We start from the raw sequence: 70,330 nt of genomic DNA, 5'->3' as shown, positions 1-70,330 counted from the left end.
AGATGATAAGTCATAGCGTTAATTGGATGCATTTTAACCCATCCATCCATCCATTTTCTGCACATCCTTGTCCCTAGTGGGGTTGGGAGGTGCTGGTGCCGATCTTCAGCTGATGTTCCGGGCGAGAGGCGGGGTACACCCTGGACAGGACGCCAGTTTGTTGCAAGGCAACACAGAGACACACAGGACAAACAACCATTCACACACACACTCACACCAAGGGAGAATTTTAGAGAGACCAATTAACCTAAGAATCATGTTTTTGGACTGTGGGAGGAAGCTGGAATACCCGGCGAGAACCCACGCATGCACAGGGAGAACATGCAAACTCCATGCAGAAAGACCCCAGGTTGGGAATTGAACCCAAGACCTTCTTGCTGCAAGGCAACAGTGCTACCAAATGCACCACCGTGCAGCCCGCATTTTAACCCAACACCTGAAACTTTTTTTGTGAGTAAGTCAATAGAAATTATGGATTATATATATCTAGAAGAGAATTGTGAACTCTCGCGAGTCTGGTTTATCCTTTGATATCCACACAAGGTGCGTTGTGTGGATGAGTGTTTCCGCTGCAGCTTTGCGAAAAACATTAATTTTGATAAGGGTGAAAAGCCATTTAATCCCAACGCTGAAACTTTTTATTGAAAAATGTGAGCTCGCTATAATTGGTGCTTCTCCATTAAGCAAATTTGTTTTTGTAATACCAGTTTGCACAATCTAAATCTCTGTGGAAACACGGATCGTGAAATCCGGACCTGTATCGATTTGGTTGGAAGGGCCGCTCAGAAAGGAAGAAGAAAATACAGTAAAATTGACAAAAAAAAAAGTTTTATTTTTGGTTTTTATCTTTTTAGCGACATGTTCTGTTAATAAACTAAAATCAGTGTTTGGTCATAATGCTCATTCAGATGAAGGCTAAGAACAACATACCAGCAGTAAAGCAGGGACTGTGGAAACGGTGGAAGAAAACATTCAATTGTCATTGAGTTTGAAGACATTGACACCAAACATGAAGGAAGTGTGTGTAAATTTCAGAACTTAATAAAAATACGAACAAAGGAAAATCCTAAACCTGTTTTATCTCATTAGTTTTTGCATTTAGTAAATAGAAGTATTTGTACATCTAGTATCTATGGCTTGAAATCATGGGATTTATGGAGAGCAGATGTTAAAGTCTTGGTTAAAATAAAAGTCGCCTCTATTTGCTGACTCCCTTGGCCGGAGCTCGTGGATTTTGATAAAGTCTGTGTCTCTGATTTTCTGACTTTCCACAGAAGGACGTCGGTATCTCATTGGGAAGCCTGAAAGTCTTTTTGTTAAAAATGCTGCAGCTTGGCATTTAACATCAGGAAGGTTTTTTTTTTTGTTTTTTTTTTACAGCAAAGGGTGACTACTGCTCTGATTACTAATGGTCATGACTGCTGCCATTCCCACTGCAGCTGCTAAAAATATGATGTATGTTCAGAATTCAGCTGATGTTTTCTCTCATCCGGCCGGCTGCCCTTGGGATGCTGAATTATCAGCGGTGAACATTTACACCTGTTCATGATTGATCCCCTGGGCCATTCACTCAATAAAACGTAAATGTACAACTTCAGTGGTATTTCACATGAGCTCTCACGTGTTTGACCGAATAGACCAAATATTCACTCAAGAGGAATTGGGCTAAGTTGGTAAATTCTTTTAACACTTTTCAAATATGTCTAAAACAAAGCAGCATTAAAACGCCCTCTTAAATTGAAAGCTACAGGTGGAGCCCTATGCTAGAACTGAATATAGGTCTGACATGCTACATGTCCAAAAAACCGTCCTTGCATTTCTGTTTCCTCGTTCAGACGTTTTTCTGCCGCCCTCTGTTTCCTCTCGACGCGCCTGAGCTCTTTGACAAACCGTCGCTCGCCGCTGTAATGCGCATGCATGCAAATGAGTTCTCTGAAAGCCACAGGAGTTTCCCAACTCTGTTACTGCAATGAATTATACACCGCAGAGGTGGATATAGTTTATTATCACATGAATATGCAGATTTGGGTTTCCAGGGAGGGTTGTTTTTGGGACAGATGCAAGGCAGATGCAGCGATCTTATGTTTCTATTTTTTTTATTTTTTTAACTGGAAGTTGAGTTGTGATAAATACGAGTTACATAAACAAACGGTAAAGTTTGGAAAACTTTACGTAGGAAGTATACAAATGAGGAAAAAGTGATTTTTGAGTTTGTGTCTAATCAATTCAGCGGTGTGTGGTTTTAATTTGAGAACACCGATTCATTTCAGTGAAAACTCTTTTTTTTTGTTCTCTCTCTCTTTTGGACAAAAAGTTTGGCGTTCTGCTTCTGTTTCCAGCTTGTTTGGGAAAGGACGTTTCCTCACGTCCTGGCCTGCATCAACATTGTCGCAACAGGAAGCAAGGCCAGAGCTATTACACCAGAGGTCAGTGGAAGTCGTGTTTTTTGTGCGTTTGAAAGGTGATTTCTTCTTTTTTTTGTGAACCTAGTGTCAGCCAGTTTAGGTCTGCAGAATTAGGGATTATTTTTTTTTTTACTCCCTCCATTTCTTTCCTCTAGTGTGTGGGAGGAGCAGGTCGGGGACTACAACCTGGACAACGAAATGAACATGATAGGGCCAACGGCAGCACAGTGCTCTGACGGAAGAATGGAAACAGAAAAGCAGAGAGGAAATGGCGAATTAATGCTTGAAAAGCAACTCAAGTCGGCAGATGAACAGAATTGTGGCTTTTATTTGTTGACATGAACATTGGCTCCGTCCCTCCGGCGTGTTGCGACGTTTCTTTTTATTGTTTGCCGACTAAAATGACTGATTTTGCGGCACCTTTTTCGAAGTGTTCCAGCCAAATATCTTTCAAGCTGTACTTTTGCCATGACGATGTCTTACAAAAACGTTGCAATCCCTGCACATAACCATCCCAGCAAAAAAACCCCAAACAAAAACAAAGCAGGATTTTAACATAGTTAATATTTAAAATGGAAATAATATTCTCAAGTACTTTCTTAATTCAAATCAAGTCATATCATGAGGAGTTGTTAAAGTGCAAAAAATAAATAAATAAAAAATAAATTACGTGAGACAGGAAGTTGAATTAGAAGGATAAAGCACAAAGATATTTTATTTGCAAAACTGGATACATTTTAATATTCAACAATGGTTACAATATTCAGAGTTCAGTTTTTTAACTCAAAACTAGCAGATTTCCCTTACTTGATCCACTAAAATTGTTTTTTGTCATCGGCAGTTCAGTTGTAATATGATTTGTATGTGTTAAAAGGGATAACCAGTGCTGCAAAGTCATGCAGAGAAAATGCTTTGTCATATTTCAAATTGGTGAATGGCCCAGAATTAGAATGCAAGTTTAAGGGAACAAACAAACAAACAAAAAAAATCTAATGAAATCAATCACAGAAATAAAAAAAACCCCCAAAACAGTCAGCTGGCTTTAAAAAGCAGGTAAAACCACATCCATAAAAGACACAGTATAAAAAATGGATGTGACAAAAAGAACTGTAACTGTAAATATCCATCCATCTGTCCCGTAAACCAGATTTATCCGTGGAGGGTCGTAACCGGAGGCTCAGCCGTCAATGAGCGAGCCAACAGCCTACAGTAAATAGAGGGTGATTACAGAATGAGTGATATAAACCATGTTCATCTGATGGATCGCTGCTTTGACAACAGCAGAAAACCGAGGCAATCAAGAAAGAGGCAAAGGTGGAAAGTCAGAAGCCAGAAATTGAATCAAAGCCCCAAACACAATGTTTCTACATCTTTTTTTAAAAAAATCATTTCTAAATTCCAGTTTTCAGACTCCCTCATTAAAATTTGCTTCTGCTGACTTCAGTTTTGAGTCAATGAATGAAGGTTTTTCAGCAAATCTTTTTACTGACGGAGCCATTTCTACAATTCCCCAGTAGAGACGTTTGAAGTCAAACACCAAACAGGACATTATATGTAAATAGGTTATCTTCTTATTTCAGTGTAAAAATGATTAAACGGCTTTTTAAAAAGTTTGTTTGAAGCATTACAGCATAAAACAATTCTGTTTTCACTTCTTACACCGGCTGTCAGTGGCTTGGTTGCCACTGACAATTTTTGGATTTGTTGCTCTCAGGTATCCAAAGAAATTGCCTTTCTCCTATCTCTTCTCTTCGGCTCTTTTTCTCTAAGTAGATATGGGAATATGACAAACAACGGACATCACCAAGCTCTGGCTGGAACTTTGATAAGACATAAACAGAATTTGCTATGATGCAGATAAACTAAATAAATAGAGATGTACATCGTCTTACGAAAGTATTCACAGCTACTAGTGTTTTTTTTCACATTTGTACAGTTAAATGTTGCAACTGCAACTGTTTGTTTATGTTTTTGAGTATTAGTATTATGACTAATATAATAGTAATTCACATTATGTAAAGAGGAAGCATTAGCGGTTTCTGATACAATGTGGGCGGCCGCCCAGGGCGGCATGAGCTGCATCACAGATAAAGAGTTGCGCAGTTAAACTTGTAGGTTGTTTCTTGATTTTTAGTGAAGGGTAAGACTTATTAAGGATTATTAAAACAAATCTTTCAGACGTTTCTTGATACTTGCGAAGTGAAATTTGAATCTTGGTCAAAATGCAACTGTAGCCCACAGTTTTATGAATGTTTGGCAAAAGATGCAGTTTATTTTGATTGTGTTTATTTGTATATTTATTTATTTATTTGCTGTGTTTGTATTGTGCGCTTTTAACTGCATGGTAAAAACGTATGTTCTATGCGTTTATAGTGTGCGTGTTTACAGCATTATTCGAGGTTCTACCACATTTTGCAAAGAAAAATATTTCAAGAAATTTTTATTGCGCCTGCGATGGCACATGATAATGTAGGTGATTATCATGTACAGGCCTATTCTTTTTTTTGTTTGTTAATAAAAATGTGATATACATTTGTATTAATTACTCTGATACGTTTTAAAAATTCAGGAACCAGAGGTCTTTGCAGTTTGCCACAGGAAGAGCAGAATTCACAACAAACTCGTGGAAGTAGTGTCCAGAGATCAACATCGAGCTTTTTTGACTCGCATGCAAAATTCAAGACACCTTCACACATGCAGCTGGAGCTACAAGGGAATACTTAGGTCAGTGTTTCCCAGGCACGCCGGCCTGCACGTTTTAGATGCTCCCCGTGCTTTAACACACCCGATTCACATTTTTGCACTTCAGCAAAAGCCCGATTACGAGCCGTCGATTGAAATCAGACGGCTCACTTTGGACTTGACTCAGGGGGGTACAGAACACAAATCATTCCACACTGCCCAGATTAATTTTTGTATTTTTTTTTTTGTAAACAGGAAATGTAGAGGCCGCTTTGTGTTTATTTGTCACATTACCCGCGAGTGAAATCCACAAAACTTTGTGGGTGAAAACGTCGAAGGTGTCACCAGGACTTCTACAGGACGCTGTACCAGCTCCAGATGTACAAGAAGAAGTCGAACAATGCGCTTCGTCCGACTTGTTCGAACCAAACCCGTGTGGGTGGACAAGTGTTCTCGGCGGAGGGCCGAGGACTGAAGGAGATAAAGCACTTTGCTGCACACTCCTGACAACTCGCAGAGCTGGCGGAGAACTGCTATGCCAACAAGTTTGTCAAGTGATTGAAAAAAATAATGTTGGCTGGAAGTCAAAGTATTTAGAAATTCAGTATAAGCACCGTACAGAATTAGCAGAGGACGCCACGAGGCCCTTTCTTTCCTAACACCGATAGTAGCAATGAGCGCCGAAAACCTGCTGAATAAATGATTTGCATTCACATCTTTTAGGTCGATTGTGGCAGGGATCTAAAAGGTTTATACTTTTTAATCGCCTCTAAACTCTGAAGTGTTGGTTTTCTTGTTTCCGTTTACAGAAGGTTGGACAAGCGCTGCTTTCAAGCCGCTCCGCTCCGAGCGTATTCTTAAATCATGCTAATTTTATTTATTTTTTCCCCTTTTCCTGCAGCGAGCCGTTTTTAGACGGCGCTCCGCTTTCGCGCTGATCAAAATGGAAGGAGCGTTTGATGAAACATTCGTTTGCCCCTGAAAGGATGGGTCCCGATCATTTTCGGTGATCCCTCTCTCTGACTCTTCAGCGCCAGCCCTGAGAGATGCGGCTCCGGGTTTCAATCGGATTGTCGAGCGCTTTCATTTGTCGGTGTCACAGGCCATAGCGGATGAAGGATCACACAGGCGGGAAACGACGAGGCGCTATGAATGAAATAAATAAATTAATTAAAAAAAACAGAAAAGTGCAACAGTAGCAGGTTAATATGCATTTTGTCCCTCTTATAGATTTCTTGTTCTTGCTGTTTTTAAATAAAGACAAACTCTAAAGTTTCAGATCGTCAAATAAGGACAGTGTGAGTAAATACAAATTAATGATTTTTTTTTATACAAAATTGCTTCACCCAATGGTCATGTGGGAAGCAATTGCCCTCTAAACCTAACGATTGCTTGGCAGACCATCAAGTATTTGCGAAAGCTATCCAAAAGTTCCTTTAAGTCAAAGTGGAGGAACTTGTTTCCTCAGAATTTACTGTATTTTACCAGATTAGAGGTTTAAGTTTTTAAATTGAAAGGTAATGTCACATCTTCTCCTTTGTTTTAGTCAGTCCAGACTTTGACTGTGGCTGCGTTTCGCTTCATTTGAGTCGCTCAGAGGCCTAACTTGCTGCCAGGCTTTTTAAAAAACTGACGTTCTCTAAAGTTGCTGTTGGTTGTAGTTCGCTGGCTTGTAGCACAAAGATGAGATTATTCGAGACGTAAGTTTAAGGCTAAGCAGATTCAGTCTACTGCACTGATCAACCTCATCAACTAATTTGCTGAATCAGCTGGTTGTGGGCGACAGCTTTTCTTTTTAAAAGATAGCTGCGAGATGTGGCAGCACCACGTCTACCAGCGGGAACGATGTTTTCCAGGAGGGGTACAGAGTTATATTTCACACATAGCATTTTTTTTATTTACACCAATGAGTTCAATTTGAATCTCATCTATTAAGGTCAAATAGAACCTCATATGACTTTCCTCCAACAATGACTTTCCTCTTGCCTAATATCCCAATAAAATACATTAAAGGGGCAGTGTTATGTAAGATAGATTTTTTGTGATGTTATTCCTTCATGGAAAACATACCTGGAGTGTTGCCTTGATTCTTTTGATGTATGTTTGAGAAATCCTTTAATCTCCCGTGGCAACCGTTCAGCTGTGCAAACAGCCTGGGTGGACCTAGCCCCGCCTTCCAGATGAAGCTCCTCCTCAGTGCTGCAGTTTTCAAGCGTCCAGGCTTCTGCTCCCCCCAACTTCTCCACTCGGCTCCTTCAGACTAGCCATTAGCAACTAGCAAACACCTGATGGAACCGGGCATCAGCTGAGCTCATCATACGAGCTGCTTCTCAGTAAAAACGTTGCTAAACGGCTAATAGGGGAGCGATGTTGTGATGACTTCTTGAAGGCGGAGTTTCAGAATGAGCAGGAGTGTTTAAAGCAACAGAGGTCCAATTTCAAGGCCTTAAATTACAAAGTAAAATTTCTTTTAAGTCATATTTGTTATATATAGCAATTTTCTAGCAACTTTTTTTTAACAACAGAGTTGCTTGATTGTGCTATAGAATGGCACTGTGTGCCTGGAAAACACGCAACACTTCCCACTTTCAATTGGTTGATTTGTTACAGAAACGTAAAAAAGGATTCAGGTGACTGTAAATCTAGAATCAGAACCATTTGAGATTATTAACATATGTCTCTAATGGCCTGTGCAGCGTGTTAAAATAAGATGAAGACAGGGGAAAAAAAAGGGTCATTCTTAAATGTTTTAAAGCTCCATCTCCCCGCCCCTCCCCTGTCTCTCTATATCGGCACATCCCTTTTAATTAAGATAGAAATGAGTAAGGGTACGGCTTTCTCCATGCAAATGGGGTTCTATTTGCATTGCAGCAACCCAAATTTGCATTTATAGTGTTTCAGTGAGCTTGTTTGGTTGCGTGTGTTTAATCATCAGGGGTTTTTCTTGGAAAGAAGAGGCTCATTAAAGTCTTGTAAAGCCTTATATTGCTGTCAGCGTTAGTCAGTGCAAACTAGAAGAGAAAAGCATCTCGAGACCGAAAGTTTTTGACGAGGGGGGAATGCGTGCGCACGCGCGAGCGCTCGGGCCTCCCAGCCCCCCTTGTTCCGAGTGAAGAGGCTCCAGAATGAGTGAGATTTATGACAATAATTTGGCTGATACAACAGTGGACACAGAGAATGTAAATAACAGCTGGAATGATTAATTTACCCCCAAAAAGTGACACGCTGCGCGGGACGCGGGCGGCATGTCAAGTGGGGGCGGCGAGTCTGCGCAGTCAGATTTCATTATCGGTGGAATTACTCTCCCCTCTGTTATTATGATAGTGATAAAGACCAGCAATAAGGTTGCTGAACTTCTACCGCTCCTCTGCACTGCTATGCTTTTCGATTTAATGTCCAAACTGAATCAAATCCGGAGGGGGGAAAAAGTCAAAATCAAGATTTTGGGGGTATTTTTTTAGCTGAATCTCAAAATGGTCATCTTCAGTCCTCTAATGAATTCCGTCTTCTGTTTTTATTGATATGTTTTCCAGCTAATTAGGTGCTTCGCATGAAATAGCCGGTGTTAATTAATGGGATTTCGCTACCACTGCGGCGCTTTGTGGCTGTCGCGCGAGAGCTAAGTGACTAAACGTGTTTACATGGCGTCGTTTCTCAAAGTAGCGCGTTGTTTATTGTAAGCTGTCGACTGTGTTCAGCGTGAATTATTGCAGCTGCTCTGTCCCCACAGTGGACGTTCTCTCTAAATTCATAATTCTGCCCCGGCAGCTGAAGACACTTATTGGCCCAGCGTTCAGTCCGCTGCTCGTCTTTATTGTCCCCATCGAGCTGCAGCGGAGCCTCCCTCGTGTCTCGGCTATTTCAAATACACTTCAAGCTGTTGTTTGAATCAGCTGTGCTGTTTAGGCCTTGTTATTTGTTTTCTGTGTTATCAGCCCCGGCCTCTGACCGTTTCCCATACACGGTTTTCAAACTTTGTCACAAAAACGAAGAGCTGCACACGGCAGGATTGGTTTTCAGCCTGACTCACCGAGTCGATATTTCCCCCCAAAAAACCACCGAAATTTCATTTAAACTGCGGCTGCGAGTCTTTTGGTATGCAGGTACATCTCAAAAAGTTTGAATCTCACTTTTAAAAGTTCTGTCTTTTTTTTGTTACTTACTTAAGAATATGAAAGTCATATACTTCTGTAGATACATTACACATAAAGTAAAATATTTTAATCCTTTATTACTTGTAATATTGATGATTATGGATTGCAGACAATGAAAACGACTTAGAAAATTAGAATATTAAACAAGATCAATGAAAAAAAACAACTATATTTAGCCAGAAATGTCAATATTCTGTATATGTATATAGGATATTTCAATATCATTCTGATACCAAGTGAATACAGGAGAAGTATCGCCAATACCGATACTTATTAGTTAAGTATGATATGTCTTAAATTTTTTTTAAAACTTTTTGTCATTTTTAGGTTTTTCCCCCTTAGAATTATTCTGTTAAAATATGGGGCAGAATTTAGATAAAGTATACAGATGTCTATTTGAACTTGACAAACAGAAACAATAGAAAAACAAAACAAAGTGCAAAAATGATCATTTGACAGCAAATCAAAGCCAAAACTTTTTTTTCTTTTCTTTTTTACAGTAGAGTTGGAAAAACTGCAATAAAAAAAAAAAAAAAAAATTTCAAGTGGTAATCAGAAACTAAAGTATCATGCTAGTATCGACCCAATGCTAATAACGGCTTGGTAGCAATATTATGGTTATTTTGGATCGATCCGCTCACCTCTACTGTTCATTTCTGCACTTATTTGATTGACTATCGACTATCACAGGCAGTTGAGACGTTGCAGCAGGCATTTTTGAAGAAATCGACACTCATGTATCATTTTCTTATTGCTGAGAATGTATAGCAATTGGTCTAAAAACGTCTAAAAGCATGATGAAATTAGTTTTTTCTTCCAGAATTGCCCAATGTTGAGTGTTTAGCACCACCTATGTTTTATTCTTTTTACTTTTAGTCTATTAGCACTAGCTAAGTAATGATCTAGAGGCATTTTTCCACATACAGATTCACAAAATTTGCTAATTGGGCGAGGCCAGCAGGAAATTGATAGGCCTAATTTCACTCTGGGTCATTGGACTAAAACGACCTGAATGCCTCATGCCATTCTTCAATTTCTTTCTAGTTTCTGAGAAAAGTTAAAGTTTTTCTACTTTCTTCCACTTTACAACTACGCTCTGGGTTCAAGACACATTTTCTATCTCCACTGATATCTGCTAGTTTTGCAGTTCTGTTTCTTACTTCTTGACTTATTTCGAAAGACAAGAAAAATGTGTAAAAAATATTTTACAAATTTTCTTTTATTTTTAGAGCGTTTTTGCCATTTCTCCTTATTTGTGCTTTTGCAAAACTTTGACTCTTTGTTGACCAGTTTTCTCTTGCCCTGTTTCAGGCGTTTTCCTTTAGTTCCACCCGTGTCTCTCAATTTCTACGAGTCTCATCATTCCTTTTGACGTTTCTACAAAATTGCATTTTTAGATTTTGTTTTAAAATGTAAGAACTAGCCATTATAGTTACTAGGAAATTAATGACTGAAATATATCACCCCGTCTCTAATATATGCGCATATGAGGTCCTTCTCTTTACATTTTTGAGATGCACCTATGCCTGTCTAAAATGTAACAGAATAAAGTTAAGTAAAATGAAGCGATGGGTCATAAAGGAGACCCCCCAAAAAATACTGCAGTACACTTAGAAATTGTCCATGCCATGGGAGCAACGCCAATCTGTCACTGGAGGAGCATTGTAGCTTTTAATAGCAGCTGGGAGCTGATGAAGACGGGATGCAGTGCGTAACAATTCCATCTGAGAAAAAGGAGACTCTGGAGAACTTGAAAATGACAGCAAAGGTCAGGAAGTAAAGTTTCTAATGAGCAAAAAATAATTAAAATGAGCATAATAGGAATAATTACAGAGCAAAACCGCTGATTTCAGTTGATCTCTAAGGAAACATGTTGCAATTCCAGCAAACACTGGTAGTAATCGGAATCCCAATTGCTCTCGTTTCTAAAGACTTTCTTGAAGGGAGTCCAACAACTTGAGCTGAGTCCACAGCAGCTCCACTGGGTTTTTGCTTCATTTGCATGAGCAATTTGGCCGTCAATCATACCGCAAAGTTTCCTAGTCCTCAAGGACAATCTTGTCTATCAAAATGAAGACGTGCTGACTTTAACCCTCCCGAGGAGTCAATGTCTAATTTACGTGCTCGGGTAGGATATCCGGATGTGCCGTTAGGGAGGAGAGAATGAAGTTGAAGCTGAGATCCTGCAGGAAAGTACGATGCTGCAGGATGTTATGATCGCTGACTTCATGAAGTATACTGACTGTGGAGCTTACTGAGAAACATATTTTCTGATTTACAGACCTGAGTATCACTAATATCTTACATTAATGCAGTGGTTCCCAAAGATTTTCTTTCCCCTATGGATTACAATAAAAACCCCCACCAAAAGAGAAAAAAAAAAATCAACTGGGCACACACATCGTTCAACCAGACACAAACCTAAACACATATTTTGTTTTCAAACTCCACTGAAGTTTATTTCACACTTCAGGTTGCAACAAGACAAACTACAAACCATCTTTACAGTGAAACACTCTTGTGTTTGTTTTTTTTTCGTTCATCTGTACCGTTTCCCGCGCCCCCCCTACAATACTATTGTAGGGGGGGCGCGCCCCACACTTTGGGAACCACTGCATTAGATACATGGTCTTGCAAAAGCGCTCATACCGGTTAAACTTTTTCACATTTTGAAACGTTTCAGTTCCAAACTTTGGTGTATTTTGCAAGCGGTTCATATGATTAATTAATTGAGCAACAACGTTTTGCACAATGGAAAAATCGAACTCAGTTTGAGCTGTTTTGCAAAGAGCAATGTACAATGTCGGCTCTAGATGTGCAAAAGTCCTGCAGCTACAAGTAGGAGCGAAAGGTGGTATTTACCCCAAGTAGAAGACGCACAACTTCATGACATATTTGCATATTTTTTAGATTTTGAATGATAAAAAATATGAAAACCATGTGTCATTTACCTTACACTTCACAACTGTCCACTACTTTGTGTTGGTCTATCACATTATACCCAATAAAACTCTTTTTGTTGTTGCAAAGTGAGTCTAGGAAGATAAAAGGCAACTGTGACATGGGTAAAAAAATAAAATAAAATAACCATGACACTCAGAATTGTTGCGCAAGTTCCAAGAAGAAACCAAACAGAGAAAAAAAAAATCAAGAAGCACATAGAAGAAAAGGGGGAAAGGAAGAATAGAGAGGACACAGGTCAACACCTTAGAAATCTGTTTCTAAACCTGCAAAAGAGAGAAAAAACAAATCAAAACTGGTATAAACCCCAACAACAAACAACACGTGGATATATAACACCAATTATAACATTACTGAAACAGAGTCTTGTCAACTTACAACTAATAACTATTTGTGCAACCTCAGTCGACGAGAAAAAAAAAAAAGAGATGACCTTCTTTTCTGCTTAACAGTCCTGCAGCCCCATTTGGATCTCAGTCTGCAGATGAAGCTTCATCTCTTTGACAAGCCAAGCTCCAGTAAGTGACAGTGACATTGACTGAAGTCTCATCCCTCCACAAAGCCGAAAGAAATGAGCACAACAAAAGCCCGAGCCGCAGCTGAGACAGCAAAGTGAGAAGGAAATCCATTGCGGATGTCTCTGTATGAAGAATATTGATGCGCTTTAGTTAATCTCTGGCAGCACAACCAGCTCTGGAGCTGACGCGTAGAAATCAAATGTTTGTAACGGCGGCCGCTCTTTTTTTTTTATTTTTTAAATGAAATTAAATTGTTCGAAAAAGACCCCAAAAACAAACAACAGCAACAAAAATAAAATAAATTTTTAAAAAAAACAAGGGAGTGTGGAATCCCCAGCTACATCTCATTAATCGCCGTCTTCCTCCACCTTAATGACTCAGCAAACCTCTCAGCTCTCCTGGTTCAACAGTTTTAATCCCGCTTTGTCTCATTAAAAGATTTACTCATGTTTTATTCCGTTTTTTTTTTTTACCCCTCCAGGGGGTCTTTTTGTGGGCTCTAGTGTACCTTATGTGATAGTAGACTGACAGGAAACGGGGAAGACATGCGGCAAATGTCGTCGGGTCCGGGAGTCGAACCCGCGACGGCCGCGTCGAGGACTGAAGGCCTCCAAATACGACCTACGCCACCACGGCACGTCCTTTGTTCCGTATTTTTAGAGGGACGAGCTGCACATTATGACTCGGTAGTCATCGAGTCCGATAAAACTTGTTAGTTTTGCTGCCGTTTCTCTAATAAGACATGTTTTATATCCGGGTACGGAGAGCAAAACATGTGGGGAAATAAATCTCTGCAGCGGCGAGACGGCGCGAAAACGGCTCGCGCGCGGTGATTTGTGCGCTTGCTTGTTTTTTTTTTGTTAATTAATTTCCCTTCTTTTGGCTCCACGACGCGTCCCGTCAGCCGCTTTATATCTCTGCTGTGCCACTAACCCGACACGAAGGCCATTCATCACCCGGAGCAGCCTGGCCTCTCAACAGGTGAGGTCGCATCAGCTAATAAAGCGTCGAAGTGACGGGGAAAGGCGTTCGCGCGCACCGGGGGTTGGGGGGAAGCCGCGCCACGTGAGAGCAGATGAGTTATTGCTTCACTTTATCACTTCGGACGGTTAGATTATGATATCTGTAAATCTGTATTCCAGCGAGAAACATCAGAGGAGAGACAGAGGAGATCTGGAAAGTGATGCAACCGGGGTGAAATATCTCAAGTTGCCCACAGACGTTTGAGTCACGAGGGAATAGGGTTATTTTCGGAGAAAGAAAGAGAAACTGATTGCCGACATTGATAAGTGAATGGCTCTTTTCCAACCTCTCTCGCTTTCACCCAAAAGTGTTTGTACTTCTTTAAGTTTTTTAAGAACTTGTCATGTTTAAACCTGATTAGTTTTTGCCAGACATCTCAAAAGAAATGGCTCACAATCAGATTTTATAGAGCGTGTCTGTGACAGATTTTCAACAGTCATCGTGCCACTGGTTCCCAGGTTGATTTAGGTCTGGACTTTGACTGGATCTTTCATGACACTTCACTGTGGAGATGGTGTGTTGACAGTGAGGTACAGTAACTTTTTGCTGCCAAGGACATTTTGAAAGTGGACCAAAAAGTTTACCATTGGTCTCATCTGACCAAAGTGCTTGCTTCTAAATGTTTGTTAATGCTAGCATTGAACATTTTTTCCAGATTTGAAGGATGATTGTTTCTCCAGCTGAAACACCAGTTTGGGTGGAGATGTGTCTTAGCAGCTTTGTAGTTGTGCCACAATCCGTTTACTTTCCGATGATTGGCAGAGCTAAGCTCCTTCTCCTCCCGGCTCTGATTGGTTGTTTCTAGCTTGACTAGAAGGCAGAGGAACTCGATGTTTTCACAGATTACCTGTCTCATATCATACTGTGTCATGACATAATGACAGTTTCAACAAATATGTAAAAATCTTTTCTTACAAAAGTTACATTCTGCGGCTTTAGGGGGAGGTGGGGGTCGTACAAGTAGAGTTATGTAAAAATGTAAAGAACAGTAAGTTTATTTGGAAAAACATAAGGTGATAGCATCCAGTTTCTGGTGGATAAAAGGAGAATCCACCAAAAACCTTTGTTTTAAAGCAGTATAAACCATGATTCAACTACACTATAATAAAGACATATATCAACACTACAGCTCGCCTGAGATAGACAGAAAAACCGTTATTACACTTTAGCTTTATGCAGCTTAAAACAAGTATGGGGTCAGACCAACCACAGAGGTGACTTCTATCTGAGTGAAGGTACAACTAATGAGCTTTGAGGCAAATATGTCAGTGAAATCAGCAAGATCCTTTCCTGGATCATCTGCCAGGAAAAGGAAATGATTTCGGAATCGTTGTTTCAGCAGCGCGGTGCTTAGCAGCCCAGACCTGTCAGCCGTTGTCAGTGTACAACGCATCATGTGGAGGAGAAACAGGAAAAGAATGACAATGGGCTCGTACATGCGACAATTTGCATACATTTTTCTAATAAATCTTCAGCTTCTGAGAATGTGGAATGAAAAGAAAAGAGTGATGCAAAATGATAGAGAGTAGAGTGAGAGCATGTCAAACACGCTGCCTTCAACCTAAATTAGAAGTGGTATCAAAAATGTTCTTTCTACTTCTTTCTCTCAGAACGTTGACGTTTGTTTGCTCTTTGTTTTACTGCACACATATTACCTGCTGGGTCTCGACTCACCAGAACCTCTTGTTTCATGGGAGGAGGCTTCACCTTCCTGTCGGGTTAAAACAGACACGTTCCTCAGCTGACAAGGCCGGGGTGCTGATCTTCAGTTCCTCTGTTGGTGCAAAGTGCTCCAAAGGACCGATAACTTATTTATATCCTACGTAATGAGCAGCAGTATTCACTTGGACAGCCGATTAAAGACAATCGTGACTTTGGGAAGGTAGTTAGACGTCAACGTTGGCGGTAAAAGAGGATGGAGTTTGTTTGCCTACTTGGATCTCTTCAAGGTCAAAGTTCAAGGTTTCTTGAACAAAAATGTACCTACTGAAATACTTCTCTGTGTGTGTGCGTATGAAGCATATAAATTAGGACACTTTCTCTGATACACTCTAGTGGAAAATAAGATACAGGTGAGTCTGTGGAAATTCATAACAACGCTAGTGATGAACATAGCATTGCGAGTACAGCAAATAGTAAAACATGTTGGCATCTCTGGATGGGATTCGACCATCAATCCTTCAGCTAAAGCCCAGTTTTCAATTCAATAAATATGAAAAGGAAGCAAAAAACCCCAAAATAAAACAAAACAAACATACAAAAAAACCCCCCCGCAGACGTGACAAATTAAAGTGGAAAGAAAGAAACCACAGAAAAAACTTTAAAATGACTTTAAACGGTTCTGGACATTGTCTTTATACATGCAGTACCTTACTAAAGTATTCCTACACCTTGGAAAACCACCAAAACTTCAAATTATCTTATTGGGATTTAAGCAACAGACTAACATAACCTATATGCAATAGGTTATGCATATAACCTATATATATATGTCTGTCTTTACTCTGATACTCCTAAATAAAAATCCGGCACAAGACTACTGACTTCAGAAGTCATCTGTTTCAATCCCAGTTTAAGAAAAGTTGTTTTGTTCTTTTAGAGGCAATTTAGAGACTATAAGGGATCAAAAACAGGATCATGCATTGTTGGAAAAAAACAACAACAAAACATTAAAAGTTGAATTTGCAATTTGCCTCAAGGCATGTAGAAGAGACAGCAAATATGCGGACAAAGGCGCTCTGGTTAGATGAGGCCAAAACTGGACATATGGCATGTTGGTGGAGGAGTCATGCTGTGGGGATGCTTTTCCTCTGAATGGTGTAGGGTCATCTTTTCGTGCGAGAACATTCAACACACAGCAAGCGGTACAATGAAACAATTTAGGTCAATGCATATTTGAGTGTGAGAATGGCCCAGTCAAAGTCCAGATTTCAATCTGTTTGATCATCCGTGTACTGTAACATGGACTCAAAGGGACTAGAAAAAAATGTCCGCCACGATTTGGATAAAACGTAAAAAAAACCAAAAACGGAATCATTTGTCTTCCGTGTCGGTAGCTTTAAATCAGAAGTAGTTTTGTGCTTGAGTGACAAAGTTTAAGCAGTATAAACACTTATGCTAAGGTTACTGTACAGCTTTATTCTATTTAATTTTTTTGAGAACCTTTTCGAAATCGGTGTTACAGCAGTAACCCAGCTTCCTTCCTTTGTGGAGGAGCCGTTTTGGTTAGTTTCAGAGGCAGGTCCAACACCCATGGCTTTCCTAACAAAACCTCAATCATGAGGCGTCACGGTACACTACGCCGAGACACCAGAAACAGTCCAAATGTGTGCATAGCTCCTCTGCGCTTCATGTGGAAATAAGCAGCGCCTGTATGTCGCAACATGAAATGAAAACGGAACCTCGGCGCTGATAGGAGGCTGCAATTACTTTTGTTTTGGTTGACCTTTGTTTTTTTTTTTTTCTCCCTTGCTCCCTCCCTTGTAGTCGGGAGAAGCAAACGATGAAAGGTGGGGAACGCGTTCCACCTTGTTGCTTCGCTTCTTCTGCTGTGTTGCGGCGAAAACGGAGCCGGAACACAATGCCTTCAAATAGATGCCGCTCCTTTCATTCATCCTTTAAATGTTTTCAAAGGAGTCTGTTTCATAGCAGAAGACAGAAAAGTGGGGAAAAAAAAGTAAAAAGTTTTTTTTTTTTTTTTTTTTTTTTTATGTATACATTTACCTGCGACAGACTGGCGACCTGTCCGGGGTGTACCCCGCCTCTCGCCCGGAACGTAGCTGGAGATGGGCACCAGCAACCCTCCCGACCCCATTAGGGACAAGGGTGAACAGACAATGGATGGATGGATGGATGGATGTATACATTTATATTAAGTGAGCATTTTAAATGACACTTGGCATCCAGAGACAAATGTGGATTGAAGATTAACGACTTTCAGCACAATCTGTTGTGGCTGCAGAACAAGCACCATCTGAAGGGAAGTACTGAACTGTCCAGCTGGACCTCGTGATGGCACTTGTGACGTGAATAATTTTTGAGCGATGCCCTTTGGCGAGCAATCTTTGGCTCCCGAAGGACTCCGCACATTAAACCACGAGGCGGGGCTTTCAACAAATCCTTTCAGAGAGCAAATTAAGAAGGCGTGATTAAAGTCCGTGTCACAGCTAAGGTCACATACATGTACGCGCACGCCTTTTCACAATTTCATCAGCAAAAGTGGAATAAATGCCTGACTTAAAAACCTTAAACTAGAATGAGAAATGAGCAAGAGGCAGGGTATTGGAAACTCTCTTAATATATCTAAAATGATCATTAAACACATTTTAAATGACTCCATTTTCACATTTTAACTGCTGGCAATGGAGTTCTGCTCAAATGAAAAGTATATATAATTAACTAATAATGTTAACACTTGGAACTTCAATGTATCTTATTAAGATTTTATGTGACCAACACAAAGTAGTGCATGTCTGTAAGGTGGAAAGAAAATGATGGAGATTTATTTGTTTTGGCAAGGATGAAAAAAATCTAAGAAGTGTGGCATACATTTGTAATCAGCGCCACCTGAGTGAAAGATTTGTACAACAGTCGACTGAAACTGTAGCGATTAAAATCCTTGTGTGCTATACTTCATGTTTTGCACTCAAAGTTCACTAACACAATCTACTTTCCACTTCCAAAAGCCATTTATTTCCTTTACAACTTAAATCTAAGTTGACATTTCCATCTAGAGAAAAGAAAACCCGCTTAGAACTCAAGACTAAACGGAGTAGAAAACCGTCTGCCTCTTCTCACTAGCAACATCTGAACAGAATCACACTTCACCTTGATTAACCCCGTACCTGCCGCTGCCGTAATTAATACACAAAATGAAATACAGCCCCATGGCGGCGAAAAACGGTACAAAACAAGATGGCTTGCAATTTCAGCTGCAAGTCTTTTGGGGATTTGTCTTACTAGCATTTCACATATAGAGAACAGATCCATACATGAGAATGTTTGGGTGTGGCTAATGAAATATGATACATAATAATGTATGGAGCTGTTCCTTTTTGAAATGTTCAAAACTTGGGATGTTTCATAACGCAAGAATTCGCAAGGATCCACATTTGTCTCAGCGGTCCACATGCCGCTTTTCCAAATGTTTTAGGGAATATCAAGATATTTTGTTTGGCTAATGTGTGACGGTCCTTTGCATTCTTGGTTTTGGCCTTGAGAGTATCCATGGATACCATTTTTTGCTCATGGTTTTGATTGAAGCTTTAACACTGACCTTAGCTGAGGTCGGCAGTGGTTTAGATGTAGCTCTGCATTATTTTCGGTCCTCCTGCATGAGTTGACTGTTCACTCTTTGATTAATTTTGGTAGGTTAGCCGCTCCTTGGAAGGTTTCCCACTTTCCCTTAGTTTTCTCCATTTGTGGATAATGGTTTTCCTGGAATCTTAAACATCAGAAATGGCTCTGCAACCTTTTCCAGTTTGATAGATATCAATGGCGTTGTTTTTAATTTACTCTTAAATTTCTTTACATCAGGTCATACGTTAGTCTTTGGAAACTTTCTGCCTGATTCAAGTTGTCAGACAACTTCTACTTGAATGTTTTACTGATTGTGCAGTAATCAGGTCTTGTGTGGTTAATGAAAGATGACTAAAAACATATGGGGTTTACCACAGTTAAATTATTATTTTAATTAAACTCACTTTAAGTTCATTGAATCAAGCCAGCTCAGTGAACAGTGTTACATGTAGAACTGCTGTTTTAGCACAAAGGTTTTCTAGCCATAAGCTCATTTGCAAACCCGGTCCTCAATTTTTATGAAAAACATCAAAATTTAAAACAGAGGCAGTTTTACTGTTACATGGCGGGTTTGGATAGATTGTTTTCTTTTTAATAAATAATAAAAAAAAAAAAAATCATCATTTAAGAACTGTAGAATATCTTAAAACCGCTTTCAAAGATTTTGCGAAAAGAAATTGTATCTATGCCAACAAACATAACCCAGCCAGCACTGTGTGGGAAACCCTTCCAGGCGTCGATTTCGTCCACGTCTCGGTTCCGTAAATGTTGCTAAGTGGCAGCTTTACCTGCTTCTCGGTTTAACCTCTCGTCCCACTTTTGGTGACAGTTAATATTCCGGTTTCACATCGAGGCATGTCACACCGTGTAATGTGAAGCCGCACAACTTGCACTCGGACTGACACGATAATTATCTACCGCGGCGACCGACAATGTTGTGAGGTCATCACTCCCACGGTGTGGTAATTTTCCAGCCCCATTGGAGGAAATGAAACTCGCCGAATCGCTGTGAAGAGGGAAAGAGTGAAGGCAACTGACGGGATAAAAATTTGCATTTGATTCCAGCCGCCCCATGCCAACAAAACTCCCACTTTTGCCGAAACGGCTGTGGATGTTTCTCATAAAATGCATATTGCATTGCAGAGTCTGAGTGGAGATAATGGCTGTGATTTCCCGATACAATTAGAGGCTATCAAAGAAAATGTTCAGGCAGATGTTTCCTTCCTTTGTCTTTTTTGACTTCAGCTGAAAACTGGTCTGATGCTGATTTATTTAAAGAAATTGGCACGTGTCAAGCGGTACTTTGCAAAAGTATTCACAAGTTTTCCTGTTCACATTTTGCCTCATGGAATATCTGAACTAGCTTTCAAACTTAAATTGACGTTTCTGTCTTTTCGTTTTTGCAAAATAGCTCAAGGTCAATAAGATTGGAAGAGAGCGTCATTCAATGAAGTCTTGTCACAGATTTTTAATGGAGTTAACGTCTGGAATTTGAAAATACCTCCAACACCCTAGTATATACTTTGGTCTATGAAAAGAAGAATCTCTCCAAATCAGTAAACATCTTTTTACCCTATTGAATATTACACCGAAACTCTTCCTAGATGACTACTCTATAGCCATGCTGAAAATGATTGATATTTTTGAGAACTGCCTAAACCTAGGAATGCATGGATTGGGATTTTCTGGCCGATCATTAAAAAGATCTTGATACTTGATAGAAAAGCAGCAAGAAGAAAGCATCTGTTAAAAAAAAGCCATATCAAGTTATGTCAGAAGTTCGTAAGAAAAAAAAGAGTTAAACAGAAGACAAATGGAGCTAACGCATAGCAATGGTAGAGAACATTGACGTAAATACGTTTGTATTTTATGGGTGAGCAGTCAAATTTGGGCAGATGGCAAAAGAAGAAGAAAGAAAGAATCTTGTGCGCCGTTCACAGGCAAATCCACAAAGTCGGCTGGAGACACTTAGTTTCCTGGGCCTAATCCAGCATGGCATTAATTTGAAATTAATTATGAGCCCAATTAGATTATTGACAGGTACCACATAATCAATACTGCAGGTGGGCAAAACGACTTTTCACAGCAATGGTCATTAATTTAGCTGAAACAAAGCGGCTCCACATCGGGGGCCAATTCAATGGAACGACAGTAAAACGTCAATTTATCCCCTCAGCTATGATGAACTCTGTTGTTCTACATAATGAGGTGAGTTTTTTTTTTTATTTCAGGAGTCCTTTATGTAAGCCAGAGACTAACAGAGAAGGAATTGTGGAAAGACACACTATTCTGGGATTTATAGAAAAAGAAGCACTTGATTTAAAAAAAAAAAGAAATGTTATGTCGACAGAAGCTGCACAAATAGAGCTATATATAAATGAGGCCATTTTAAATAATCTAAATGCGTAATTTCTTGGCAAATATATAATGTGACAACTGAAATCACTGTAGATAAGAACATTACTGAGGCTAAAGAAAATTGGTTACGTTCAGTTATGTGAAGCAGACATTATGGTGGAGATGGAGCAGCTTCAAAATTAAAATGTTAATCTCATAATGAAAATAAACAAACAACAAAGCAGCAGATCAACACAAACAGAGCAATCTTTTAACCAATAAAAACAGTGAAAAGTGTAACGTGAATTAATATTTTACATTCAGTCTGACACAGTAAGTGCTTTATTGAACTACCTTTCAGTTGAAATCGAGCAAAAGTAGCTGAAGTATGTAGTGTCCCTTTAACACTGATAAAGTATTTTAAAATTTTGAATACAATTTTAATTTGAAATATGCTTCAATTTAAACCAGTCCATTCACGTTTTCCACAGACCAACATCATCAAAAACATTCCCACAGCATGATACTCCCACTATTGTGTTGGACCAGTAGTGTGTTTAGAGTTATTTGTTTTTCTCAGTTTGAGAACCCAATATGGCTTTCATCTGACCAGAGCACCTTCTAACACATGCCCCATTTGTGGCTTGTGACAAACTGAAAACAGAAATTATGTTGGCTTTTTTGTCTTAACACTCCTCCACAGAGGAGAGATGTGTGTCCATATATACTAATATGTGTGATGTGAAAAAATTCTTCCAAATTTAAACTTGTGACAGAATTTCTCAGAAGAACAGCTTTGTTTTAACGGTTTTATCACCGTTAAAGTTCACTTTTCCTACCTGCTGTCATTTAAATTCTCAGGTCTGTTCCCAAAATTACAAAATGACAGCTAGTCTTATTACTAAAATTATACAAAGTAGCAGCTATTTACAATACACAAACCTAATAAGTACCAGTACTTTAGCTTACTCTGACAAATATAGCAAACAGATTTCAAATAAACTCTAAAAATGGAGCTAAAATCGATCAATTTACATTATGTATGTCATGAAACATAAAAATACTGCCACTGTTGCAAGTAAAAGGAGAAAAAACGTTCAGTCGGGTAACAACTTTAACAAGTTTTGCTCTATGTAGATATTAAACACATTCCAGTTTAGGAATTAACCTCAGGAATATTTCTGCTAGCAAGCACTGAATTTGTCTTGGACGTTTATGCTACGATGAGTGTCATCTCAACTGTTGTAGCTACAAGTTGGAAAGCTAAGTTTAGCTAATCGTTGTGTTGCTAACTACCATTAACAACAAAAGGGGATATTTCTCTTCATTTTATGTCTTCAAACACTTAACATGTTCACAATGGAGACTAGATGTTAGGGTTTAGAGTAAGGATGGTACTTGTGTAAAAGTAGTGCAGGCTAACAGCTAGCCAAATGGCGGCAACTGTTTTAGCTAATTTGAGCTTTTCAGGACGCTCAGTCGTAGCATTTCTGGGATACAAAGCTGTATTAACAGATGTTAACTTGACTTTTTAGATTTGAATGGTGCTGCTTACCCTGGTTTAGCAATTAGTAATTGCTAAACCAATTATTAAAAACTATAACTTAAATATATAGTGTTGTATACTTAAGTTAGAGTCCACATTAAATAACTCCCAGTAGGAGTAACTTAGAGATATATTGGTTTAATCAAGAAATATCATGATTAAACTGGCCCAAAAGGGAATTTTCAGATAATAATGCAACTGAATTAATCTCAGCAGTGTTTTGACATTCACTTCCATTATTCATGAAAATAATAATTAATCACAATGAATAGCTTAAGTATTAAGGGAGCTTTATAATTTGGCAGGTGTGAAACAGAAGCAGGAAGGGATGAAATGGGACAACAGGGATATGAATTTGTAAGGGGGAAACGACCCAGAGCTGCTACTGGGGTCAGATAAACATGAGTGTTGTCAAACACACAGACTTGGATCAGCTGCTTTCAGCAGGCAGACATCCAAACCGCCACACGCTGTGCTCACAGAGGAGGAGTGGGAAAATCAATGCTAATGGGGTTCTCCGCAGGGCCATTTTGATTCAATTAGGTCGCACTGATGGGATTTTTTTTTTTCTTTTTTTAAAGTATAAGAGTTGGAAAACAATGGTGATGCATGGGCTTTTACCGAGTGGCACTTGTAGCATTGATCTCTAGACGGCGAACTGATAAATGACCAAAAAAAAAGAAAAAAGCCAAAAGGAAAGAGAAGAAATGCTTGTCAGACTGACATCATCTGATTGAAAAATTTAAATAAAGGAGATTATTAAAATCACAGGTTTTTCTGTTTCAACTGCAGTGTAATTTGTGGTACACATTTTTACCTTCTATCTTTAACAACTGACAAAATGTCTAAGAGAACATGTACTGTATGTGCACAGATAAAAACAGAATGTGTTTATTCGCATTGAGACACATTCAACATTCCCCATCAAGCACTAGGAAGTAAACATCCTGCCCAAAGACATGTTGCCGAAGACAGAAAGTCAGCAGTGAGATGGAAGAAATGGCAGTTTTTCCTTAAATCCTTCCATCATGTTATCACCACCGCAGACTGATGGAAATGCCAAACGATAAGTCTGGAGCCCTCAGAGAGAGCCTCGTGCTGAGTGCACGAAAATCCCTCCTCCGCTCCCTGAAAAATGCTGTCATCACCGCGGCCATCATTTCCATTCATCTTTACCCTTATTACGATAAAAAGAAGGGGCTGAGACATCTTCATAAATTACTCCGAGCCCCGCCATCGCCTGAGTTATGGGCACAACTCCCGTCCATTGTTTACCATAAACGGCGTCTGCAGGAAGGGCGAAGCGGCGCATTGTTAAATCACAGCAAAAGAAAAAAAAAAAAAAGGTTAGCGATTTAAATCCAGGAGTTTTGGGTGTGGAGCTAGCACGGCGCCGCTGTGCATTTTCTCTGGATGCTTTGGATTCTAGAAGCATCCATGTTTTAGTGGCGGTCTGAATTGCTTTCAGGTTGATTTTGGTTTGCGACCCGTCCAGGCCTGAAAGATGAGGACCAAGGATTAAGAAGCGACAGAGGTATACTTGCTAGAGTGATCTGTTTTCGGAAAGCTAATTACGTCGCGGCGCTGATTACCAACATCAGCACTATTAATGTCAGAACAAGTTTGACCTTTTGATGACACATCGACTTCTTTCTTCAACTCCGCTGACCCCTGAAAACAAGAATTCAGTTCACAGCTTTTGAACTTATTGCAAATTGTTCCCAAACTATATACAATTAAAAGTGTGCACATGGACTACAGTACAGAGATGACCTCTAATAATCACCTAAATGTTCCTGAGGAAAAGAAAAACAAACATAAAAACCCAACAATTTTTGTTGTTAGAAAAATATCGATTCTTCTAAAAGTTACATATTGCAGCTTTAAGGTTTGAACTAAATGTCAGTGGAGGTGTACATCTATTTCTGCAGTTATATATATTAAGGTATCAGGAAAAAAAAAATCCAACTTACACCGGATCGCATTTTATGCAAACAAAATAGGGCATTTTGGTCAGGGGTTGGTTGCATGCAGCTGCATATTTATTTTTCTCTTGGGAAAGTTGTCAGGTTGTGCTTTTGAGTCATTGATGTTCCAGAAGAAAAAAAAAAGTAATTTGTGCCATGCAAATTTATCATGGAGGAGACTCTGAAAGAGGTTGTGCTCAGTATTCATAGCTGAGCCCAATCCTCTGTGTATTATGAATACTGTATGTCCAGGCTGGCTCTGTATGCAATCTAGCAAGAGCACAGGCAACAGGTTTCATGATTGGAATAAACTAAAATAAAACCACATTTCCATGAAAGTCGGCATGCTGCGTAGAAGGTAAACACGAACAGAAAGAGGACATTTGCATACAGGTTTGACAAAAGAAAAAAAATTTCCTCATTTTTTTATGGGATACAGGGAAGATTCTTCAAAAATGATGGAACAGGGACAAGAAAACAAACATCCGGAAGCTGTGGAAACTAGATTTCTAAGCCAAATGTTTTCTAAGACACTACAACAGTTTGATGATTGTTTTGCTTTTAGTTTGTAAAAAAACAGGTACAATTTCCGGGTTGTACACATTTGTAAAATGCGTGAAAATGTAAAAAAAGAAAAAAGTACCACTATTTTTATGTGATACAAAAGAGCTTGTGTATCATCTTTTTTTTTTTTTTTTTTTACAAATGTTTCCATTTTCGCTTAATTTTTGTTGAATATTTAATAACCTGGCATTGATCGTTTTCTTGCGGTTGAGTTTTATTTTTGGGGGACAGGAATCGATCCACATCATGACACGGTAATAAATACTGATCTACGTTCCTCATTCATAAATGTCTTCAGGTATTATGACCATTACAAAACTTTTTTTTTTTTGGTAAAGCCAATTCTTTTGAAAAAGTAGGAAAAACTTTTTCCTACTTTTTCAAAAATCTAAATCCATTTTGATTTTGATTACCTAAATCAAAATCTTGGTTTTGATGTAAAATCGGATTTAGTGAGAAGCCAAAGAAATAAAATTTCTTTTCTTCTTTAGCTTTCTAGCAGTAACCAACCTGACGAAGTTAAGTAAAAAGTAAATGGTTCATGATTTTATTCACCCAAACCAAAAGTTTTGTTTTATATAATTACATATAACCATGATGCCGGCTCCAACATATTTCACTATGGTTGTGGTGCGTAGTATTTTCCTTTATGCCAAACTTACCTCATGTTGTTAAGGAAATTCAAAAATATTTGACTCCCATAATTGAAGAAATATTGTTTCTTCTTCAATTTTGCTGTCATACTTTATATAAAAATACTGCAAACATTATCAGCTAGTTTCCCTTTTTTGATTTTATTATCTCTTCATCAGATCAGATTTTCTTTTTAGCATTTAAAAATATTTTCATGAAATGTACAATATTCACTTTTAATGAAAATGCGCAGACATTCTTCAGTGGTTTTGTTTATAAAAAAAAATACAAACATTCTTTCACAGAGACGTTGTGTCGTTCATAATTTACAGGGTCAATCCCTGACGAAAGCTCAACCGCGTTTTCTCATTTACATTGTGGCGAATAGCCGGCACAGGTTGCTTTCAAATATTAAATACAACTTTCAATAGACTTTAAATATACAAACAAAGCAAACACTGGAAAGCAAAAAATAAAATAAATAAATAAAAATCTAATTTGCAACAAAAACAACTAGGTTTTTAGCAAAGTACAGTGGACAAGTTTATGACATTCATGCAAAAGATTCGAGTTTTTGGCTGGAAAACTCAACACTCTGCAAATAAGGCATACCAAACTAATCAGCAGCAATGAAAAGTGATATAAAAAAATGCTTTTTATATTTTATTGTAAAGTCACTGGTGTCCATGCTCAAGAATACAGAGCGAGAAATTCCAAAAGGTTCAAGTAGAGATAGCAAAGTTCAATTCTGATGAAAGGAAACAGTTCATTGGCTGGTCCTGGTATCACAAACAGTGGCTCTTCTTCGTTGGTTCACATTTAGGAGTCGTCTTCAGTTTTTATGACATGAAACAAGGTAACATTAAAGATCACTTGGTGTCCGTTGTTCCAGGCGTACAGCGCCCGCTCTTTGGCGTTATAGTCAAGCATGGAGATGTGAAAGTACTGATTGTGGAAAGGGATGTCTATGTATTCGTAGCTGGACGTCTTGGTGGAGTACGCGTAGTAAACCTTCGCTCCCGACAGGTGGGAGTTGGTGATATAAAGCGTCCCGCAGATCATGAACGATTCGCCCGCGTTCCGCTTGGAGTATTCCGTATTCCACGTCTTCAGCACCTGCAGGGTGTCGGGGTCTATCTGTGAGATGACAACGTTGCCGGCGTTCTGATTGGTGGCGTACACGGCCCACATTCCCAGTTCGTCGGCCATGACGTCGATGTCGGAGTACCCTCCCCAGGTGTACGGGTACATGTTGTGGAAGCCAGCGAACTCCAGGGCTCTTTGGGCGAGAACGGTGCCCGTCTCGAAGTTGTACTTGACGATTATGTTGCTCTGGTACTTGTTGTAGTAAAGCGAGCCGTTGTAGACGATGTGGTTGGTTCCCTCCCATTTAAACGGGAGGCTGTAGGTTTGAGAAACCACTCCCGACACAAAGTCGTCTATCGTCTTGTACTCGCGCACAATCTTGCTGTTGGTATAACTGTCCATATACCAAACCTATGTCAGAGAGGACAGAGGAATTAGTTAGAGTCGCACCTGATTCTGCGGTGACTGGCTACATTATTCCACTCTCTCAAATTCTTTCACGGTAACACCGCAAAGTTTTTATTTTACGAGGTTTTATGTGATCGACCAACTTTAAGAAGTGGATAATAATAAATTGGAAGGAAAATAGTTTGTGGTTTTCAGCTCTCTTTACTGTAATACCTCAAAATAGACTCAGTGTCGCACATGTGGTGGAAGACTCTACTTCTCTCATATCATCTACACAAGAAAAATGTATTGAAGTTTCTTTGCATATCCCAACATTCAGGGCATAAACTGCAGCATGCATTTGTATTCGGCCCAATTTACTCGCATTTCTCTAAATAAAATCCAGTGCAACCAAACGCTTCAGAATGTCACTTTAAATATAGTTTTTCTGTGAAGGCCTCTGAGAAAATTTCAAGGGTAAAAAAAACTAACAAAATTGTCAGCATGTATCAATGTCTTAATGTTTACAAAACTTATTTGTTTCCTGGAGGGTTACTGAACAAACAGCATCATGAAAACCAAGCGACACACCAGAGGTGTTATTGGTAAATGTTCATTAGTTAGAAAAGTAGCTACCAGGACTACTGGTAGCTATATGCATACCAATCTTTTGGGGATATTATTGTTATAAAAAAATTTCCATCAATATTTTTTTTTTGTGTGTGTTGGACTAACACATAAAATTTGAAGGATATACATTAACATTCATGGTGGTTCTGTGACAAAATGTGAAAAAGTCTACATCTACACATTTGCAACCCACTGTATGACATCATCAGCTGTCATCATTGGTAACTCTCTATATGATTATATCAAAAAATTACAGAATAAAATAGAAAATGGTCCAACCAGAATCACTGCTTTACTCTCTTACTGTTAAAAATCTAAATCTACTCCACAAGCGTTCTCCTCTCAGTACCTGCTCTGATCTTTGAAAAAAAAACAAACAAACAACAAACCCAATCTTATCATGACTCACCCTGTTGTTTCGGGTTGTTGCAAGCGGATCCGTCATCCAAGCCCCAAACCGGGTTCCAGATGTCTTTATCGTAACAGGTCCAGTGATTTTCATTAATTTCCCGCATGCTGTTGATACAGAAAAGCAGCACTAAGATGTTCTGGGGGCGGTTTCAGTCTCTAACTAGATTCCTCAAGCCAATTTCATGCCTGCGTCGCCAGGGAGCGTGGCCCCTGTGCATACTAAGATAGCACCGACAGCCGCATACTTTATTTAACTCAAAGCTTAATTGTCCGACTGTTGTTTGAATCTAAAAGTTACTCTGCGTTCATGGGGTTTTCACAGTTTTTTATCGCAGCCGCGGCGGGCCTTAGTTCAAAACCAAAACTCTACGGCTGTACAAAAACAACTGTCTCTTAAATAAAACGGTGGTTTTCCCCCTTTTGCCTCCTTCTAAGCAGAAGAAAACAGAGCCTTAAAAGCTCAGGGTTAGTTAGTGATTCAGACCCCGAACTTCTGACTAATTCATAGCATCACAAACTTCGCTGGAAAAGCGGGGCTGCAGTCGAAGAAGATTAACACCACAAGCTGCTTCGTTTTCTGCTCATTAGAAGGCGATAAGGGAGGACATGTTACTCCTAATTGCCTCCTTCAAGAGATCGTGGAAGATTTTGCTGTTAAAAGCCATCAATCCAAAACAAGCCGACACGAGGACGAACCGGATTGGCCTCGTTGTGTCGCACTGGAGTGAAAGTGACGGAGCTAACCATCAACCACTTGGGATTTCTTTGAAAGGAAGACAATGCTTCCCATGCTTCAATGCAGCGACTGACTGGACATAACCTGGCAACAAATGCAAAAATCTTATCAACTGTACCTGCAGAATGGAGGTGCAGAAAAAAATTTGATTCGCAAGTCAGAGTGCTTGGAATTCTGAATTGATTCAAAATGCCCCAAAAATTGATTTTAAAATGCATTTAAGCTGTATGTCTTTGATGCTCCTATTTGTGCCACAATTATTCAAATGTATTTTGAATAATTCTTTGATCTATTTTTGTATATAAGAAAAAGCCAGGCGGCTAAGCTAACGTAATACTGGTAACTTAAGTTGCAGAGTTTGACGCAGAAACATATTTCATAAATATAAACGAATGCAATGTGATTGAGGGCGCCACCTTACAGAACTGGTTTAAATAAATGTTCTGTATGTTTACAATGTCTTTTCCTCTCAGTTACGATTTAAACAGAATCTCCACACCGTTTGACTGGAAAAATAGGTTTCTGAATCAAAAATTGTTTCAGGATTGAATCGTGACCCTAAAAATCGGAATTGCTGACAGATTTGCATCTCTGTCGCTGTAGAATGGCACTTCAGTGCAGTCAGCGCACAAGACTCCACTGTTGTAGAGAAATCACACTGAAACTTGTTTAAACTTTGCTACAGAAGACTTGCATTAGTCAATGAAGTACTGGGGAATAGGTAAGGAATATTTTCATCCCAAAAATCCTATGCCACGGTGAAGTTTCTAGGTGGGTATGAAGCTGTAGACAATACTTTTTACTCATGTATCCCCTATGGTTATTTTTCTATATGCTACCCGGCAGCATAAAAAACAAGGAAGGAGAAAGTATGGATCTGGCAACTTCTGGCTGCGTGTAATATTTCTTCTGCTGGTGTTATTCATTTTCCTGAGCAACGCCAGGACAGTTTTCTTTCATTTTTTAATAAGACTTCAGAATAACGCTGAGCTCATGCACGTTTCACAATATATCAGCTTCCTTGAGACATGATTAAAATTCTGACTTAATCCAGTGGGGAGCGGCGTACACAAACAGCACTCACTTAGCTTGCCCATGCAGCTGCGCAGCCTGGTGTCCAGTCGCAGGACCCGCTGGTACAGTTCGTCGTAGTCGTAGGCCCCGATCTCTTCCTGGATGCCCGTCAGCACCACCGACAGGTTCCTGATCTCCTCCTTGAACTGGGAGATGAGCGCGGCGTCCATCTTATACTGCTCCAGCACGGGGATCAACGGCTTCAGCTCGTCCATCTTGTCCTTAAGCTCCTGAAGTGGGGGATGGAAAGGGGACAGTGGCGGTGGCGGCGGCGAAATGATGGGACACGGCATGATGATGAGAGAGGCGGGAGAGGCAGTCAGGAGGGAGACAAGGTGCTGTTTGACGGGACCAAAAACTACTACGAGATGTGATGAATGTGTGAAGCCAGAACAGCGTGGCTATTTGCTGGGAGGAGGGGGGGAAAAAAAAAACGTCTGCTGCTACAGTGACTCGAAAGTTTACAGCTAACATCTTTCACAAATGCAAAGTTACAAAGTTTCACAGTTTCGAAGTCGGCCTTCTATCACCTGAAGAGCGTTTCCAGGTTTAAAGGACTGAAGTCACAGCTAGATCTAGAAAAACTCATCCATGTGTTTATCATTAGTCGCATTGATTTCTGCAACAGCGTCTTCACGGGCCCGCCTAAGAACAACAACCAAAAAAATTCAGGCAGCTGATTAGGCCAACTGATCAAAAACGCTGCTGCTCGCGTTCTGACTAAAACCAGGAAGATAGAGCACGTCCCCCCAGTTCTACAGTCCTTACACTGGCTCCCTGTAGCTCAGAGAATAGACTTCAAAATACTTTATGAGTTTATAAATCACTGAACGGCTTAGCACCACAATACATTAAAGATCTACTGTTGTCATAGCAACCTTCCAGACCCCTCAGGTCCTCTGGTTCTGGTTCTGCTCTGCATCCCTAGAACCAGAACCAAACATGGAGAAGCAGCATTCAGCTTCTATGCACCACAAATCTGGAACAAATTTCCAGGAAACAGCAAAACTGCTGAAACACTGAGGTCCTTTAAATCTAGACTGAAAACCCACAGAGCTGCCTTTATATTCAGAATTTTAATGATGGCACTTGACAAATGCAATGTCTGTTACTGGATTTAACAATTGTTGATTGTATGAAGTTTATGGTGTTTTCAATGATGTAAGGCCCATTGAACTGCATCTCCATACTGGTAAATACCAGAGGACTAAGTTGGAGAACCAACACTGAGTTCATAGATGATTTGCAAAAGATGTATTTTTAAAACCTATTGAAAAGAACCACTAAAACTCAAAGGACTGCGGGAAATAAAAAGAAGAAGAAAAACTCAGCACAGAACAATGGTAAAAAAGGACTGCGGCAGAGCTGGGAGAACAATGACCGGGAGACCGAGGCAGAAATGGGCAGTGACATCAGCACTAATAAAACAATGGCATGGCGAGTCCGGCATTGATAAAGCAAAGCAGTAAACGGAACAAAACAAAAACCGGGGTTCTGCAACCTGCGGCGTCAGAGTTTCGTTTGATTCTTTAGACTCTCCACGGTGCCTCTTAACAACTTTGAGCAGTAATGTTGTAAAACTGTTCCGATATCTAAGGCGAAGGATAATTTCCCCCCCCCCCCCCAAGGCTAGTGTAGATTCTGCAGCTCAAGGCAAAATCTATTTGGGAGTAGTAAGAAAAATGTCTTTCTGCATTGTAAATGTTGCAAACGTCTGATGTTGAACAAGAGATATTTCCCAGACATTACCTAGAAACAAACTCCAAACTATTTTTTACTTTTTTTCCTGTTACTTCCAATGAATAAAAAAAGGAAAGCCTAAATATCACAAGGGTCAAGAATGGTTCTGAAATCCAACATTTTGTGACAAAAATATGACACCTGACATTACCTTTTGTTGATTGTGTCATAATTCGTTTTCACAAAATTACAGGGAAAGAAAACCATTAACAACAAAAACGTCTATTGATGTCTTCAGCAATTTCTTCTGGCTTTTACATCAGGGTTTAACATCGAAGCATCTCCTTCAACAGAAGAGTTGAATGTTTGCTCAATGTGACTTTTCACACATTGAGCAAAAAAAATGTTTTGTTTTTATTTTCCCCAAATAACATGACACAAAAGCAATCTTTTACTATTTCATACATCAGCATTTGTTGTCCAGGGTAATCTACAGACCAGAGCTACAGCATTACATCATACTGTATATTATAAGTATTGCAACTTAAATATACTGATGTCTTATCTTCTTTCATGGGTTTTACCACCATCACTTTTGGAGGCCCCAGAATAAGTTCAACCTTTAAAAGCTAACTGGTCGTTAGCCAGTTAGCTCAATGGAAGGGTAGTGAGTTGCTACATTTACTCAGCTATATTTTCTTCTGTAAAATTTAGAGAAAAATAAACTTATAGAAGTAGTTTTATAGCACCACGATTTTTACTTCGACATAAACAATGTCATTATGAAGTAACTTTTACTTTAGTACACTTTCTGCCTATTCTAGTGCAAGCAAGTTTAACCAAAGATGCACCAGGCACAGAAATACTAAGTACTTTTTTTTATGTCATATATGATATATACAGTAATTTTATAACAACTGAAGTTAACATAGTCACTTGATTATGCTATAAAACTGCACTATACGCCTAAAAAACAGACGATGCTGCCCCTTTAATATGGTTCAACATTGGGGCTTTGTATTGGCAATGGCTCATCTTGACTGATTTTGGGTCAAAATTGGACACAAAAAATTCTAAGCAGAAAATCCTGAGGCCAAGGACTTCAAAGTGCTTTAAATTCAATGTAAAAATTGGGTAGAGTCTCTCTTCTGGAGTGCGGCGGTGGAACAGGCCTGAAGCACAACTGAAGTCGGGAGAGGCCTTAGTCCTTCATGTGGCCGCGACAGGTTCGCGTCCCAGGCCTGATGACCTTTGCCGTATGTCTTTCTTTCTCTCACAACACACTGACAACTGTCAAATGAAGGCCACGAGAGCCAACAAAACTCGTCTATCCTACTTAAAGTGGAAAAAAGGGTCTAAAACGAGATCTGAATGAAATACAATCAACCCAGGCAACTAAATGAAGTAAACCCAGGGGTTTAAACGAACCTCTGTGATAACAGAGTGCTTTGGAGTACCTGAAAATTCTTGGCCATGATGGATTTCCTGTCATCTTCAACCTGCCTGAACTTGGTCCTCAGGCCTTTCATTTGGTTCTCCATCTTTATGACATATTGGAAATCCCTCTGCGTGCGCAGGTTCAGCACTTCAATGGACTGAGACATGTTCTGCACCTTAAACGAAAAAGGTCAAGGTTAGCAACGACCCGAGACGGTCTCTGTTCGCAGACTGAGCTAATGGCATGTAATCAATACATTGTACAAATGACAGCAAACTACTGTCTTTACACTGTAAAAAAGTTTCTAATTTATGGTAAAATTCATATTCATATGGTAAAATTCTGGCAACCACAGCTGCCAGTATTTTACCGTAATTAAGAGACTTTTCTTTTTTACAGTATAGTTAGTATATATTTTCTTAATATATATATATATTCCTGCAAGATCAATTTTAATATTTACACTCAATCAGTGTTATTCTCCATAACATAACTGTCATTATATTGTGATGTCAGGCCTGTGGAAAATGACCGCCACAGTCAGTATGCAGCCAAAATAAAGCTATATGGATAGTGTGCTTACATAATACACGGATATTATATTTCAAATAATTTTTTAATTGAGGCATTCATGAGAATGTATTTAGTTGTTTGGAGGATTTTTCATATGCTAGGGATTATTATAGGGTTCTAAAATGTTCTAAAAGTATTGGAACTAGCCAGTTTTCCATTACCTTTTTCTATTTCTTTATGTGTAGGTGTGCAGGTTTTCCACGCGTTGGCTTGTTGTGTGTGGGAGGTGGTGATTAATGGACATGGGGTCATGGCGGGTCTAGCTTTTGGACGTTTGTCACCACACACGGAACAGTAGAGAGGGCTGTGTTTACTCTATGAATCACATTTCAGGTACAGGGGAAAGGATCAAAGACAGCAACCTGAGAAATGATGCACAGTCTCCACAAGCTGTTTTATTCAGTTCTACTATCTGTGCCCGATTACCACGTTTATTAGCGTCAGGTCCAAACAGCTGTGTCACCGTAGATGTAAGCGAGATTACGTTTTTATATTTTATAATGGTGCTGAAAAAGATTTTTTCGTTTCTGCTAAAGCAACTCAAGAGTGCTTTTCTTTAATTGTTCTTCTAAATCACAAATAGCCCTAAATGTTTGTAATGCACGTAACACTTGGTAGTAAAGAACAACTTCTTTTTTTTAAATTTCCATGTGTTTGACATCATTGGAAAGCCTAGACTAAATAACTCAAAATCTCCAAGTAGACATCTTCATGGCTTTGGCGTGGCCATGGAAATGGAAAAAAGTTGTTCTAAATGTGCGCAATATACTGCAACAAATAAGGCCGCTAACAAACAAAAGGTTGCAGGGATTTCAGGTATGTGTGCTTGTTCGGGGCGCACTGGGGGAGGTCAACATCCCTTTTGTCACCGTGCTTACCTTTTCCAGCAGCTGTCGAAGCTGTCTGCTTTTGGCATCTCTGGAGCACAGGCTCTGTTCCGGCGCCACCACGGTGCAGATGCAGCGGCCGTCAGCATCCTGGGCTGAGCTGTACACCTGCCAGCCCTCCTTAGGGCCGATAGTCTGCAGGTGAAAACAAACACAGCAACACTCAGAAACCATTTTAGGAGTAGCTGAAATTATACGATGCGCTACATTTAAATACACAAAAAATAAAAATGAATTCTATCACTCAAATTCAATAATTGTTTTTTTTTATTGAAAGGTTTGTCTTTTTCAGTGAAACACGAACACGCAATTATTATTTCTGTTAATTAAGATGATCTCCTTCCAGCCAATGGAAAAAAAAAAATACATTTGACATAAGGATACTCCATCAGACCAATTAAAAAATAATTCTAATATGGTAATTTGGGTTTGGATTTAAAGAAAACTTTGTAAAATACCTGCTTCAAAGTTGTGATTTTTCAAAATGTATTTTTAATCCAAGAGCCGAGCCTCGTCAAAACTCATTTGGTTGAGTAACACACTGAATGAAAGGACTCTACAAATTAATTATGACATTTTAGATGGGTTGATCTGATTCAGCCTATAAAATGTATTTAATTAGATCATCACAGATCGTACTTCAAAAAGGCCAAATGAAAATGGGAAAAAAAGCTATCTGTTTTTCTATTTTCAATTTTCATTTGGAGTTTTTTTTTTAAAGAGTCAGAGGCCCAATTTCAAGCTCAACACAGACAAAGCCACTGCCTTCCACAATAATTAACTCTCGCTACAGTCCTCGGAAAATGCCAATCTGATGAAGATACGGCCCTAAAGACTCAGAGGGTCTACGATGCAGTGACTCAATAAACACATCTCCTGTTTTCCGAATTTTATTCATAAAATCGATTATTTTCTCTCCGTTTCTACCAAATGCATTCCTCATAAAACACATATAGGTTACAGCATGACATAATGTTAAAGATTATGCACAGGCACTCGACTTCTCAGATCAGCATTCTTTTTTTTAAATATGATGTTTAGAAATAAGTGTCTCTGTCTTTAAAAGCTACGTAACGGTCATTGACCTTATCATCCAAACTGTGTCATTGCTGTTACTGAATCCTGCAGTATAATTTTTAAAGAAGAAGCTACCCAAGGTCGGACCTACGCTGAGATGTTAAAGTTTTCTGGCTGAGCGTCCTGCTGCGGGGAGCAGATGTGGACACTAATGCTGGAATTAAACAGCAGGACTTTAATTACATCGTTCCAGCACAATTTAAATTCAAGCAGTAAATTCTTCCAGTTTCCTGGACCAACGAAGAAGCTGCAACAGCCTCGTTCCAGCAGAGGAACTAAGCGGCAGGATCAAGCCAATCATGCAAATATGATTGTATTCCCTTTAAAGACACGTCACGCTGTTACCGTTGAGTTTTAATTGTGTCAGGCCAACTGTGGTATGTCAAGAGTAGCTGTTTAGAAATGTCATTTTTAGACATTCATCTAATAACCCATATTTAACCCTGTTGCAATTTTTTTTGTCTCTAAAGCTATAATGTAGCAAACAGAGCAAGCTTAAAGGGGAAGCATTATGTAAAGTTGCCTTTTCTGCGCTTTAAATTACATTATAATATTATTTGCTCATCAAAAACATACCTGGACTGTTGCTATGATACTTTCATGCATGTTTGAGAAATCCCTTAATCTCCCATGGTAACCATTCAACTGGGACCTGCTCTGTGAGCTTCCCCTCCACCACTCTGCTCCTTCAGACTAGCCAGCAGCAATTAGCAAACACCTAGTAGAACTGTGAGGTACTTCTCAGTGCAACGCTGGTAAAAACGTTGTCAGAGTGTTAACAGAGGAGCGATGCTGTGATGACTTTCTGAAGGTGGAGTTACAGAAGGAGCATAAGCTTCTTAAAGAGACAGAGGCCCAAATTCAAGGTGTTAAATTCCAAAGACAAATTTCTTTTAAGTCCTATTTGATATGTATTAGATTTTTATAACTAAAGATTACATAGTTACTTTGATTGTGATATAAAACGGCACTATGTAGTAGTGGCAGTATTATGTATCAAGTAAATTATGCCGCCCTTCTAAAATTAAGCTAAAGTTAAAAAGTGCACAAATGTTCATGTCTGCAACTTCCTACAAGTCTGATCAAGTAGTATTAGATTCTTGAGACATCTCATGCCTAATCAGGACCTCATGCTTAATTTGAGTTGCTAAGCTAGCGAATAGTTAGACTACTACTACAAGACCTATGGCAGACTTTTGCTGCTCTTGATGTGAAAGTTCACGCTTGCAGAATCAGAAAGACTGTACAAGTTTAACTCTTATGTGAGGTATGCCAAGAGAAAATTCAATCTATAAAAAAAAAGATGAATGCCAGACGGAAATTTGCTAAAGAGAACGTGGACAAAGACCAGGATGTATGGAATGTTGCTATTTAGATAGACGATTCTCAAATTTAATTGTTAGGAAATCAATATCCGATGATGTGTTTATCTGTAGCTAAATACAGAATACAGGAAGCATGGAGGTGGAAGGGTCATGGTTTGGGGATTCTTTGTTGTAGCAGAACTTAGCTAGTTCACCATCATAAAATTCTCTATGATTTTCACTGTTTTTCAGAAACAAATATGGCATTATCTGAACCAAATTAAAACCTGCAGCAGAGCTGGGCCTAGCAACATAACAAGAACCCAAAAAACCCAGTAAATCCACCAAGGATGGAAATAATGGACAGTCAAATCAAAAACCCAAATCCTGATCTCACTCAAACACTTTGTGGTGACATCAAACTCATACATGCATGATTCCAATGAAACAAGCTGTTTAGAGTAAGTTGAGACATTGATGTTAGCATTACTTTTTAAAAGTTCTGAACATCTACTTGGGCGCTCTAATTTTTAATTTTTTTTTTTCTAGCAATCCTGTACTTCCCCTCAGGGAAAATTTGTTTTGGACTCGTTCCTGCTTCAGCTGATGCCAGTTTACTAATTTCACATCACAGTTGAGCTGTCACAACACAAGCTTCTGGGCTGGTTTTAAGACAGGAAGAGGAAGTTTCTAAATGCTTAAAAATCTTAATCTGTCCGCTCTCTAAAGAGAGAAACAGTGTTTTCTCAGACGTGTACAACACGTATCGACTCGGTAAATAGATGAGCTTTTCTAATACCAAAATAATGGCAAGCTTTTTCGAACAATCATTGGATTCAAGTCCAAACTTTGACAGGGCCAGTTCCGAGTCTTTCACTTTGAACCTACAGTGGCTGCATAACATCAAATTCAATTGAGTTTAAGATCAACCGGTGACTGATCATTCTCCTTCAGGATTTTCTAGAGAGATTGATGGTTGCCATTACAACAAGTCCTCAATATCCTAAAGAATCTTACCCTCAGATTACAGCACTAACCCTCCTGTTTGACAATATTGAGATATCTTGAGGGTTGCCGTGATGTTTTTAAGATGGAGATTTGTGTCCTATTTGGTCAGCAGTGTCAAGGCAAGAAAAACACCAATGTGCTTTACCTTGAATCTCTCCTACGGATGCTATTTTTCTTAAACACTGACCTCGGCTGAGGTAAGCCAGGCCTTTAATCATTGTGTTGTTTTTTTTTTACTCTACTTCCTGTTCTCAGACACACTCTATCCAAGTGTTTACTTCATTCAACAGCTCTGACAGGAATCAAGCCTGGATCTGCCAGGTACATTTGAACTCAAAATTGGTTAATGAAAGTTCATCCAGGATTTAACAGGGATACGGTAACATACATATATAGCTAATCTTAAAATGTATTTTTTGATTACCATGAAACATTTAAGTGAGATCTTTTTCATATTATTATTATTTGACTTTTTTTATATACAAGTTGTCTCATTGAAATCCAATATCTCATTCAAAAGAGACAAACACGGCAACAATACAATTAAAAAAAATTCAATTATATAAGCTAATAAAATATGTTTTCTAAGGAGACTTCTCATTTAGTCTCTAAGTGCAACTGTTGTTAGAGAAGATGATTTTTTTTTCCTAAAAAAAATAAGTTATGTTTGTGAGACAGAGGTAATTTATATAGTAATTTCCTAATAGAAAGAGATGCAGTAGAAAGAGATAATGGGTAAATTATTGAATGAACGATTCTGTAGGTAAACAGCTGCTGAAATAAACAAAGAAAGTAGGACAATGCTGACAAAGAGTTGCAGAGAAGCACACAGTCAGCAAACATTAGTGAGCTGCAGAATGAATTGGATGGGATCCGGCAAATGCTGAAAAGAAAAAGTAGGCCAGGAAAACCTCTCCTTGACTTTTTACCTAAGCCACTTTAAATATTCACGACGCAAAAAAACGAGACGCTGCTATCACAAAAAAACAAACCTGATGCGTTTCTGACTGAGCCAAGCTTCCTCGTTTTTCACGGTGTGGCACGTCGTCGGCCAACTTACAGTACGCAACGGAGGAGGCAGCACCTAGTTTGTCAGCATTTTCGATCTCGGCATGTTAAAGGGAAGAGGATCAGGCTTTCAGGGCTACAACAGCTTCACAGAGCTCCAAGCCAAAGACTTGGTCATTAATCATCCTTACAAAACAGCATCGAGCAGCTCAAAAACCCCCCCTAAACCCAACCCAGCCAAACACCCCATCATCTGCCCAGCAGAGTCGTGCTCTCTGCAAAGCCGTCACACACGCACGCCGACCTGCTTGAGCGGTCAAACACGATGCCCAGACCCAGATATAAACAGTTGCCAAGATGGATTCGCATTTCCTCTGTTTTTGCCTGCTGTTCTCCACCAGCCTCTCCTCCTCTTCTTCTTCCCTCCCTTTGTTAGCCGTAGTCTGACTGACAGAGCTTGTTTTGCAGGCGGGTGTACAGCAGAGAATATCTTTTGCTGTGGCACCACATTCTGACAGTGATCAATACATCTAGTGTCAAAAGTGGGGGGGAAAACACTACATATTTCCAGATTTATGCTACTAAAAATTTAGTAGCATTTTCTGGGTTCATTTTGCTTAAAGAAAGTAAGCTGTCTAAAAATTATGCACACTGCTTAAGCCACACCTTCCCTCATTTTACAGATATACCTACTGTGCTTAAATACATTAGGTATTCAAGATTACCCAGCTTGGAGTTAGAAAATACGCCTACAAATGAGAATATGGTGAAATATTTAGAGCCCAATAATACACAATTACAGTACAGCAAAAAAAAGGTCAATTGTCTACACTGCAAATACACTAAATCTTACCAAGTATTTGTGTCTAGTTTCTAATGGAAATATGTTATTAAACTTGAAATAAGACATAACTAACTTATAAGTAATTCTTCCGCTAGATGTAGGAGCTTGTTTTAAGTCAATAATTTCTTAATATTGATCTAAAAGTACTTGTTCCATTAGCAGGTTACTTCACTTATCACAAGATAAACTTCCTATGTCTTGAGTGAAATAATCTGTCAGTGGAACTACAACTTTTTCATCAATATTAAGGAATTATTGACTTAAAACAAGCTCCTTCATCTTGCTGAAAATATACTTGCAAGCTAGTTTTGTCTTATTTCAAGTGTAATAAGATATTTCCACTAGATACTAGACAAAAATACCAGGTAGGATTTTGTGTTTTTGTAGCGTAAACAAGGAGAAAAAAAAATGCTTGCATGAATTCTGCAGCTCTCATATGCTGCATGTGTGCGCCACAGTTGAAAACATTGAAGTAGCTTTGACTGGAATATCACCGCTACTACCCAATTCTGTGCTTACACTGTCTGCACTCATAAAAATTCTCTACCTCAGGATTCCTGATGCTCGAAACTGCAACAGACACCAACGGCTTAATCTGCATTTTGATCCACACAGCAAGTACTTAGAAATAAACAAAGACATTAAATCAAAAACAACATATTTTATGCCCATGCAGTACAACACTCTGAATTCAACACTATTGATCCCAGTATACACGTACTATTAAGAATTTGAGGATATTAAATGCGACAAAAATACTTCAAAAACGTAGCAAGAATTTCAGCAATGTCATCATAAGACACACCTTTCACTATGCATATTTATTTCTATGTAAATATTTGTTATATTCTGGCTTAACTTAGCTAACAAATGTCGTCCTCTTTAGGATAAAATTCAACAGTGTTTTTATGTTAATTGTTCAGTTGTTGGAAACTGAAAGGCCAGACGTGCAGTTCCTTGAAAAATTCAGAAAACAATCTTTTTTCTCAAATCTTTTTCTACATTTCCTCAGTGGCTTTGCCCATTTGGCATGGCTACAGACTGAAGACTGCTCCCATCTGACTCTGAGCAGAATAAAGCGGCTATAGAAAATGAGTGGCTGGATAGATGTCAGGGAGATGAATAAATACCAAAGCAACACAAATACCAGTCAAAAAAGCACAAACATATTTTAATTAATTCATTTTAGCATAATCTTTTTTTCATTTTTATTTATGCATTTGACTTTTACCAGTCAAACATGTAACAAGTAGTTTTAGCCAAACATACAGTAATACAACAGTGAACAAAACAGTTATAAGGAAATGATATATTTACATTATTTGAGGGACTAGGAAAAGCACAATATAATCTAATTCCATCCCTTTTCTATATTAAAAACATAATAATTGTTCTCATTTCTGTTTAGCCTAACCTATCAGAGGCTTTTATTCTGATCCAATAAAATATTTAAGTAAAATAAAGGATTATGTCTACATATTAAACATACATACACATATGGAATCGTCAAAACGTCCTATTATACACATAAGCAGCACAAATTATGTATGCATTCTCATGTACGTGTGTAAATCCAATGAAAAACTTCTACAGACCTAATAGACATTGTTTTTTCTAATATAGCATCCATGCATTTTATGAGTCTCTCATAAAAATTATCTGACTATAATTACAAATGTCCAATGCCTCGTTTCTTTTATTGTTACACACATGACCGGTTTTTATTCCTTCCCTCAATAATGTTGAACTCTGTTAATTTCCTCTTAAATCCCTTATGCTTCACTGACATGCAGAAGGACATTCCCATTACGGAAAACTACGACCGTCTCTCAACTGGCTAAAAAGTGGGAATAAAATGATTGGCTGTCGCAACTAACACTTCAATTGGCTATGGTTTTGTGTTTACAATAATTTACTCAAACAGGACTGAGAAAGCTAAAAAAAAAAAAAAAAGAAAGCAACACAATGAAGGAAACATATCATTAAAACCGCTGGAGAGCATAGAAAAGAAAATAAGCTGTATATAGAATTATGATCCTATTTCCAACATGTTGTTATAAGGAAATAACAGAAACGTGTGGGGGGAGTAATCACCGGTTACTCTGAATTCTAAACAACAACATTATCGAGACGGGATTAAAAATCAAAATTTCGCAGATGATTGAGACTTTCACCGTTACTGCATGTAGGAGATGGAGAGAGCTGCAGGTCACTATGCAACCTAAAACCAAACTGATTGGAGGAGCAAATGAGGTCCAAAGTCAGCTTAGTCAGCCCATAATACATCAGTTCTGTCAACACAGCAGTGAAACTCAAGAACAACTTCCTTTTCCCTTCAGTTTTGACTTTTTGAACGTGATGTCACACACTCCAGGAAGCGGCCCACTTTGTCATGATTGTCGTCAAAACAGCCTGCGTGTGCATCAAAGTGTAAATTCTGCAGGTGCTAACTAGTGACTAAATTCAGTGTTCAAGCCACAAAACCTCTGGAACCTGCTGGACATGGACCCATGGGTACTGGTCCACACTGCATGTTATTAAACTATATAAACAACAGCAAGGCTGTTCCAAAAGAAAATCAGGCCTATCATGCCAAAACACAATAATCAGCACATTAGCCACCAGCAGAAATGGAACAATGCCAGACTAATTAGTAAATCTGGAAACCTAAAAAATGACTTGTCTTGTTTTTGTATTACTCTCGAGTCAACCGTAGTCCATTATTATGAAAAACTGACATAATTACCTCACAGTGGGGAAAAAATAACCTTTGTGAAATGATAAATAGTTTAAACCAGTATCCTCAAAGTTTGATGGCCAGGGACAGAAAATCCTTCACTCTGCAGGCACCTCCACAATGACGGCGATGAGAAAAATTTGTCCTCACATGGCCTAGTATCCAGACAGGTACCTATCCTCATACAAGTAAAGGATAGATACCTCACAGGTGTTGCATATTCTCATTTTGAAGCATTCTTTCCATTTGGCACTAGGTTAATAAAGTGCGACTGAGGAAGAGAAAGAAAGAAAGAAAGAGGCATTACAAGTTATTAGGTCAATGAAGCTGGTGGTGACGAGCGTTCTTCTTTTGAGGAGTGACTGGTGAAAGCAATACCTTCCAGACCCTCTTGGACACAGGAACAGGCAGATCTTAATGGACTACCTCAAAAGAGTAATTGGACCAGAACTTTAGACCATCGATAACCAAAACAGAAGCTGCAAAGGTATGCCACCTGAAGGTAGATAAGGAGCATCAATAAGAGCTTCGTAGATTGGTAAAACTACTAAGAACTAGTGAGACGCCTGCTGAGTTCTTGACCACTGGAGGAGGCGTATTGCCTGTACAACTCACCATGACGGGAACAAGAGCTGAAACTGAATTGAAATGTTTGCGCTATGATGGCAGCAGTAGTGACCAGGACTGTCCAACTGGAGAAAATAGGTCCAAAACTGTGGTGTTGTTTACCACAGTGGTTGCGACTGAGGTGAGGTTTGTCTACTTGTAGGCTGAGTAATCTCTAAACGGGTCCAGAGATCCATCTTCAAGAATAATCTGGTAGAGGGAGCACTTTCTTCGCTAAAAAGCAAGTCATGAAGCAGAGAATGACCGCCCCTACTTCTCCTTCCCTTTCTCCTCGCATCATTACGTATATTTTTCTCTATACCAGCAAAAGCATAAAAGAAAAAAAAAAAGTAGTGACCTTACCCACTATGTCTATTGTCTGGCTAGGTAGAAAAGAAAAAGAACAAGGGGACAGAAAGTCCAACCTGACAAAGGGCAACAGAGCAGAAATCCTCACAAGGGAAACCCAGAAAACTGGACAACAGGTGAGAACAACGTGAGCTACAGGTAAGCAAAATGCATTTTTAAGGAGGATATGCCGATGAAAGGAAAGTAGCAGTGAGGATAAGCACTTAAAGCTTGATGACCCTAAGGTGTTTTGGGGCAAAGGAAATCCCTGTTAAAATTCCAGTTTTTGGTGGATTACATTCAAATTCAATAAATGTGTTATGAAAGGCAATGAAAGAAGAGAAGAATCAAATTGCAGAACTCGGGAATCAAAAACACAAGATCAGAACATAAATTCAAGCAGAACTCCTTGGTTGAATAAATCCTTGTCGTTTACTTACAAAACCAAACCTATGCAAGCTTTTTTTTTTTTTTTTAAGTGTTATGCTGTCAGATGTGGCAGCCACCATGTTTACTTGTGTTATTTTCATTGGTACAACTTCAAAATCAGGCTCAACTTCCCTTATCATGGATAATTAAATAAAAACATGCAAATCAGCAGCGTGCGTCGGAGGCGTGAAAAGTGATGATAATGAATGCCTCCCTGTGGACGACATGATTTGTTCTCCTCATGCAACATAAGTATTCTGCCAATTATACACGTCGCTTAATCTCTTTTCCGTTTGTCACCGCAGCGTCTATCTGTATGTCCCCCTGATTTCCCGTTTAATGTGTTTGTATGAACCTTTTAGTCTGACAGAATTGAAGATGTAGGAGAGTGACGAGGGATTGAAATTGAATGTACTGTATGGGATAAACTGAGGGATTTACTGATTACTGAGTCAAATATGTGTCGAATATTTGGCCACAACCATTACGTCCAAACTAAATCTCTTGTCTGCGGTGGATATGAGCAGGTCAACTTTGTAATTTAAAATAAATGTTAATATCGCAGCAGCTTGAAAAGGTATCTAGAGCTTTTCAACATTTTCACATTTTTGTCACATCATAAACAGAAATCTTGTCATAAAATGTGTATATTATTAAAATTTTATGTCAAATTAAAAAGGCAGGGAATGACAATGGAAGAAAATGGTTTATTCTGTATTTAGAGCCCTTTAGTAAAAAAACAAAAAACAGTGCAGCCAATTGGCTGTTCAGTTCAATGGAAGTTACTTAATTGGTCATAGTCACATCATATGCAAAATTTGACAACATTGTATCATATGTTTTCTAGATATTGTGGAGCCTTTCTAAGCATTGCATTAGGTGTGAATACAAATGAACACCACACTTTTCTTTGTAATTTTTTTTTTTGAATGTATCCTTTTTTTCCCACTTCACAGTTACTTCACTTTTTATTCCTCTGTAAAACTGATTCCACTGCCTATTATTCACATTTTGACATTAGAAAAAGTTGATGGAAACTGAAAAATTCTAAATAACTTCCTCAATTTCACAAAAAAAAAAAAGTTTCTCCTTTTATATGGTTTCTGGCTTTTCTGAGGAGATGGAGTTCTGACGCAGTGGACATTAACCTCACATGTCTGATAAGCTGTTTTTCTGCTGCTGGGATAGTTAGGATAAATTTCTTTATCAATGTCTCTGGACAGCGTGGAACATCGCCTGGACACAATCCTGAAAAGCGACATTTTTCTGAGATGTGTGGCCCGTATTAGTTTGCAACCTGTACTTCCTGTTTACTTACTGTTTGCGTAACACCTACATCTGGTGAAATTTGCGTACCGTGGCTGATTCGCTCCAAACTAGTAGATGGAAACACACCCAATACACATTTTATTTTGTGTGATATTTTAAAATATGCTGGAAATTCACAACAGTTCAATGGAAGCAATTACAAACAATACCTGTTTGTATGCCAAAGGACTATTTGAATGCAATATTTGACAGGATATAAAATTTCAAGTGTCACGAACAAAAATTCTGCATGAATCACGTTTAGCCTGTTGGCTGGACTTTTTCTGCTCCTTATACTTACACTGAAAATATACTTAATGTATATTTTTATTTAATGAGATGCTAAATCTTGCACAGAAGAAAAATCGGATTTATCATAGTCAAAATCGTCATTGCAATACTTAGCAATCGTATCACGATTCCATATGTTACTGACATGGGTTGCCAGGTATAATCCCACAAAATACATTAAAGTTTGTATATAAAAGTTGTGGTAAATGTATTTCCCTACTATATTATTTCTACCAAGTTCTGTAGTGACTCAGTGTTTGATTCGTTACAGCAGCACTTGAAGCTATATTTTTAAAAATGTTGTTCCCCATCCCCCCCGTTTTTCACTTGAGAAACTGGCAAAGAAATGATCCTGTTTATGTTTTTTATAGCTGCAATCATGATTCTCAGTGTGACTGTACCGCTGCTCTAAACAAATCTCTGCTCTGGCATAGACAGCCTCGGCCCTATAATTTATAATATAATTTCTTTAGGTATTTTCACACGGCCAATTCGATCTGCGGTTCTGCCACGGGATCATTCTGGCAATTTGTGAAAATTCTCAGAGGATTACCTGAGATGAGATTCCAAGGATAGGATGGGAGAAGAAGATGATGAAGAAGACAAAGGATGAATGCCAGTGGCCTTGGCAAAAATCTGTCTCTTATAAATACACCTTTGATAAACAGTGACAGGTAAAGGACTCCCTCTGCAGTAATAGTGTGACCCGCAGGCAACAAATCGTCTAATTTTGATAAGCCGCTGTCACTGTTTTGTTATGCTGGTGTAAAAGATGAAGTGTCACACCTTCCTTGCCGCTGAGCCAGGTCATTAAAGAAGAATGAAGGTAGCTTGGCAAATAATTCACACAGCAGCAGCAGCCACAACGTTACAAGCCTTATTGCTGCTGTCACAATGTTTGACATCTTGCCATGTATGTTGGGGTATTAAAAAATGAGAGGTACATGGAGCTCAACTTGATGAAATGAGGCATTTTGTGAGACATCAATTCCTGTTACGTCTTTGTGTGCGTAGCAGATCTTGACGCGCTACTGTTTTACATAGTGCATGCGCATTGGGATGGCAGGTGCAGAGGTCACAGGGTTGCACCGCATCAGGGCACCCCAGAGTGCAAAACGTTTGCCGTGTCGTCACCACTCCCTCTTATTGTACTGTGGTGATTCTTGACGATGAAAGAAAGAGTTCAATAATGAGAGTTCAATGCTCTATAAAAACGTTTGTACACAATATCCAACTTTTCAGACTGAAAGCTCTGAATGAATGGATGTCAATAAGGTTTTTGAATACAAATATGTGCCCATATTCTTTATTCCCCCCCTTTCTTATCTAAACCTTGAAAATACTCAATTAAATTCCATGAATGGCTTTCAACAAAAGTCTAAATTTACAAAGTGGCTCGCATTGTCGACAGATCAGGAAGAAGAGAGTTTTAATTGTTAATGCTTTTGATAGTTATGTTTTTTATGAGCCGTTTTAAATATTTTATGTATTTCTCCGCTTAAATGTGAATGTTGATATCTGTAAAAGGTGCTGTTATCTTGCCAGATCCTTCTTGGAAAAGCAATTGTAGATCTCAACAAGGGAGATCTTTGTTGAGATCTCCTTTGTTGAGATCTCAATTATAATAATTGTATAATTTTGATAAAATTATTATATATTTTATCAGAATGCATAAGAACCTTATCTCTAGAGGTTGAATAATTATAGCAGAACTAATTGCACAATGGGTCCAGCTGCCATTGATTGGAGACATTCCAAGCATTCTGCATGAAGAGCTGAGTGATTCTTCACCAGTGCAGACAGAGCATCTGCATATAGTAGCGTAACATTAAATAGTATTTAATTGCATAAATTCCATAGCGGTGGTGGATAGCAATTACATAAGTTGGTGACAGATGTGTAAGAAGGTATCATTTACCAAAAGGCATGATGACTTCCTATGCAAAAAGTCTTCAAATCCAGGCCTCAAGGGCCCGTGTCCTCCAACATTTCACCGTGTCTCTGCTTCAACACACCTTAGTCAAATAATGAATTTGTTAGCAGGACTCTGGAGAACTTAACTGCATACTTTGGAAGCAGTTAAGCCATTTGATTTAGCCGTGTTGGACCAAGAGCACATCTAAACGTCGCAGGATAGTAGCCCTTTAAAACCTGGATTTGTGGATTCCTGCTGTACACGGATGAAATGTAAGACAATTATGTAAAAATCTGATGAAGGTAGGCTCAACCCAGTTCCAGCTGAAATGTTGACATCAATTCCCTTCAACATCATCTCAAGTCATCCGTCAAGTCAATTTCTTACACATGTCTCCCTGTATCCCAGCAAAACATAGCAGTGCTCTGACAGGCAAAGTAAATTAGTTGGATTTTTGTACTTTTCATTTTACCTTTCTCTGAATCTGGGTTTGAATTAGCTAGTCAGTGTTTGAAATTGTGCGATACAGATGTTTTAATTACACTCAAAGACAAAATCAGGGTGGCAGCGACTTCCACAAAGCTAAGTCTTGATCACAACAATGCTGCCACGCTGCCTGGCATAAGACAGAGGCCCTAAACAGATGCTATCGCTCCAGTCATTTATCAAGCTGTCCAAGCAAGAAGCCACCAGGGGAGAGGAGGCCCGTGAAGTAGTACGTGCACGTCGCTACTGTAACTGATGATCATACCACTTAAATGAGTTAACATTTTAGCTCTAATGGCAGGGGGAAGATGAACTTGCATGTGCAGCCAGCTCTGTAACCACAATGATGCGGACATCTAGGACAGCAGTGACAAATGGTTACACCCATGAGCAGAGGAGCAACAGCAATAATCCCAAGGCTGGGAAAAAAAAGCCACAAGAAGACACTGACAAAGAAAGAGCGAACACTGTTGAGAGGTGGGGAGGGTGGGACAACAAGGCAAAAAGAAAAAGCCATCTTCTCTGTCAGATTTGACTCTTGTGAAAGGCATGCGGGGAGATTAATTTCCTACAGGCGTGCCACCTTCCCGCCTTTTCTGACCTCGGCAAAGAGGAGATTGAATAGATAATTCTGCTGCACCTCGGCTCATTCCGGCCCAGACAGTCTCCGAATGAGCTGCCGTATTATCTTGTTCACACTCTCGCGCGTCTTCTCTAGTGTGCGCTTCAATGAATTCCTGGGGCCTGAACAAGACGACGTGTCAGTCAAGAGCACCACGACGGATGATAATGAAACAGTCATCAAACATTATCGGTGAGGTAAAGTCGGTGGGCAGCTCCGGGCCGTGCTGAGTGGCACACTGCAAGACTCGAGCAGAATACTAAGCAACTGTCAACGCAAACTTATTAAGGTGTAAGCAAAGATAAACAACGAAGAGCTTCTTTGTACCTCAACGTCTTGCCACTAATTGTTGGTGTTGGTCTGGGTTAAATGTCTGCTTCACAGTGTTTTGCTGAAGTACATAAGCTGAAAGGAATAAATAAATAGCCTTGCAAGAGTTATTGTAATTAAATCTTATGCACGGACGCGTAGGCGGTACTTTAAACTAGAGATGCAGCAATGGGGATTTTGTGCCCGATTTCCAATCTCTGCTTTATGTAAAGCTTTGACTTGCAGATACAAATTTTAAATAATTCAGATTTCTCTTTAGCAGCTACAGGTAATATTCACAATAATTTTCCTAGCCCACCTAGCATGAGAAGATATATGCCATGTGTAAGAGAGCAGAAGCTTTAATTGAGGGTTTTAATAACTACTTCAAAACCCCCCAAAATGAATAGTTTTTAAACCGAGTATAGCATTTTATATTAGCATTTAGAACATTAAACATAGTTAGCATTAGTTGCATAGCAAATAACAACTGCAGTGTTACTTATCAACAATGTAGATGTTTAGGCTAACTCTAAAAATGTCTAGAAAGCCAACATAACAACCTATGTTATGTTGAACGTTCACAATAAAAAAAGCAAATTTGCTGTAATACTTCCAGACTTCCTGTTGTCTGCTGAAAATCCTGTTTTCTCTTTTGTGTTAATTGATTTCAACACGTTGTACTTTATTGCAGCAAAAACTGCTGACATGTCACAGTATTTTATGGCATAAACACATTTTCATTTTAAAATTAATTCCTACATATTTGTCGTCCTTCTGACTTCATTTGAACTAAAAACAGCCAACTGTGAGTTTTCTTAACTCAGTGACAGCCCCCACATAGAAGAGTGTTGGTGGTGCACAATCTGGTAGAGTTACATATAGTGCATTGATTAACAAAAAAAAGATCAGATTTTTGAGTTTCAAAGTGTCTTGTAAAGTGTAAATCAAACAACTCCAGTCAGAGGCTGATTTTTTTAAAGTCTCCTGTCCAGCAACATGCCACTCAGAATTGTTGTCTGGTTGTCAAGGTGAGACCCAACATACTAGGAGTAAATATACAGTTCATTAAGGTTTTTGCTATGATGCTGCACTTAATATATAAACTAGATTAGAAAATGTTTATTTCAAATAGTAATGGAATCTGAGACAGAAAAGAAAGGGGAAAGAAAGGAAGGCAGGGCGGAGAAATAGTTTAAAGGTAATGGAGAAGATAAGAGTAGAGGAGAGAAAAAAGGACAGAGAGAATACAAGTCAGCACCTAAAAGTCTGCTGCTACTCCTGCAGAAAGAGAGAAAAAACTGAAACCACAGCAACAAACAACTGCATATACAATAACATCACTGAAAAGTACATGCTACAAGTTAATACATCATGAATTTAGTGACAACTGCAGTGCAAATGAAAACACGCTAATATCAACACCTGTGTGGTTGTGTATGTAAGGTTTCTCCATTCAAATGTTCAATGGAGAACACAACAGCTGATTTCTGTTTGCATCTCTACATAATACCAGATCATTTCTGTAATTACGACTCCATCTCATGGTGTAACGCTACGCTGGACAAAATCTCTATAAGTCGCTTGCATGTGTTATTGCAGGTTATCTCAGTTTAACAGAGATACATGTTGGAGATATGTATCTCCAACATACATGCCACGTGGCATGTAGACGCACAGATTCAGGAATGACCAGATTTTATAAAATGTTGTGTCAAAGGTTGTTCACCTGATCATCTTTTTTTTCTCTTGGCTCTCAAAGAACCCTTTGAAATTCTCTCTTTCTAATTACATTCTGCAGTGGTGTCAGTGGGATGGAAAGCTAAAGCTGCCTCAGAGCCTTTTAACTACACCTCCGTCTCGATCTGGAAGCAAGACGACGTCTGTTCCTTTAAATACAGCTTTTAGCTAGTAAATACCACCGCATTAATATGATCAGCACATTCCAGCAGGCCCTTTGAAGTTATAGAGCAATTTATTTGCTTCAACCGCTTTCCTTTGCTTCACAGCAGTTCGAGAGAACCGAATAGTTCTTGGTAAGACGTTCATCAAAGTGCCCAGACTTGTTGCTTCAAATAAAAGAGAAAAAACAATCTGCAAGTACAAACATCCTTTTAAATGCCCAGCAAAGCTTGCTAACTAGTTCATTGTGTTCTGTGAGGATAGCAGAGACCACGCTTTGCTCGCTGGTCGACGAAATGGTGAAAATTCATCTTCAGCGTCGATTTCATGTGCAGTGATTATAGAGTTTGCAAAACAATAACTTAAGAAACAGGAAATTTATTAAAGCTACGGCTTTAATGGAATAGTAATTAGCTTCCCAGAAATACAAACCGAATTTGAAATTTACAGCTGTTACCTTTGGTATGGCAGTTTTTAAGTCTGAGACTTAAAGGTGTGTTTAAGGCTGGGATTTTAATGTGGCATTGTGATTGTGTTAATTGATTTCATAGATTTCAATACATTGAAAATTTTGGCACAATTAATTGTATTTGTCTGAGGCGGGGAGGGAAGAATGGGGTTTCCATACAAAAGTCCCGAGCCGGAACCTTTGCAGCATGTTTCCAGTACCACCCATTAATCTGACACACAAACAACATCTGCAAACTAAACGATGCAGGCTCTTAGTCCACCGGGGGTTAATTGGACAAGGCTGTTGTTGTGTGCCAGTTGTGCTCAAAGGAGCTAGTCTGCTATTGAAGCTATTCAAGTCTAAAATTTGTTCTTTTAATTGGAAAAGAAAATGTCAGCGTCCATAGTTCCCACTTCTAAAGAAGTATCTTTTAAAGGGAATGATCAGGGATTCCTAAAATGCTTGAAAACTGATTGGGCATAAAAATAGCACTTAGCACCAATCTAATGGTTGAAAAACCTAAATAAATTAAAAACTAAGAATATTTTTGTTGCTGAGCTCATACGTCCATTCAATAACTTATAAATTGTAAGTGTTCTTTTTATCAATATATGGTTTTAGATTAAACAATAAATAATTAATAATCCAGTCCCACTGTTAGTCTCAAATTCTGAAGATATATAGCAATTCTTCTATCAAAGAGAGGGAAAGAGAAAGAGCAAGAGATCTGGATAATTGTGGATATTTAAGGTATATAATTGTAAAACTACAACCAAACAACAAATTATTCAAATAATCACCACCAAAACATTTTCTGCTTTTAGTTGAGACTGTCAAAAACCTTTAAATTTTATACAAAGTTGAAATAAACTCGTCTTCTTGTGCTTCTGTATAAACCCCTGCATTTACAGCTACTAAGTAGGTTATTTTACATTTTGTCCTCATTACAGTAACGAATTAAAAAGTCTCCTGCGGCTGAAGTACAGAATAAATACATGGAGGTCACAAATGGCTTTGCCTCACATTCCAGCCTTTTAGCTCCCTTGAAGTGATATCTATCTGATACGGAGACTTCTTGGGCCGTAATTACAGTCATCATGGAGAAGGAGAGAGCTCTAACTGTGCCCCTGGTAGTTTCAACATCACGTCACAACTCCTGTAATTATGGCTAGACGTGTTATTATCGGAGCCGCATTCGCTCAGCGGAGTACAAAGGAGTTAAGAAAATAAATAAATAATGTTTAAAGCATCACATTCGTCATTTAAATCAAAGCCGCATTTTGTAATTACAGATATTCATACTGCCGATGTTGATGGATCAGTTTTCAGATGAGTACTTTCAGGTAATCATTTTCCTGTCGGTTTTGCGGCCTAACTGTGTTGACAAATGGTTCAAAAGTGACATCTTCAGTTTACCTCCCGGGTGAAAAATAGTCGCGGGAGAAATGAGACCTTCGGCATCTTTTAATTTGTTGCAAACCCAGACAAATTACCCCGGGCACGTTATCAAGATAAATGCTAATGCGAGAATGAAAAGAACATCAAATATGCAAGAAATGGTGGCAGCTCGAGGTAGGCGATGCCCCCTACGAAAATTACTTCAAAAGCACCCTGTATGTTTGAAATGAATAACAAGCAACAGGGCCCTGTATTAATGACAGGGCGTCACATTAACTCTGTGTGATCTTTCCTGTCATGGCCACACTTCATTTCATGTTTTGTTATTTTTTTTGTTTACGTGATCAGAGTCTCATTATGTGACCTAAAACCTTTCAGTGGAAGCGGAGGCTTAATGCCGCTGCCTTTTGTGTTTAGATGTGAGCCTTTTCTGAGAGTAGCGTGTTGCGTGTGCCTGCCACCTACTTACAATGGCTAACAAGAGGGCAAGTGCCTACACAAATCACCCCGTCCTACAGGTGCCGAAGCCCAATCTGTGAGTGAAACTATGTGGAAAGACTCAAATCATCCACGCAGTGCTCATGTTCAGTGCTGACGTAAAGTGGCTTTACTTGCATCCCCACCAGGCTAAGCTTTGTTTGTTTATTTAATTATAAGGCACTAGTAACTGTGACAGCAAAGAAGGGTTAAAGAGTCTCTTTGGTGAAACAGTTGGAAGTGCAATAGCAGCAAAGTACAGGTGTCTATTCACTAAAACTCTTGAAAAACTTCCTGTCTTTACCGCTTTAAATGCTAACAACCTAATATAGTGACAAGTCATGCAAAAAAAAAAAAAATTAGATTTAAAATGTATTTTGTTATGTTTGCCTTTTTAAGACTTTATAGCCGGTGTTGAAATATTGTTAATTGTCTTCCAATAGCATAATTACATAGTGATACTTTGACATTTTCTGTCAACTTTAAACATTTTTTTAACTCAAAAACACATTGGCTGACTGCCCTAGCATCCCTACCAATGGACTTGGCAGGTTTTTTGGGAGGAGCCTTGAATATGTTTTGCTTTGAAGCTCTGGCTGTGTGTTTAGGACTAAAGATGAATCTCTGCCCAGACTCAAGTCCAACAGGGCTTCACCATATGTAGCCCCGCCCATCTTCCCGTCCATTTGAAGCGGCTTTCCTTTCAAATTCAAATGGAAAAATACTTAACTGATCCCTAAAGAAAATGTAATTGTTAAAGAAAAGACTCTCCATCATGTTATGCTGCCATCACCATTTTTGACAGTGGGAATGGTATATTCAGGGACTTGTTTGTTGCTGGTTATCTGTCACACATAGTGCTTTGCAAGTTGGCAAAAAAACTTCGTTTTCATGTACACTTGCTGTGGCAAACTGCAAATGGGAGTTTTTATGGTCAGATGTGTGGAAAACACGACTAATACATGTGGATTTTGGTATCAGCTCCAGAGTTACTACGGACCATTCAGCTGTTTCTCTGACTATTGCTCTCCTTCTCCTGGCCTGTTAGTTTAGACATATTTTTTCTGTTTTCAGATAATGGATTGACCAGAAATCTGGGCAATATTTAGTATTTTGGGTATTATTTGATTATTGAACTGTGCTCTAAACTTCTCTACGACTTCTTTGACCTATCTGATGTGTTTCTTGGTCTTCATTGTGCTGCTTGTTAACTAATGCTCCCTAACAAACCTCAGAGGTCTTCACAGAACAGCTGGAGTTTATTAAACACAGCTGGACTCAGAGATATCAGATGAAACACGAATGCAACTCATAACTTCAAAAATGAGAAAAGCAGGAAGCCTTTGCCTTTCACTTCACGTTAATGCGTTTCGTTGTGTTGGTCTGTCATATCAAATGCCAAATATGCTACAGAGGATGGATTTGTTTTTACTGTACTTGACACTTTACCTGATGTAAGAGAGTTCAGCTCAACTACAGCATGAAAGTCATTTGAATAATAAAGTAACATTAGTCAAATGGGCAAAGTACGTCAAATATATGTAGGTCTATAAACATTGCAGGTTCAGAATCAATGAAAAATGATTACAGTCTTATTACACAGTAAAACTTCTGTCTTTAAAAGTTATGTTTTGACCTTCATTATTCTTTTACTAGTGCTTTGCTTGCTTTGGAAGAAAAATGTGAAAGACTGGATAGAGATTCCATCAATTTCAAAAGAATCAACATCTCATACCAGTGAAAACAGACATATTCAGTAAATTGGAATCTTATTGAAAATGTCATATTATTCTCAAGCCTTTACTTCTGGCCAAATAAATATTTCATTTACTCCTGCTAAATAAACATTTACATCAGATAAATACAAAATACAAAACATTTTTGATACAGAAATGTGGGCTTAATGAAAGATTAATACCTTCTTAAAGGGTTTTATATTCAAACTGTACTTTATTATGACAAATGTGCCTCATTGAGTCACATATTCTATTTTATAAAATATGACTGTAAAGTACAAATAAACATGCAGCATTGTTGTTACATGGGATTTAATCTTAATCTTGTGTATCCAAATCAACACAAACTTAAAGCGCAGATTTAAGTCTTTAAAGTATGATATTAGCGTCACGTCACCAATTATGTTTGATTTAAACAACAAACTGTAAAGTGCATTTACTCCTTGAACACTTTACAGTACAATAAACATCAGCCTTATACACCACTGTGCAATAAAGAGCCAGCATTGTGCTAATTAGCTGCTAATGTACAAAATAACCCATGAAACACTGGCATTTCCATTAGCTCAAAACTAATTTGCCAAAACCCACATGCAGAACGAAAAACATCTCTCTCAATACTTTATAACATTCAACATCAAGTCACCACGTTGGGCAATACTCTAAGAAGTAGTTTTAGGGTTAATTTAGCTTGCTTGCTTCAGACGGTGGCGACAAAGCCCGTCACTTCCGGTTCACTGTTAAGTCACTTTAAACCCTGTGAAATAAACTGTAGCGGCCCCTAGTGGATGAATAGAGCAGTAGGGTACCCTACCCTACATCTGACCTTATTTAGCTAAATGTAAAGTAGAGTGTGGCTGAAAACTAACCCTGCAGAACCCTAATAAGGGGAAAGCTGTTCAGAGTTGACAGGAAGATGAGTAGCGGTAAATAGAAAGGAATCTTGACACCAACCTTAAACATACAGCCAGAGGTAAAACAGAATTTACATCAAAGCTTTTCTGTGTATTCCAATGTACAATACCGAAATAAAAATCTTTGGATGGAATAATGTACCTTCCTGCACTATTGAGACCCGAGGCAGAAATGTGAAAATGTTGTATAACAAAACTAATCAAGAAACATCCAACACATTTTCCATAATGTATTAGAATTGTTGTGATTTTGCTTTGCCGCACCAAGGTCATGTTAGCCTTGACCTATTGATTTAAAATTGGGCATTGCATTGTCATATTTCTTTTTAGAAGTTAAAGATCGACAGAAAGAACTTTTTAGTCTGTTAAAAATCTGTCAAAGGGAGCGTATCCAACTCAACAGAAGAATGTTTCATATTTTAAAATTCATATTTTAACATTTTGCTGGAGAAATAACTTTCTTTGTCAGTGTGTTATGGGCATACGATGTTTCACAGGATGCCTGGAGTATGTGCTTGGAAAATAGACCAAGGCAAGGACTTTTTTAAACCCAACTTTCTAAAGCAAATTAAGCTTCACGATGAAAAACATTAGATGCATTTTAGCTTCAGCCCTTCTGCATACAAAACTTTAAGTCATCGGGGTGTAAGTAGTCTTTAGAGTCGCTATTATGTGGTGTATTTTCCCCTGACAAATTTACACAGAAATAAAAACACAACTGCATATGAATGTTCACTGCAAAATTTGACTAAATGCTTCACAAACGTTTGCATTGTCTAATGACATCACAACAGGCATCAGGATAGAACTGATCAGATGGCAGCGGAAACCTACTTTTTGAGAATTTTTTTTCAGCAGGCATTCTATCTAAATCGTGTGTTTCATTTGAGTCGGAAGAGGTTTGACCGTACACATTTGGCTTCGACGATCCCCAAGCCCTGACAGATCAAATCCTGCTGCGGATGGTGGAGCTGAAGCAAACGTGGTTGATTATCATAATTGTCTTCTGAACTTTAATCCATACAAATCTGTTTATGTTTCCAGTTTGAATCTTTCCATCTGATTGGCCTCCTGGCATCAACATAGTTATGTGATTTGCCAACAAGGGACACTGCATGCAGTCTGAACTCTCATTTGAACAGCTTCTCTCTTCCTAGCTGCTAAGCGGTGGCATTTTTACCCATCTGTTTTAGATTTGAGTGATGGTGGCCTTTTGGTCTGTATAGGAACTTTGACTGATGGCAGTCTTTTCTTTTTTAACATAATACATGACATAAGTCCCATAGAAGTTGGCCAGTATTAACATAGCAGTAATATTATGGTTTGCTGTCGATATGGACCCACATTTTCATAAAGGTGCACCAGTTTTCAAAATGACCACTAAAGATGTTTGATAATAAATGGTCCATTTCATAATGCTCGGATCCACCTCATAAACCACTTTATTGCTGCTAAATTTTCTAGGATTGTATGAAATGTTTTCAAATCAAGCACTACACTAATATCGCAATATTTGTGATATATTGTGCAGCCCTAAGGTATACAGTTCTTAACTGTAATAAAATCAGTAGCCAAATTGTGTAGCATGTTAGGGTTTTGTCATTACCTTGACATTATACTCTATTAAAGGGGTATTATGTATTTTCCAGGAACATAGTGCCATTTTGTAGCACAATCAAGTAACTATGTTACCTTCAGTTGTAATCAAAATGTTCTCTGTATAAAACATGACATAAAAGAAATTTAACACCTTGAAATTGGGCCTACGTCTCTTTAAGAAGCTCCTGCTCTGTCCAGCACTCAATTTTCAGCACGCCATCCTAACAATTTAAAAGTAACAGACATGAAGAAGGAATGCAAAAGACACATATTTTTTGTACTACAATAATCTTAACATGCGCAAAAAAGAGTAGGAAGAAGTAAGAAGTAGGGGTGCACCGATTGCAGTTTTCTGGGCGATTACCGATTACTGATCTTCTAAAAGGCTTAAGATACCGATTTTGGCCGATATCAAAATTTTTTTTTTGTCTGAAATGTTGCTCAATATAGCAAGAAAGTTGTTGAGTTCGCAACAGTGGGGTCACTATTGCTTATTATAAATGTGCAAATATAACTTGGAGGGCCGGTCTGTCAGTCAAACCTTTCTCACCGGAGAGCAAAAGAGGACAGTGGTTGATTCTTACACATTTGCCAAGCTAGATAAGATCGGTGGATAAGATCGGCTTCATGTGTAAAAATCGGCTGATCACCGATCTCCCACAATTAAGAAAATCGACACCAATAAATCGGTGCACCCCTAGTAAGAAGCTTATGAACTCCTACCCCATAAAATCATACTATGTTTTCAGATGGACCCTCATTATTAAATAAAAGAACAACAACATATGCTTCTCATGGTGGCATAAACAACCGTTCTTAGGAGCATTGGACTGAGAAGTAGTTTGTGTGTCCCACAGAACACCCTGCCCTTGCAACTTCCGCCCTTGCAGTTTCGCCAGGTATTCGCTCTTTGCTGCTGCTAGTCTGAAGGAGCTGAGCGAGGAAGTTGCATGGGCGAGATGCTCTGTGGGACTGCAACTCCATGGCAGAGTTTTGGGGGTAAACATTTGGGCTTTCATGAGTGAATAACATTATGAAATGACAAAGTTTACAAAACTTGTTCGTACATAACACCGCTCCCTTTAAGATTATCTGTCTCCAGGGGCGTGCTGTGGTGGCGCAGTGGGTTAGCACGCCCCACATTTGGAGGCCTTAGTCCTCGACGCGGACGTCGCGGGTTCGACTCCCGGTCCCGACGACCTTTGCCGCATGTCTTCCCCCCTCTCCTCACCCTCCTTATCTGTCTCCTTTAACCACATGTCTTCCAGTCACAGGAGTAAAACCTTAACTGTAGTTATGATGAGAATAGTAACTGGGTCCCATTAGCAGCCACTGTGCAACTATCCAGCCGGCCCAGATGATAGGGGGGAAAACATCTCCATGCAAATATTCCATTATATCCCAAAAGCTCTTAAGGAATCTTTTATGAACAGCGCAGCAGCAATAGATGCCAAACCGAATCACCACAACAAAGAAAGATCCATACCATTAGCTCAACATATACTCCCCTTTATTTCAGAAAGCGGCTAGTTAAAATGCTCTCCTAAAATTGCAAAGCTAAAGCTTGTGTGAACGGCTGCAGGGGTCGTTCTGGGTCATCCGCAAACACATACAGCTAAATGCCGAGAAGTAATGACTGCCACCCCTGAACAAAGCCTCCTGTACAAGGCCTGACAGCCCGAGACTGACAGCTTAATCATTTCCAGCTCTGTATAATACCATGAAAGGTTCGTCTTCCCAGACAAATCGAAAACACCGAGGCTGAAAGGCTGAAGCAATTTGCATGCAGCTCTAGATAAAATAATGTATCCTTTTTTTTTTTTTTGCCTTAATGGCAGCTTGGCAATTATTATCAAAAGCCGATGAAAGATAAAAACTGTCTTCATGGAGCCAACAATATGCACAAAGATAATTGCATAGGGATAGTTCACCGAAAGTAATTTCACGACTTTCTTATGAACTGAGAACTTTAGAAATCCATCTAAAATATCAAGACCAAATGCATTAGACAAGCACCAAGCAGTAACGGGTAGAGACGCACCAATCTGTCTGGCCGGCGGAACTGATTAGCCGATTTTGTCTAGATAGCGTCTGATTTGGGAACAATGGGTCAAATACTAAAAATATAAAACATTCTTCCTTGTATTTGATTAAGCAGTCAAAACTGAGAAATCCTACCATTTCCAGACAGTAAATGCATCAACCAATGTTGTATGTTGATAATGTCTTAGAAAACAGATTGTAATCGAAGGGAAAAAAAAGGTTTGGAATATATATCTTATAGTACATATTGTACAATTAATATATATTTTAGTTGCTTTTCTGCACTTTTCCCCACTGTTCTATGTTCTTAATTATTAGAATCGAGAAAAATCTGTATCAGCCAAACGTCAAATCATTTTAATACCAAAAGAAAAAATAAAAACAGTCCTGAACTGTATTTCCTCCCAGCAAATGACATAACGCATGAGCTGACTAACAAACTAGTGACTACTGACTAGTGATTAGTGCTCTAATTGATTAGTCACCAATCTCTTAATCAAAGAATCTGATTTTAGAGAGTGAATGAGCAATTACATCTTCACAGAACTGTAAAAAAATAAAATAAAGGTTTAGAAAACTGGTTTTAATTCTGTTTTTCTGCAAAGGCAGAGAAGCAGAGCGACGATATCTCGGATTCACTGAGTGGACAGCAGCTCCCCCACTAATCACTATCTCACAGAGACCCTGATCCCCAAGCAGCACAGTGTCCCTCCCATTTATCATATGCGACTTTTTGTTATTGCGCTTTAGTCTTACCATGATCTGAGCATGCATCTCCATTGCCAACAAAACCGCTCAAGGTTAGGTTCAAGCAATAAGCCAGCATCTTGACAGGAACAGGCAGACATAAAGATGAATGTGGTTTTTTTTTTTTTGTGCAGGGTACTGAGACTGTGACACAAAAGCATGACAGTGCAGAGCATACACACAAGCCACATAAGGTATTAATGCATTGTAAAAAAAAAAAAAAAAGGAATTAATGGTAAAATCTTGCAAAATGCTGCTGCCAGAAATTTACTACAAACTACAAACCCCCTGTATGTCACAGTAGAATATAGTTCATTTCATTTCAGTGTGATAGTTAATACCTTATTTTTGTCTAATGCTAATTAAGCTTCAAATCTGACAGATTGAAATGAGATGATGATGTACAGTAGAAAACCATCACATCATTTTCTGTTTCTTTAAATCTACAGAAATGTGATACAGAAGTGTAATCCTGATTATATGTAATTTTGCTTAGTTTCAGGAATTTGTCCAACTCCTTTTGCCTAACTGTAATATTGAATGTCTTTTAACATAAATTAGAGTTTGGGGAGTGGGCGGGTGAAAGTGTAGCTTGATCACTATCAGTTATTATCAATTTTGCCTTTTCACAGTTTCTTTACAGTTATTTTTACAGACATTTTTTAACAGTGCACAGGTTATGTTGGAAGATGGAGAATCACCATTGATGAAGACAGTCACTATTACTAATGTTGACGTGCTTGTTGCTTATTCCTATTCACCTATTTTATTTTTTTACATATTTCATTCTTACAGAAATACATTCAGTCTGCCTTTTCCAGAACAAATTAGGAACCGTGCCACAAAGCCAACATCCCAACTTTAGATCTACTAGTCAAATTAAATCAGGGTAAGCCAGTAATGGTAACAATATCTAGGAGTTCTCAGTTGAGTTTGGATCGTCAGTATAAAGAAACGAGCAACGGCGCATCGCTCCGAATATCAAACTCCAACATAAATGGCAGTAAGTGCAGTATTTCATTTGTCATTCAGGAGGAACAAGTGTGGGGCAGCAGACGGGGCAAAATCTAGGAAGAAGCAAACTCACCATGGACGGATAGAGTCCGAACACGGTGAGGGAAAGGAGCGGGTACAGGACGCTCAGAAGGACCCTCATGCTGCCAGGCTGCGGGCGGCCACTTTCCTCCCTGGGTCCTCGGTCCTTTCTTTTTTCTTTTTTTTTCCACGCGGAGCTGCTGCCTCGCGGCGTCTTTGTTGTTGTTGGGGTTTTTTTTTTCTATGACCGAGGAACCGCAGAGAGCGCGCGCTGACAGCGGTACGGAAGCCACGCGTTCAGCGGCATCACACCCACCGGTCCCCGGTGCTCTGTCTGGAGGCGGCGCCGAGGAGGGGGGAGGAAAAGGAGGAAAAGTTTGAAGTGGGGGAGAAATATTTAAATATTTCAGTCCTTATGTGGACTGCAGGGGAGGCGCACCAAGTGACATCACTAGATAGATAGATAGATAGATAGATAGATAGATAGATAGATAGATAGATAGATAGATAGATAGATAGATAGATAGATAGATAGATAGATAGATATTTCAGAGAGTAACACAAATAATCACATAATTATAAAATGGAAGGAGAACTATAGAAAACCATAAAAAATAGACAAATGTGGCATGGATTTGCATTCAGCTTATTTTAATGTGACACCCCTAAATAAAATTCGGAGCAACCCCGTATTTTCAGAAGACCCCTGATTAGCAAATGTAAATAACGAAAGCGTAATTTAATCTCAGCTGTACTGTGATGCCCTTGAGAACAGCCTCGTGAAGGTAAAAGTATATACAGCAGACAGGTCGAAGCATTTTGTCTTAAGAGAATGGAACAGTATGGGACAACTGCAAGCATAGCAAGACTCGGTCTTCTGCCTTAACCCACCTCTCGGGTGGGGAAAGCATGAGTAAGACAGTCAAGAGGACTTTGGAGGAACTGCAATTTAGTTCAGGTGCAACAATCTACTGGCAGGATAATAACTACTTACCTACCTGCCTACCTAACCACCAACCTACCTACTTGTCCTCCTACCTGCCTGCCTAACTAGCTATCTCACTACCTATATCTATGTTTCCACTTACTTACTTGCCAGCCTGCCTACCTACCTCCATAACTACTTAATATAATATATATATTTCCAGAAATGTTCCACAGCTTTAAAATACAGGCACTGTCTGTTTAGAATATTTAGGAAATCTTCAGTTTTCAAATATCTAAGTGAGCTAAATGGATCCTATTTGGGTCCAGCTGAGAAACCAGCAGAAATATTTTTCATTGAGTGCTCTCTGGCATGATAAGAGGCAGAATCGTCCCAGTAATTGTCTATAACTAGGTAACTGATCTCTGGGTATACGTACATTCAAGTTTCCATGTGCAGTTGTATATTTCAATGTCAACTAACATCACATAGAAGTTTGCGTTCTCTCAAAAAGTTAGGTAAAAGGGTGAATATTAAATTTTGATACTCGTTCACTGAACACGCCAGCATTCTCTCTCCTGATTTTTATCAGCATAGAATATTTGCCTGCTCTTTCAATTTGTCAATATTGAGATAATTTACTATGTACTCATCATTGAAATATTTGAATTGTGTATAGACACATTCAAACATGCAAGAATTTTTTTTTTTTTTTCTTTTGACGCAATTAATTTACACATATTTTTAATAGCGTTTGACTCTGGTTCAGTATTTTATTGCTTTGATGTTATGTTGTGTTTTTGTTTTCAAAGTCTGTTTTCTTGCTTGAGTCAATGTTCCTTTCCCTGTTTTTTTGCTCTCCAAATCCTTATTATTGAATCATCCCCCCTGCGTACAGTCAACAGTTTAGCTCCCTCAATGTAATCGACACACAGGCCAATCAAACACACACACACACACCCCACCCCACACACACACATGCATTCCTAAGGAGAAAAAACAACAACAATCAAGCAAACATACAACAGTGAAGGAAGATGGAGTAGCCAGAGAGAATTCACTCACTCACAAGGATAACATTCAGATTCCATGTTTAGACCCTCTATCGTCTACGGGTGCATTCACACCCGCCCTGTTTGACCCTCTCTAATCGAACTCTGGTCAGTTTGTCTTGAAAGTCCGGCTCGTTTGGGGAGGTGTGAATATGCAGTCCAATTCTGGTCCTCCTAAAAAGCTGAGTCTGTTTTCGGTTTAAATGAACTCTGGTGCAGTTCAGATGCATATGTGAACGCATAGCCACTCCAAAAGCAGGACGCTTACTATCACCCAGGGCATTCTGGGTAAATTCTACCAACACCATCTTGTGACTCTAGCTTTATTGCGAGAAATGGGCTATGGTTAAAAAGAAATTCTATAACCAATAAAATCTGATGCTACTTCATTTTTGTTTACATTTTGTGAAGAAGGAAGTTGCGTTCATGTCTTCTTCTGTGGTTCTTGGCGTACGATGCATAGCTTCAGACGCTCCTATGTGGTAAAACTATGTCTATTTATTTACAACACCCTTTCAAATATGATTTTTGTTTTTACTTTTGATGCATGTGCGCATGGTTTTTTATCATATTTGGATACACACAAGTAACAGGGATGCTCATGTTTTAGCTTTAAAGCATTTGGTTTTCTGCCTAAAGGTGGCCAACACAAACTACAAGATGTGTTTAAACCACCGCGCATCGCTGGGCAAATTGCCGCAGAGATTGAAAGTCTCATGCCCTGTGAAAGTGAACTCAATCGTAAAACCACAAGGATGTGAAACAGGCTTGGTGACAATAAAAACCATTTGGAGATAGAAAGAAAACATTTCTCCCTACTCTGTGGGAGGGGAAGGCAGCGAAGAACCCCTGCTTCCTCACGACGCTCGATCTGCACCGTTGCTGAGGGGGCTTTTTATTTGGAAGACTCACGCTTGGTTTCCCTGCTGCTCTGTGGTTACATTCATGACGTTTTTGTGAATATCACAGGTCTGTCGTATTCATGAAACCAGTCGTCAGTGGAGCAGCAGAAAAGGGGGGCATAAGATGCTGGTTTAGGCTTCCATGAAACGCAGCCTGGGGATTGCTGCGAGATTCTGTAGCAAATAGAGGACACTCTAATCTGGTCATCTACAGTATAGTCTGAAGCAACAGTTGTACATGTTACCTTGTATTGTTGATCTGAATCTGTTAAAGCTGAGCTGTGTAACATTTATGGAAAACATGATTTGTACATATTTGTTGACGGTGTTACTTTGTGTTGACATTATAACATGACACAAATAATCTGCAAACGTTTTGTGGGCCATCTGTAGAAATACACCACTTAATCTGAAGCAACCAATCAGAGCCAGGAGGAGGATCTTAGCGCTGTCAAATACCCTCATGTGCTTTACGCCCTGCCCCTTTCTCTCCATTAGCTTTGCTGGTTTCTCACACCAGAGCCGAGGTAGCTAGCATAGCCACAGATGACAGCCGGTAAACAGTTTTCCTGGAACGGTAACTGGCTTATCCGCCATAACACATTGAACAGCACGTACACAAGAATGACTGACAGCTCTAAGATCCTCCTCCGGGCTCTGATTGGTTGCTTCTGATGGGGGCGCTGCTTTTCTGCAGATGGTAGCACGACAACAGGGAAAAGGCAGAAGAGCTTGATTTTTTTTTTTCACAGATTATCTGTTATTCTGTGACAACATAGTGACAGTTGAAACAAGTTTGTCAAAAAACATGTTTATAAAAGTTACATACTGCAGCTTTAATCTATAATTACTTTTCGGTCTCCTCTTCTTGTTTGGTTGTGAACAAAGCACGTTTTTTTTTTTTAACAGAGAGATTGCTCCTTTCTTGTGTTTCTAGGCATATTTGTTTAACGGGATGTGACGTTTTGCTTCATGAGATTCCTGAAATGTTTTCTTTTGATTTGATCGTTTTAAAATTCGGAGGTGGCGGGGAATCTCCACGCTCATATTTGTCTAACTTGCATCATTAAGTACAGGCAGGAACTTCTGAGCTAAAACAAATGATCTTTCAGACTTTTATTTTTTTTTTCCGTTAATACAACGAAAAGCAGCAAAGACAAAAATAAAACTGTATTAATGATGCATATCATCCCGTGGTGCGTCACCTGACAAAGAACAACAAAAACAAAAACCAAATGTTGGGAAAAAAAAATCTGAAAAGAAACTCTAAAACACTCCATCTTGTAGAAACAAAATCCAGAACACGTCCTGTACGCACTCACAGATCCTCACTGCTCTCAGTAGCAGAAGAGTATAATAATACTCTCGTGCTCCAGAAAGACTGGACCAGGTCCTATCGTATTTCTTCACTGAATCTTGTGGACTGCATCGCAGCTTTTCCTTCTGTAAACACATCATTACATCTCTCACCCACCAGACAAAAGATGGAGGTCGAGCATCCTTCCAGTTCAAGAGTATCACCGTGCAGACAGGCAAAAGCAGTTATATTACACTGAAGAGAAGCACGTCTGTTTGATATAGCACTCAAAAGAAAAAAATAAAATGCTACAAACGGGGCACGATCCAAATCTTTTTTTACAGACATGAGAAAGCGCCTTAAAGATAGCAACCTGGTTAATCACGTAAGACGCTACAAGACCAGAACATGTGACGAGTGGCGGCTGCTGGCTGACTGCGCTCGGTATGATATGTCTTCCTTTGGTTAAAGGAGCATGGTGAAACATTTTAAATGAAATACGGCATATATAAATAAGAGCATGAATGAATACGGCTGTTGCTAAGCTATTAAGCCTCGTCCATAACCTGTGCTCCCACATCCTATTCGTAGGCTGATTTAGCTTGTTTACGTGTAAGCTGACACGTCAACGACCTTCTAAAATCAGGGTTTTGATTTTCTGAATAATCTTTTCCTTAAACAGTAATGTGTGACGTCTTCCAGACATCACTGAACATGAGGAAGTATTTTTTTAATCGTTTCTGAACCATCTTTAGTTGTTTTTTTCCCCCCCCCTCCCCACAGCCTTCTCAGCAAACATACTCTTTCACAGAAGCTGCTGATATGCAAAATGCAAACGTTTCGGTTGAAATGAAATGCTTGTTGCAGCTTCTGTGTAATTTTGTGTTCAGAATGTGAACGTATTGAATGCTTTCATACTGTTTTTTTTTCTGCCTAAAAACTGCTGGTTAGTCTGTTTTATCCGCAAATATCTCAGATCAGAATGGCAGCCTGGATTGCTCCTCACATATTTTTTTTGTTGCTTTTTTTCTCCTCCATACTGTGTGGAACTAGTTTTCCATATTTCCAGGTATAAATCTCCACAACCCACACTTGGAGTGGAAGTGTAAACCATCGCTCCTGAGCGACCCAGACTAGATTACATCGCGCTTCTGCCGACTCTCTATTTCATACACCAGGCTCGGATGTGATGCCACGCGTCTGGTTTCTTATGTTTTGTTCGCAATGTGACGCGACGTTCCCGCCGTATCGGATATGTTCTGCCGGGGAACAAAGCTTTCTTAGAGTACGTCAGATTTAGGGTTCTGTTTGGCCAGAAGCTTTTTCAGTTTTGTACAAAAAAAGAAAAAGATCTTTTTCTTGTCCTGGCAAGAAAAAGATTCATGTCAGTATCTTAATTAGGCAAGAATAAACTCTAGTCCTTGTGGGGGAAATGATTAATAGGACTACCAGGATTTTGAGAAATTCCTATCTCTACCAAGAGGGGCCAGATTGGGTATCTTCCTAGAGCTACCGAGAGAGGGCCAAACTGGGTTATTAGCATCCAAATGTGGCCAAACTGACGACTCTGAATGGTCTAATTAGCATCCCTGTAGATGAGCAGGGGGGAGGAGAGCCAAACTCACTACATCAACTTTCACAGCTGATTGTCCTTGGAACAGGATAGAAATTTTGAAAATAACTACTTCTGGTGGTTCCCAGATCTGGGAGACTTTGCACATGCAAATTTGCATGCTGCCTTTTGTGCTGTGGAGTATAAATATCTGGACATTCACTCAGCTTTTTAGTTTGCAAGAATCAAGATGGGGAAGAGGACACAGAAGCTGATGAATGCTGAAGAGGCTTTGGAATTACTTATGCAGAATTCCAAGCCTTGGGATTCAGAAGGAGAAGATATAGATGAAGAAGTCATAGACAAAGAAGACCTAGACGCTCAACCGGATTCGGACTCTGAGCTCTCTTCAGGTTAGTTTTCTCAACCTGCTTATTTTATTTTCCTGACTATTTTGTTATTTAGAAAGAAACAAAAAGTTGATTTGAAATTGTTTTTCTTGCAGATGAGGAGACTCTCCCGCTACCAAAAAAGAGAGCTCGTTCGGGGAGTGAGCCGACAGAGACCACGAAGGATGGTACAGTGTGGCGGCAGGAACAAGTGGGGACACATCTCCATTTCACTCCAATTGAGCCGTACGCCAAAGATGGAGAGCCAAGCGCTAAGGCCAGTCGAAGCATCCGGAGTCGCCTTCAGAGCTTCCTCTGTTTTATTACTCTGGAGATGCTTCGTACCATTCAACAGTGGACCACCCAACATGCAAGTCAGGAGCAGCAGGATTGGTTCATGGATCTCTCGGAACTAATGGCATTTATTTCAGTCATTATCTTGCGGGGGCTGACCAAGGTTCCATCAATATGTGACAGCTGGTCAGCAAACCTGGGAAACCCAATGATCATTTCAACTATGGCCCGAAACCTCTTCCAAAACATCATGCGACACCTACGCTTTGATGACATGTTTACACGCCGTGAGCGAGCGGAGACCAACAGGTTCGCTGCAATCTCTGATCTTTGGGAATCGTTTGCCGCTAACTGCATCTCATCCTACAGCCCTGGTCGACACATCACTGTTGATGAACAGCTTTTCCCCACAAAAACCCGCTGCTGTTTCCTTCAATACATAGCAACAAAACCGGACAAGTTTGGCATCAAGTTTTGGGTGGCTTGCGACTTGAAATCAAAGTACATCTGCAATGTCTTCCCATATCTTGGCAAGGACCCCAGTCGTCCCAGCGGGGAGAGACTGTCCGAGACTGTAGTGATGAGGCTGATGGAACCGTTCATGGACAAGGGCAGAACTGTAACCACGGACAATTTCTTCACATCACTGTCACTTGCGCAACGACTGCGTAGCCGGAAAACCACCATCCTCGGCACAGTCAACAAGTGTCGCAGGGAAATTCCACAATCCACTAAACGTAAGGATCGCACTGAATTCACCACTCAGGTGTTTTCAACCTCTGATGCCACGCTGACTGTGTATGTGCCCAAAAGGAAGAAGGTCGTTTACATTCTCAGCAGCATGCACAGCGTGGTTGAGACTGAGGATACCACCAGAAGAAAGCCAAACACCATCAAACAATATAACAAAGCAAAGTGCGGTGTGGATGTGATGGACAAAATGGTGCGGGAGTACAGCGTGCGTGCAGGAACACGGAGGTGGCCAGTTGCCGTGTTCTACAACATGATTGACATGGCAGCACTGAATGCGCATGTGCTGTATCAGGCATGCACTGGGGTGCAGGAGAGACGGGTGGACTTCCTGGTGGAGCTCGCAAAAGAGTTGGCTAACTCTCATGTGAGTGAGAAGAAGGTGTGCAAGGAGCAACTGCTTTGCCAACAACCTGCCACACCCAGCCCAGGCAAAAGGGCGAAGTGCCAAATCAACCGTCGATGCATTAAAAATAGTACAAATAGGAGATGCGTTGACTGCTTCAAATACGCATGTGGCAAATGCAGCAAGCCCATGAACTGGCAGTGCCAGATGTGTGCCGACAGTGCAGACAGTGCACAGAATGAGGGCTGAAATGCCACTGTGCCTATTGCAAATAATTGCGGAATTGTTTTATTTCTTGTATTTTTTTTTTATTGTTATTAATGACAAAAATAAAAAGCATTCAAACAAATAACAGTTGTTCTTTTGTATATTTTTTTTGTATATCTTCTGTATCCTCTTCTCCATCCTGCTTCTTGCAAACTAAAAAGCCTCTTGACCTCTTGACTTAGACACAAATACATCTGGTACCTGTCTGTAAAATTTCTAATTCTCCATTTAAAATATTAAAAATAATTCATTGTGCTTTTTTGCTAAAATAAAACTAAGCTAAATATAACATATATATAATCTTTATATTATATAAGCAGGGAAATTACTTCGCTTTTGCAGCATAGAGAATAGAGACTATCTACAACTTGAAGTTGTAGATAAAATAAAATAAAGAAATAACATGAAATTTAAATTGATTAGCACTAGGAGAGGGCCAGGTTTTCGATTTCTCCCCAGACTGGCTGAAACAGGGCCACAAGACCCTGTCCAAACTGACGACTCTGATGGCTCAAATTAGCCTCCATTCATCCATTCTTCTATTCTTCTATTGTTCTATTGTACATGTGGTCGTTGACCGTCAGGCCAGAAGGTAGGGATGTGAATAGTCCATGTTGGGGGTGGGTATCTATGATACCTACAACTAGTCAGTTTAGTTTTGAAGCATACATGAAGTGTTTTTGGAGAGATGTGACCTTTTGCAGCTGATCCATGATGTTGTGCTGCATTATCCAGGTCATTTTGCCAAATGTACATAGAGTTTGCAAAACATACAATCTGTTTCAAAAAGTATGCAAAGGTTTTTCTAAAAGAAATGAGTAATGTTTCTCTTTGAAATAAAGCTAAGAGGGTATAAAATGACAGTTTAGAAATAAACTAACCAAATTAATTGTGTTGATCCACCTCAAAAAAATCATGCAAAAAGTGTAAGCAAAAGAAATCTGGGAGACTTAGCACATGCAAATTTGCATG

At 39.2% G+C, this 70,330-nt stretch overlaps 2 protein-coding genes across 2 annotated transcripts; one reads left to right on the top strand and one right to left on the bottom strand.

Moving 5' to 3' along the window:
* Positions 1–25,917: 25,917 nt before the first annotated feature.
* olfm3a (olfactomedin 3a) lies at positions 25,918–61,943 on the bottom strand. Its single transcript, XM_028005835.1, has 6 exons — positions 61,637–61,943; positions 34,982–35,125; positions 33,550–33,705; positions 30,423–30,642; positions 28,601–28,707; positions 25,918–27,585 (listed from the first exon to the last, which is right to left on the bottom strand). The coding sequence occupies exons 1-6, from the start codon at positions 61,703–61,705 to the stop codon at positions 26,908–26,910; spliced, it is 1,374 nt and encodes a 457-aa protein (XP_027861636.1). The 5' UTR covers positions 61,706–61,943; the 3' UTR covers positions 25,918–26,907.
* A 5,619-nt stretch (positions 61,944–67,562) lies between these two features.
* Positions 67,563–69,340, top strand: LOC114137203 (piggyBac transposable element-derived protein 4-like). The gene is made up of 2 exons (XM_028005824.1): positions 67,563–67,725; positions 67,818–69,340. The coding sequence occupies exons 1-2, from the start codon at positions 67,563–67,565 to the stop codon at positions 69,338–69,340; spliced, it is 1,686 nt and encodes a 561-aa protein (XP_027861625.1).
* Positions 69,341–70,330: the final 990 nt, after the last annotated feature.

The sequence above is a fragment of the Xiphophorus couchianus genome, chromosome 21 (genome assembly GCF_001444195.1).
Source record: "Xiphophorus couchianus chromosome 21, X_couchianus-1.0, whole genome shotgun sequence".
Classification (NCBI taxonomy): domain Eukaryota; kingdom Metazoa; phylum Chordata; class Actinopteri; order Cyprinodontiformes; family Poeciliidae; genus Xiphophorus; species Xiphophorus couchianus.
Note: the sequence above shows the minus strand (reverse complement) of the source record. Positions and strands in the feature narration are given on the sequence as shown.

What these genes read in the sequence shown, in the direction of transcription:
- olfm3a (XM_028005835.1), bottom strand. Translation starts at nt 61,705, where the DNA reads ATGAGGGTCCTTCTGAGCGTCCTGTACCCGCTCCTTTCCCTCACCGTG. An exon ending in TTCGACAGCTGCTGGAAAAG is followed by an intron (nt 33,706 to 34,981) that starts GTAAGCACGGTG and finishes TTTTCGTTTAAG; the next exon opens with GTGCAGAACATGTCTCAGTC. An exon ending in CAGCTGCATGGGCAAGCTAA is followed by an intron (nt 28,708 to 30,422) that starts GTGAGTGCTGTT and finishes CTGTATCAACAG; the next exon opens with CATGCGGGAAATTAATGAAA.
- LOC114137203 (XM_028005824.1), top strand. Translation starts at nt 67,563, where the DNA reads ATGGGGAAGAGGACACAGAAGCTGATGAATGCTGAAGAGGCTTTGGAA. An exon ending in GGACTCTGAGCTCTCTTCAG is followed by an intron (nt 67,726 to 67,817) that starts GTTAGTTTTCTC and finishes TTTTTCTTGCAG; the next exon opens with ATGAGGAGACTCTCCCGCTA.